At 40.9% G+C, this 72,089-nt stretch overlaps 1 protein-coding gene across 1 annotated transcript; it reads left to right on the forward strand.

The window, feature by feature from the left end:
- The first annotated feature begins 2,697 nt into the window (after positions 1-2,697).
- On the forward strand, positions 2,698-36,671 carry pde11al (phosphodiesterase 11a, like). Its single transcript, XM_062063011.1, is given in 21 exon segments — positions 2,698-3,648; positions 12,249-12,407; positions 15,076-15,165; positions 15,281-15,421; positions 15,508-15,572; positions 15,719-15,839; positions 15,938-16,013; positions 16,514-16,581; positions 17,173-17,265; positions 18,037-18,087; positions 18,203-18,349; positions 19,650-19,757; positions 20,095-20,204; positions 20,275-20,365; positions 22,905-23,005; positions 23,163-23,240; positions 23,312-23,375; positions 28,279-28,353; positions 34,967-35,050; positions 35,125-35,241; positions 35,243-36,671. Coding segments are annotated over 21 exon segments (2,736 nt in total). The 5' UTR covers positions 2,698-2,868; the 3' UTR covers positions 35,360-36,671.
- Positions 36,672-72,089: the final 35,418 nt, after the last annotated feature.

A 72,089-nucleotide genomic window follows, 5' to 3' on the forward strand; every position in this document is an offset into this window, starting at 1 on the left:
TATTTAAACTAGCAGAGTTGGGGCTTTTCAAAACACTTAAGAATGTGTGTTTAAGAATTATAAAAAATATCACAATAATACTCAAATGGGAAATAATAAACGTTAAAAGTATATAAAACAAACCTTTATCGAAGGGATCACTGCCAACTCATGCATTGTTCGACTGTGCTCCCTTGGACTGGAGTGTGTGAGCTGCATGCCTTTCTCGTCTTTGTATGTAAAATCTTGCACTCTTCTGCCCTTCTTGATTACCTTTCAAAGACTTTGAAGAAATGTTTATCCTTTTCGCAATTTAAACAGTTTGTACAGTCGAAAACAACGCAAGTGTGTCATACTTGATCATTTCGCGATATTGCCATATTTTTGCTGAAAGGATTTAGTAGAGAACAACGACGATAAAGTTCGCAACTTTTGGTCGCTGATAAAAAAAAGCCTTGCCTATACCGGAAGTAGCGTGACGTCACAGGAGGAAGGGCTGCTCACATTTTCCCATTGTTTACAATGCAGCGAGAGAGATTCGGACCGAGAAAGCGACGATTACCCCATTAATTTGAGCGAGGATGAATGATTCGTGGATGAGGAACGTGAGAGTGAAGGACTAGAGTGCAGTGCAGGACGTATCTTTTTTCGCTCTGACAGTAACTTAGGTACAAGGGCTCATTGGATTCCACACTTTCTCCTTTTTCTATTGTGGATCACGGATTTGTATTTTAAACCACCTTGGATACTATATCCTCTTGAAAATGAGAGTCGAGAACGCGAAATGGACATTCACAGTGACTTTTATTCCCACGACAATACATCAGCGAAACACTTTAGCTACGGAGCTAACGTGATAGCATCGGGCTCAAATGCAGATAGAAACAAAATAAATAAACCCCTGACTGGAAGGATAGACAGAAGATCAACAATACTATTAAACCATGGACTTGTAAATACACGGTTAATGCTCTCCAGCCTGTCGAAGCTTAACAATGCTGTTACTAACGACGCCATTGAAGCTAACTTAGCAATGGGACCTCACAGAGCTATGCTAAAAACATTAGCTCTCCACCTACGCCAGCCAGCCCTCATCTGCTCATCAACACCCGTGCTCACCTGCGTTCCAGCGATCGACAGAGCGACAAAGGACTTCACCCGATCACCGATGCGGTCGGCGGCCCGTAGACGGAGGAAGTCAAGGTGAGGTCGGCGGCTAGCGCGTCTGCTATCCATCTCAAAGTCCTCCTGCTTGTGTTGCTGTAGTCCGCCGCTAATACACCGATCACACCTACAGCTTTCTTCTTTGCAGTCTCCATTGTGCATTAAACAAATTGCAAAAGATTCACCAACACAGATGTCCAGAATACTGTGGAATTTTGGGATGAAAACAGAGCTGTTTTGTATTGGATCCAATGGGGTCCGAATACTTCCGTTCTCTACGTGACGTCACGCGCATACCTCATCATATCTAGACGTTTTCAACCGGAAGTTTAGCGGGAAATTTAAAATTGCACTTTACAAGTTAACCCGGCCGTATTGGCATGTGTTGCAATGTTAAGATTTCATCATTGATATATAAACTATCAGACTGCGTGGTCGGTAGTAGTGGGTTTCAGTAGGCCTTTAAATAGGTCAATAATAAATTATTATTTGTTGAGCATTGACAGTTTAAAAAAAGCCCCACTAAAATTCTCAGGGATCCAAAAGGACCCCAATCATAAAAGTGTTACAATATATATATATATATATATATATATATATATATATATATATATATATATATATATATATATATATATATATATATATATATATATATATATATATATATTAGGGGTGTAGGAAAAAATCGATTCGAATTCGAATCGCGATTCTCACGTTGTGCGATTCAGAATCGATTCTCATTTTAAAAAAATAGTGTCACAGTGGCTTACCCTTTCATCGCATCTCATAAGCTTGACAACACACTGTGTCCAATATTTTCACAAAGATAAAATAAGTCATATTTTTGGTTCATTTAATAGTTAAAACAAATTCACATTATTGCAATCAGTTGATAAAACATTGTCCTTTACAATTATAAAAGCTTTTTACAAAAATCTACTACTCTGCTTGCATGTCAGCAGACTGGTATTATTATTATTATTTTGTCATAAAAAAATACAATCATGTGTGCTTACGGACTGTATCCCTGCAGACTGTATTGATCTATATTGATATATAATGTAGGAACCAGAAATATTAATAACAGAAAGAAACAACCCTTTTGTGTGAATGAGTGTAAATGAGGGATGGGGGAGGGAGGTTTTTTGGGTTGGTGCACTAATTGTAAGTGTATCTTGTGTTTTATATGTTGATTTATTTTAAAAAAACTTAAAAAAAACTCAATTTTTTAAATTTTATTTCTTGTGCGGCCCGGTACCAATCGATCCACGGACCGGTACCGGGCCGCGGCCCGGTGGTTGGGGACCCCTGCTGTAAATGGCGGTAATGTACATTTCAAAGTAATTGGCTGCTGCCAATTAACTGAAGAAAACAAAACTATTTCCCCATTTCCGGGTTCCTCACCTCCGATTTGATAATTTATTTAAGTCATATCGTTGACCAAATTGAATTCATTAAGCCGTTTTTTACGACATTAATCACAAATACAAATGCAGAAAAAACGTATATCCACCTTGTGAAGCTGTTGAACTTATTTTCTCGAGTGAACGTAGCGCGCTGCTATATTGTTGTAATAATGGCGTCTCCGCCCCCTCGTGTTGTGTGGAAGATTGCGTTCACCTGAGTCATGAATGTCTTCACGTTAGAAGGTCAGCCTCTCAGCTACTGCGTTCATGCTCCAGCATCCGAGCGCGTCGTTTGCTCCTCACAGCATCTCCCACCATGACGGCGTCTGACTTCTCTGACATAGAGGCGTTTTTGGACGGACACCCGGACCTCTTTGAGGAGTATTTGGTCCGAAAAGCCAAGTGTGAGCACATTAGCAAGTGGATGAGGGAGCACCAGCTCGCCCCTAAAGTCAAAGTGTCAACCCCCGAGGAGAGACGCGTCCAATTAGCCAGGGACCCCGCTCTCAACCCGGACGCTCTCCGGCGCAGGTCGTCTCACTTGGAGCTTCGGCGCAACTTCGCCCGGTCCAAAGCCACCACGGCGCACCGAACCTGTGACGAGCACGCCAGCTTCGGCCAGCAGGACCCGCAGTCCAGCATGAGGCGACGCGCGCTCCTGCGTAAAGCCAGCTCTCTGCCTCCAACCACGGCGCACATTCTCAGCGCCCTGCTGGAGTCCAGAGTCAGCGTACCACAGTATGCATCCGCTGCCACCGACCACAAGTGTCGGCTCAGGGAGACCAACGAGAGGGAGTTCTTCCTGGAGCTGGTGAAGGACATCTCGAATGATCTGGACCTGACCAACCTGAGCTATAAGATCCTGATCAACGTGTGCATCCTGGTGGACGCGGACAGGTGCTCCCTCTTCCTGGTGGAGGGCCCAGCGCACAAGAGGACGCTGGTGTCCAAGTTGTTTGACGTGCACTTGGGAACCACGGTCAGACCTTCCTCCAGCACCCTCAACTCCAACGAGGTGCAGGTACCTTGGGGAAAGGGCATCATTGGGTATGTGGCAGAGCACGGAGAGACTGTCAACATTTCCAATGCATATCAGGTAAAAATCATATTATTTTTTTTGCTAAAGGGCCCAATATTTCATATCTACACCAACCTGCCACAACATTAAAACAATGAGATCCAATGCAAGCGCTTCAAGATGATAACACTCAAGATATTTATTATGAGGGACTGCAGTTTCTTATATTTTTCTTTATTTAGCTATTAATCGGTCAAAATATTAGAAACTGCTCCCAGCTGATGCAGTGCATACACCAGTGGTTCTCAACCTTTTTTCAGTGATGTACCCCCTGTGACATTTTTTTAATTCAAGTACCCCCTAATCAGAGCAAAGCATTTTTGGTTGAAAAAAAGAGATAAAGAAGTAAAATACAGCACTATGTCATCAGTTTCTGATTTATTAAATTGTATAACAGTGCAAAATATTGCTCATTTGTAGTGGTCTTTCTTGAACTATTTGGAAAAAAAGATATAAAAATAACTAAAAACTTGTTGAAAAATAAACAAGTGATTCAATTATAAATAAAGATTTCTACACATAGAAGTAATCATCAACTTAAAGTGCATTCTTTGGGGATTGTAATAGAGATCCATCTGGATTCATGAACTTAATTCTAAACATTTCTTCACAAAAAAATAAATCTTAACATCAATATTTATGGAACATGTCCACAAAAAAATCTAGCTGTCAACACTAAATATTGCATTGTTGCATTGTAATGAATGGAATAGCCTACTTGATTTGATGTTCAGTTTATGAACTTACATTCATATTTTGTTGAAGTATTATTCAATAAATATATTTATAAAGGATTTTTGAATTGTTGCTATTTTTAGAATATTTTAAAAAAATCTCACGTACCCCTTGGCATACCTTCAAGTACCCCCAGGGGTACGCGTACCCCCATTTGAGAACCACTGGCATACACCATGCAAACTACAACCACAATAAGAAACATGACACTAAATGTGCATTGTTATCTCTGTCAAAACATAATTTACATAGTATAGCATTGTTTAAATTTCAATGTTTTACAGTTAAAGGGCACTGTTAGTTTATTTTAAAGGGTCATATTATGATTGTTTTCCCCCTACATTTAAAACACTTTGTTGTGGTCTACATCAAATGTAATGGTGGTTCTTTGGTCAACATTTTGCAAAGATGATGTTTTACAGACCATCTCTTCAGAATGCGCCGTTTTGTGGGCGGTCTTATTTACATGCCTCCACTTCGACAGCGTCTTTCCCCCGCCAGCCATGTTGTAGTTTTTAGTGCTTCCATATGGAGTCGACTGTAATACCATAAGTTAGAACTATACGCTACTATGTATGACAAATGGCAACCGAGGAGGATGCATGTGCATGTACGAGCCAGTCTGCCCCAGAACAAGAGGATAGAGAAAAAGAGGGAGCTTACAGACTACAGCATCGGACTACAATGACGCAAAGATTTTGGGGTAAATCTCCAGGAGCTATCCGCTGATGTCACACTTGGGAAAATCGTCACAAATTGGCCAAATGCCAAACAGCTTGTTTGAAGGGAGCATAAAGGAAGGCAAGATTGTTTTATAAATGTCTCCGCAATGCCTCTATTTTCAGGGCTTGTACATATCCCAAATACACAAAAACAGGTACCAATAGGTAAGAAACAATAACATAAAAGAGACACTAAAGCCAAACTGCGCCCCGTTGCTCATTTTGTATTGACCCGCGACACAATCTATAGACAAAATGGATATACCACTGAATAGAAAAAAGGGTTGGAAAAGGCCCAAATCCCCCCCTACCGTTCCTAAAATGGGCCCTAAAAACAAAAATGGCCGACGACCTGTGCAGCTTACTTAGGGATGCACAACATGTTTCACAATCAATACATGGGCTGTCAAAGATAACACGTTACTATTTAATGGCAATCATTTTGTTAACGCACGATTAACGTTTTTGACCCTCGGCATGTTGCATAGTTTGGAAAAATGTGTAATGGCGTTCAGTTACTGTTGGGCGACAGGCTCAAAAATAGCTAACAGTACTGCACAAAGAAAGGGTTACCTTATGGAAATTTCAGATCCAAAGCCATGGCAAGTAGTTCTCCGGACAAGACAAGGAGATTGTTGCATTCAATCGCCGTGAGACAACATCATTGGAGCAAACGCTGAGCGTGCATTTGCTGCTTGGAGTGAGGAGAAGCTTCGAGTCCGTGTTTAGATTACAGTTAAAGGCCTACTGAAATTACATTTTTTTTATTTAAACGGGGATAGCAGATCCATTCTATGTGTCATACTTGATCATTTCGCGATATTGCCATATTTTTGCTGAAAGGATTTAGTAGAGAACAACGACGATAAAGATCGCAACTTTTGGTATCTGACAAAAAAAAGCCTCGCCCCTACCGGAAGTAGCGTGACGTAGTCAGTTGAAAGGCTCCTCACATTTTCCTATTGTTTTCAATGCAGCTAGAGCGATTCGGACCGAGAAACCGACGATTACCCCATTAATTTGAGCGAGGATGAAAGATTTGTGGATGAGGAACGTTAGAGTGAAGGACTAGAATGCAGTGCAAGACGTATCTTTTTTCACTCTGACCGTAACTTAGGTACAAGCTGGCTCATTGGATTCCACACTCTGTCCTTTTTCTATTGTGGATCACAGATTTGTATTTTAAACCACCTCGGATACTATATCCTCTTGAAAATGAGAGTCGAGAACGCGAAATGGACATTCACAGTGACTTTTATCTCCACGACAATACATCGACGAAACACTTTAGCTATGGACCTACCGTGATAGCATCATGCTTAACTGCATATAGAAACAAAATAAATAAATCCCTGACTGGAAGGATAGACAGAACATCAACGATACTATTAAACCATGGACATGTAAATACACGGTTAATGCTTTCCAGCCTGGCGAAGGTTAACAATGCTGTTGCTAACGACGCCATCGTAGCTAACTTAGCAACCGGACCTCACAGAGCTATGCTAAAAACATTAGCTATCCACCTACGCCAGCCAGCCCTCATCTGCTCATCAACACCCGTGCTCACCTGCGTTCCAGCGATCGACGGTGCGACGAAGGACTTCACCCGATCACAGATGCGGTCGGCGAGACGGAGGAAGTTAAGGTGAGTTCGGCGGCTAGCGCGTCTGCTAACCATCTCTGTCCTCCTGGCTGTGTTGCTGTAGTCCGCCGCTAATACACCGATCTCACCTACAACTTTCTTCTTTGCAGTCTCCATTGTTCATTAAACAAATTGCAAAAGATTCACCAACACAGATGTCCAGAATACTGTGGAATTTTGAAATGAAAACAGAGCTTTTTTGTATTGTATTCAATGGGGTACCAACCGTATCAACCGTTTACGTCACGCGCATACGTCATCATATCTAGACGTTTTCAACCGGAAGTGTGGCGGGAAATTTAAAATTGCACTTTATAAGTTAACCCGGCCGTATTGGCATGTGTTGCAATGTTAAGATTTCATCATTGATATATAAACTATCAGACTGCGTGGTCGGTAGTAGTGGGTTTCAGTAGGCCTTTAAGTGCATTGAAAACATAAAATGTAGATTGTTACTTGAACTGCTTTAGTTAGATGGAATTCAAGCTCAGCAGAAACAAAGACAGTAGAGAGAAAGTCCAAAGTCACTTTTATCGGAGATTTTCGTCAAAACATGTGTAACCCATATGGAAATATAGTGTCACTAATATATTCTCCTATTATTCATTTCTAATCTATGGTGTGCCAAAGTCACTTTGGTCACTTAAAAAATGTTAAACTTGATGTGTCAAAGTCATGTGGTCACTACAGGGTTAAATTAATGATACATGCACGCAGCACGTTATTCACATGTTGGCCAGTAGAGGTCGCATGCACCTTTCTCATTCCAGACATTCCTTCACTGAACGTCAAAGAGTGAAGGCACGAGTCATATCGTTGTGTTACAAAGACAAGGTTTATGAGTTAAAATACTTGTCACTCCTCAAACCAAGTGTTGGAAAAGCAGCATAAGATAGCCTGGTTCCAGTGGGAGCTGGATTGCTGTGTTTTGTGCTGCTGAGAACTTCAGTAAGTGTTACTTTGTGAGTGAGGCCTACTAGCAAGCCTGTTAGCCTAGCCATCCTGTTAGCGCTAAAGAGAGGAGTTTGATAACAAGACACAGAGTTAAAATGTACAAAACCAATTGGAGTAATATGATGTCTTGAGAGAATGCCCTGTGACATGTTAGCATGTTGCAGTTGGATAACTTTATTGTATTTTCGTTTTGTGTAAAAGAGAGGTTTATTTAATGTTACTGTGTTCAGCCTTAGCAGTGAGCAGAGGAGCTGCATTCATTTCAATGCTGCTAAAAGCACCCTCGTCATTCTGCTTAAAGGGGAACTGTTGATACATTTCATTTATTAAATTGATACAGTTAAAATGATAACCATTATAATACATGATGACCAAAATGTGATTTCAGTTAAATAATCATTTATTTTATTTTGTGATGGTTTAAAAAGTGATAATTCACAGTTCATAATTTAAAGATAAAAGGGTAAAAATCCTTAAATGGATGTAACTCATTTCATTCATTGAAGTCATAAGTAAGAGGTGAAGCTACTATAGTTTTCATGATTTGATGCTGCTGTTAAAGTCTTACAGACTTATATGGAGTACAGTGTGAACCGACCAGTATTCATATATCCATAACTAAATGGTTAAAATGAGTAACTGTGTTTATTGATTTAAAATTGAAGTTAACATGGTACCATATGGAAGAGAACTAAGAGTAAAAAGAGTATTCTAACTGATTACATTCTGTACTGCTATGTGCAGATTGGTTTTTGTATGATCCTGAAGTCTGGTTCCAAACTGGACTTGAGTTATGATGGCGAGCCAGTCCCAGTGAGTGAGAGTCTGCGGAGAGGGAGCGTTTGGATGTGGTGTGGCCAGCTGCATCGGTCTCCACACTCTGCAGCGACCTATAACTGAACTGATCCACCATCAGAGTCGCAAGTATCGAACCGAATCAGTATGGAATAACGGATTACAATAGAACTAAGGATTCCCAACCAAGGAATATAGACAGTGTTCAATTCATTACTACCCGGGTAGAATTTACTTTTTCAAAGGACAATTTAAAAAGGACATTTCTTCTATTTTGCTACTTTTGAATTTTTGCAACAGAGCTCTATTTTTATTTATTTTTGGGGGGTATTTACAATTTAAAAAGCACACTGTTCATGTGTTATTGTTTATTATTGTGCAATAAATTTGCCAGCAGTTGTTCTGTGGTCCACTAAGTACGTAACGTCTCATTGCGAGTCTCTCAATTATACAGCCAAGAACCTAGTAATCTTAATTGTTGTACTAACCTGCTATCCTATAGTAGGGGTGCTACACATGTGAAGTCTTTTCTCATACCAATCACACGCATCCGGCTGGCGGCTTCACAATAATACCGTCGCTATGGTATATTCTTTTATAACATGTTCTGATTGATAGTCCGCAATTGCAGAATGTTTAACAGGCTGAATCCATCCATCCATCCATTTTCTACCGCGTGTCCCTTTTGGGGTCGCGGGGGGGTGCTAGCGCGTATCTCAGCTGCATTCGGGCGGAAGGCGGGGTACACCCTGGACAAGTCGCCACCTCATCGCAGTAACTGGCTGAATATTACATTTTATTAATAAGTAGTAGAGAAGGTTAAAACATTGTCATGCAGAGATATGAATGCCATTAACTTGCATTACTGTGCAGAAGTTTAGGGCAATCACTATATCCACTCATCACCCTGCAGAAGAAACCAAGTAAGTGTCATTCATAAGGCAGGATATAGGGATCACACAAATACATTTTTCTTTAAAGATCTTGTGGAACTACAAACAGTAGAAATTACATACTGTATGTCGCAAAAAACCATTCACTCCCTGGACATATGCAAAAGTTTTTCACTGAAAGGGAAGGGGGTTATAATTTAAGGGGTAAGGGTAAGAATGTATGCACAACACAAAGAAGCTTTTGTTTTCAATAAGTGGGGTTAAACTATGGAACAGTTTGAATGCGGAATTAAAAGAATGTCCAACCTTAATTTTGTTTAAAAAAAAAAACCCCGATGCAAAGACATGATTTTCAATATGTACAAGAATGAGGGTTTTTAACAATCCCAAAGTGTTTACATTATTATTATTATTCAAATTATTTGGGTAGTTATTTACTTATTACTGGTTGGTGTATCAATTAGTACTTGTATTCATGTGACTATATACAGTATGTGTATATTGTACGTATGTACGGTATTTTTGTGCCAAAGAAAAGTGAGTCAAATAATATTTGATAATATATTGTAATAAGACCGGTAAATTTATCATTGCATATAATAATAATGATGATAGGAAAGCTAGTTATTTGATTTATAAAATAAGGGTTGGGAGTAAATAAGTTTCAAAACCCCAACCATTATGTATTGTTTTCATTTTTTTCATGTTTTCTTTGTGAAATATTTGTTTCTATTTCTGTACCTTGCTGTAATGTTATCAAAATGATTTCCTTTTTCAATTATGTTTTCTTTTGCTTTGTTTTTAACATGGCCAAAAACACTTAAAAGTGATCTGTCTAGGATACACTTATTAATGACAAAAAATTATATCTTTGTGCGATTAATCACAATTAATTTTGAGTTAACTATAAACAAAGGCAATTATCGCGATTACATATTTTAATTGTTTGACATATATACACTATATTGCCAAAAGTATTTGGCCACCTGCCTTGACTCACATATGAACTTGAAGTGCCATCCCATTCCTAAACCATAGGGTTCAGTATGATGTCGATCCACCTTTTGCAGCTATTACAGCTTCAACTCTTCTGGGAAGGCTGTCCACAAGGTTGCGGAGTGTGTTTATATGAATTTTCCACCATTCTTCCAAAAGCGCATTGGTGAGATCACTCACTGATGTTGGTCGAGAAGGACTGGCTCTCAGTCTCCGTTCTAATTCATCCCAAAGTCATTCTATAGGGTTCAGGTCAGAACTCTGTGCAGGCCAGTCAAGTTCAGCCACACCAGACTCTGTCATCCATGTCTTTATGGACCTAGCTTTGTGCACTGGTGCACAGTCATCTTGGAAGAGGAAGGGGCCCGCTCCAAACTGTTCCCACAAGGTTGGGAGCATGGAATTGTCCAAAATGTTTTGGTATCCTGGAGCATTCAAGGTTCCTTTCACTGGAATTAACTCCTGAAAAACAACCCCACACCATAATTCCTCCTCCACCAAATGTCACACTCGGCACAATGCAGTCCGAAATGTACCGTTCTCCAGGCAACCTCCAAACCCAGACTCGACTGTCAGATTGCCAGATGGAAAAGTGTGATTCATCAATCTAGAGAAGACGTCTCCACTGCTAATTGGAAGGTCACATGAAGTTTGGAGCTCTGTAGCAACTGACTGTGCACAAAATCTTTGCACAATGCGCTTCAGAATCCGCTGACCACTCTCTGTCAGTTTTCATGGCCTACCACTTGGTGGCTGAGTTGCTGTTGTTTCCAAACTCTTCCATTTACTTATAATAAAGCAGACAGTTGACTTTGGAATATTTAGGAGCGAGGAATTTTCACAACTGGATTTGTGGTGGCATCCTATGACAGTTCCACGCTGGAACTCCTTAGAGCGGCCCATTCTTTCACAAATGTTTGTAGAAACAGTCTCTATGCCTAAGTGCTTGATTTTATACACCTGTCGCCGGGCCAAGTGATTAGGACACCTGATTCTCATCATTTGGATGGGTGGCCAAATACTTTTGGCAATATAGTGTAGATATATATTTATTTATTTAAAAAACATTTTTTTTAATAGATATACTTTTTTAAATTAAGTTTTTGGGCCATCTCCATGCAACAAGAGGGAACTTTTCTAACCTTGAACCCGTATTGAAAAAGTTTCATTATAACTATTATACAAAATAATACGCTGCGAGAGTCGGTTTGAATTGAGAATCGGAATCAGACTGAATCATTAGGTGCCCTTAGTCTTACTGTGTATATTCTCTGTTAATTTCCATGCGCCCTGTCATGAAAAGGTTTTAGATGGCATAATAATATTATTGGTAATGAATAACAATAAGAAATTAAATACCTCCAGGGTGTTAGATTAGATATTACACTGATTTGTTTGATCTATAACACAAAACTAAACTGTGTTGGGTTTTTTTTGTTCAGACTGTGGAAAATGTCAGTCCTTTGTATATGCAAAAGTATATATGTATGTTATGTATCGCCAATTATGTATAGCCTATTTAGTTAAGCATATTATGTATCTAGTATCATAGATGATATTGTATTATATGACAATTATTATGTTCTAACAATCATGTTGCTGTGCAATGCTTTTACTTACTGGTGAGCTGCGTAGATTTTTTTCAATGCTTGTTTTTACAGTCCTAGAGGTAGAATGTCTTTATTTTTGACATAACTGAAGTAATTACCCACATTTATGTCATGCTCAGTAGTGGTGCTCATTGTGGTGTGTAATGTCAGTGTGCCTGCACTGCACAATCGTAAAGGGTCATAAAGGCTCTCAGTCCTCCACATATGGGTTAAAGATTATGTTCCGATCGGTTCATCATGATATGTACCTGTGTGCCCTTCCTCCCAGGACCACCGCTTCAGTGACGAGATCGACAAGTTAACAGGCTACAAGACTCAGTCCATTCTCTGTATGGCCATCTGTAACAGTGATGGAGAGGTCATTGGTGTTGTACAAGCAATCAACAAAAATCCCACCGGAACGCCTTTCACTGAGGATGACGAGAAGGTGGGCTCTAACTCACTGCAGGCTCACTCTCTTGTACATCCGGTGCCTGTGGGCCATTCAGATAATGACATATGGAACATTAAACATGCCTAGCAGGGCATCACCTCGGTTCCACTAGACACAAATGAATGCTCCTAATACCGTAGATATACAGTGCATATATACATTATACTGTCCCTACAATATACCATACCATACCATACCATACCAACTTTATTTATAATCACTATTGTTGATGACAACCTGACAGATCCCTATTGAATATAGATAGATCAATACCCAAATTTGTACTATCGCCCAAAATGGCTGAAAATATTTGTCCGAGCGCGGGCGCAGTTGGCAGAGGCACGCAGAAGCTGTGAGAGAGAGAGGGAACCACATAGAGCTGGGAGGAGCTGAACAGCACCAAACAACAGCTGTTCAAAACTTATGACAGGATCAAAGGGGAGGAGATGTTGAATAAGGTGAAGAGGGTGGAGGCAGAACATGGCGAACAGAAATACAAGGAGTCATAGAAGATCATAAACAAGATGAGTGGGCGCAAGAGGGCGAGAGAGGGACAGCTGGCAGGCTGCAGCCCAGAAGAGAGAGTGACCTCCTGGTTCACCCACTTCCGGGATCTCCTAGGCACCCACCCAACAGTGGACAATGCTGAGGAAGAGATACCTGCAGTCCTCACAAATCTTGGAATTGACGATGGCTCCTTTACAGCTACAGAGTTTGCCACAGTGAAATCCACCCTCAAGCAAGGAAAAAGTCCTTGACCGCATGGTATCCCACAAGAAATCCCTAAAAACTGCGATCTTGACAACATCATACTGGTGACCTGCAACCAGACTCTGATAGATAACATCAAGCCCGACATATGGTCCCTCTCTAACATCATCCCGGTTCCCAAATCTGGAGATCTGTCTAAGCCAGACAACTATTGTGGCATTAGCCTGACCTGTGTCATAGCGAAGATGTACAACCGCATGATACTAAATCGGATTAGGGACACCATTGACCCACACCTGAGGGACAACCAAAATGGCTTCAGAAAGGGAAGGACCACCGTAGGCCAGATCCTGGCCTTGAGGAGAATCATTGAGGAGGTGAAGAAGAACAACTTGACAGCAGTGCTGTGTTTCATTGACCTCAGAAAGGCATTTGATTCAATAGACAGAGGCATAATGCTGAAAATCCTTAATTAAGGTTTACGGTGTCCCCCCGAATCTACTCCAGGCCATAGAGGCCATATACCAGGGCACAAGAGCCAAGGTGGTAACTCCAGATGGCATCAGCGAGGAGTTCAAAATCCTAGCAGAGTTGCAGCAGGGAGACAATCTTGCCCCCTTCCTCTTTATCATAGCACTGGACTACGCACTCAGGAAAGCCATGAACGGGTGGGAGCAAGAGCTTTGCTTCACAATTACACCAAGGAAGTCTAGAAGAAACCCTGATGTAGCCCTGGCAGACCTAGATTACATCTGCCTGATGTCTGACCGCGTGGAGAAAGCACAGGAACTCCTGAACAGAGTGGAGGTGGAATGTGCTAAGGTTGGCCTCAGACGAATGCAAAGAAGACTGAGGTAATCACCTATAACTTACACATAAACCACCCACCAATGACTTCCAATACTTGGGTTCCTGGATGAACTCCACAATACAGGACCTTAAGGTCAGGAAGGCGCTAGCATGGAGGGCACTGTATGTCAAGAGTGTGGTGCTCGAATCTCCCTGGACACATAAAGCTGAGCCTATTCCATGCCACTGTGTAGTCTGTCCTTCTGTATGGCCGCGAAAGCTGGACCCTGACACACACCCTGCAGAAGTCCCTAGATGGGTGCTACACCAGAATGTTACAAGCTGTTATGAATGTGGACGAGAGCATCCACATCACTAACGAGGACCTATCAGGCAAATGCCGAGGCTCAGCAAGAAGGTAGCAGCTTGGAGGATGAGGCTGGCCGGCCACTGCCACAGACATCTGGATCTCCCAGCCAGCAGGCTGGTTCTATGGGAACCAACGCACAGGCATCGATCGCGAGGACGTCCTGCGCTAACGGACGTGGACATCCTGAAGAAAGATGTTGGAGCTGAAAGCTCTTCGGAGCTAGCCGGGTGTATGGAGAACCGGAAGGATTGGAGACTCCAATGGAAGCTCGTCTGAGGACGATAGAGAGAACAAGTAGATTAATTAGAGTTTTGAGAAAATAATACAACTGGAAATGACGCAATATGTTACTGCATATGTCAGTAGTCTAATTAGGAACTTTTGTAACCTGTATCGAAACTATTCTATGATCATTTACATACAAAATAATATATTGTGATATATATCATTATGTATATCGAGATATAGATTTTAGTCCATATTGCCCATGCATAGTAGATGCATTTGTGGAAGAAGTGTACACTTCATTGTCATGTACATGTGAAATGTTCTGAGGTGTAGCCTTGATAATAAATCTAGTAATTATTATTGAATTGTTACTGTCCAATGAAAAGCATGCATCTCCAAATTGTATATTATTGTACCTCGAAAAAATACTTTACTAGAGAATCTGTTTGACATTAAGTAGTTTAATCTGTTTAGCTGTTCCACACTCATTAACAACAACAAAAAAATATTATTATTTTTAAATATTTGATCATAATACATGGAATTTTCTTTATTTACAATCAGGTGCTCCAAATGTATCTACCCTTCTGTGGAATATCCATATCCAACGCCAAGTTGTTTTCTGAGTCTCGCAAGGAGTATGAAAGAAGTAGGGTGAGCGAATATTTCAAACATATTTGCATAAAGTCAAAAATATTTATCTGAACACATGTACGTTTTTTACTAGAGTGAATGTGACATAAGTTCCAGATTTCCACTGCTTCCTCAGGCTTTACTGGAGGTGGTCAACGATCTGTTTGAGGAGCAGACCGACTTGGAGAAGATTGTGCGGAAGATTATGCAGCGAGCGCTCACCCTCTTGCAATGCGAGCGCTGCTCCGTGCTTCTCCTCGAGGATATCCACTCACCAGTAAGGCCTTGAGCATCAAATAAACACACTTAAAAAAACTAACCTCAGTCTGCTTACCATGACGACGTCTGTGTCTCTCTGTTGAGGTTGTGAAGTTCTCCAAGACGTTTGAACTTATGTCCCCCTTGAGCAACATGTCCCGTGACATAAGGTGACATACAAAATGGAAAAAAAAGTTTAAAAAACAGTCATTAAGGATCAATAGTTAATTATTCCTGAGATTACATGAAGTGACTATGGCACCGCCAATAATTGTTTGGATTTTTTTTTTTTTGTCTCACTGTGTCCTTATATTAGCCTGGAGAAGTTGTCATGCTCTGATTGGCTGATTAATAACAGCATCGCCGAGTTGGTGGCCTCCACAGGACTCCCAGTTAACATCAGTGACGTGTGCCAGGACCCACGCTTTGATGCAGAGGTTTGTCAAACTTTGCTAAAATGGTATAGTTGTACTGTTATTGTGATTTTATTTGTTCAACTGTAGGTTATCATTATGATAGTTTATTCTGCTTCTAGGCAGATCAAGCTTCCGGATTTCATATTAGATCAGTGTTGTGTGTGCCTATCTGGAATAGAACTCACCAGATAATAGGTAAGTTTGATCATAATTGATTTTTAAGGTCTGTACCCCCACTTTAGACAAAAGATTGTGCAATTTTTAATTTTTTATGATGTGAATTATATGTGTTATGAACTAATGGGTCTTACCTGGCTAAGCTGGTTGTAATTCATTATTTAGCCAGCAAAATAGTTGAGACCGAACCAACAGCGTTCTTTGCTGATTGCTGCCAAGTACAGCTGAATTCACAACATGACTAGAACGAAAAAATTCACCACAATTAACACATTTAAAAAAAAAAAAACTATTGCTGGAGTTTTTTTTTAGCTATCAACAATCTTTATTACTGTAGACTGTTATTGTAGCAATGTATATATTTGTTCCCTGATTGTATGTCCTTTTTTCAATGGTGGCATTTATTATTGAGGCCAATAAACTGCCCAGCAACAGGAAAAAACATACAATAAATGTTCTGATCCAAAGTATCTTGTTGTATTTAAAAATAGAATAACAATATATATTTTCCTCTGCAGGGGTTGCACAAATTTTGAATCGCCTCGACAGGAACACCTTCAACGATGCAGATCAGAGACTGTTTGAGGTTTAAAAAACAAACAAACATTAATACAAAAACATGGAGTGCACACTACATTGTTGTCAGTGATGTGCGGTGGTTTTCATGGTGGGTGAGGCACTGAATCAGATCTAAAAGTACACCCCTTTAATTGTCTGCTTCACATTATTACTTCTCTCTGCAATTTATCATCAGATTAGCAAGAATAATGACGTCACACACTTATATTAAAGAGATTACAAAGTCATGGTGTATTATAAATGTTTCTTGCAAACACTATATTCGCGACATGCTGGGAATCAGACGTGCACTGGGCATCGCAAACCAGTTTCTAAGGGTTGCACATTCAGAGATAAGGGTTTCTGTCTTGTAGTTGATCTGAAAAAATTTGCAAATTCAGCACAAGTTTTTGCTTAAATGTTAAAAATGGAATCATTTAGAGAATATATTTATCCATAAATATATTTATAACACAGGTCAGTAAAGAAATATTCACAATGCTTTGCCTCACCTGCATCCTTTGGCCGCACATCACTGATAGTTTTGGATAGACTGAACACATACAAAATGTGAAACCTATCATATCTTTGTGTTTTTTGTCATTTTGTTTGGTTGAAGGCATTTGTGATTTTCTGTGGACTGGGCATCAACAACACTATGATGTACAATCAAGTGAAGAAGACGTGGGCCAAGCAGTCTGTAGCACTGGATGTGAGCACAGCTAACACAATGTTCATCATAAAGTGCATACTCTTCATCCATGTTCATGTTTCTTGACCTAAAATATGTTTCTATGCTCCCAACCCTCCCCTCTTTTGCAATTTTTCCTTTCTTTTTTTGTCTCGCACCACTGCAGAAATATAGCCACTATAGTACAGTAAATCAATCACAATAATACGTTGTTATGGCCACCCTGTAGTGCTGAATAAATCACAATAATCTCCAGTTTATGACCAAGAGTATGACAGCAGAATAATGTGAAAGTAAACTATAGAGGGAAAAAAAGTCTCATACTGGTCACAAACATAAATATTTCAATACCAGTGATGAAAAAAAAAGATTTAGTCCACATTCTTCAAGTGTGTCTTTTTTTATATTACCTTTAGTTCTATTAAATGCTTAAATAAAACTTAGAAACTAGCTTGACTATAATAATTGCAAATTGGTTACATAATTGCCCTACAGTAGCATTAGAGTTTATTGGAAACATGATTATATTTGAAATGTTGTATTTATCTTCAGCTAAAACATGAACCTGCTTCTCTCCTGTCTAAATATATCAGCTATTTTGTCAGTAATTCATAATAAATACATGTGCTGGTGTCTTCACCTCACATTAAACTTACTGTCACATCATTCTTTGTGTTGGTTGAGGACATAATGGAAAAAGTAGCAAAAGTCACATATTTAATCCTGTTTGAAGCTGAAATTAAATATTTAATACATCTATTGTGCATTCATTTAGATTATGTGTTTTTCCAGATGTTATCCTACCACGCTACATGTTCCAAGGTAGAGGTTGACAGACTGAAGGTAATCCCAATTGACACACAACATGCCTGTTTGCATATTATTATATGTTTTTATGTAAATGCAAGTTCTTGGCTGGTACCTTGTGACTGACAGCTGTCTTTCCCCTGTTTTTAAGGCAGCCAAAATCCCCCTGAGCAGCGAGTTGGGAATTGACGAGTTTCATTTTAACGACTTCTCTCTCGACAACGATGCTATGATCACAGCCTCGCTTAGGATGTTCCTGGAACTTGGGGTGGTCCAAACATTCAAAATAGACTATGAGGTGAGGGAATGTTTATTTACAAGAAAATAATACAGGTATTATACAGGTACTGTAATTGTTTCTTTTTGTTTTGTTAATCTTTCTTTGCTCCTCGACTCCCCATAGAGTTCGGAACTTTTATCGTTTTAGGCCTGATTGTGTAAGATCCAAGTGCAACGCACTAAACTGCATGTGCAAACTGTACTATTTATGGGCGTGTTGCGGGTGATCTACTAAGACTGCGTGTGCAATTGATAAAAAGTGCAGAAGTGGTGCAGATGAAAATATGCTCCAATGGTCCAACCTATGATGTTTTGTTATGTTGTGGAGTATGCAGCTCACAAATATATACAGTAAGTAACCAGATTTAGGGCAATTTACTGTTGATGTGAGATCTAGACAAAAAAAACTATTTTTAGCATGCCAAAGGTGCGCTCTGGTTTAGCACCGGTGTTGTGATAGTGCGTCTGGAATGATCCAGAAATGCATGAAAATGCATGTTGCAAGAAAAAAATAACGCCAGGAGACACCAGAACAAATCAATTGAATTTCTTTGAATCATCCTGTTGAGTCATCCAGCAGATATGTCTAATATTTTTTTAATTCTGTTAGTCCAAACATGTCAACACACTCACGCAGGACAGAGAATTATTTGTCCACATCTGTCTTGGCAGCACAATTGCCTCCTTTCTCTGAGCCGTTTGTGCATAACGGTGCCAGTTTGCACACACATTTTACACGTGTTAAATATAGATGCAAAACAGCGGCCAAAGAACAGTTTTAGGTTTGATAAATCACATTGAGAGTGTGGAATGATTATATTTGCATCTCCTCCTAATATTGTAGGTGGTCTGATAATCAGCATATGTTCTGCATATACATAAAGACAGATCGCTGACTGGATTGTGCTCGCTATTTTGATAATTAGAGACGCAAACCTCTGCGCACAAACTTAGTAGATATGATTTGCACATGTTTAGTACATGCAAACCTTTAGTAGATCAGGTCCTTAGTGTAGTTTTCGCTCAAGCTAAAGTTAATGCAGGATGTCCATTAAGTTGCTTTGCGATTTAAAAAAATAAAAAAGCACATGTAGCAACAAATCTGTGGAAAGAAGATAGTGAAGTTTTTATGCATCATTTATTGGACGCTTTACATGGGCACCATTAGTTACATGAAGCACATCAAGACTGTACTCTGGCCACACTGTCCAAATCAATCATCACATATTTCTGCTGTGAAAGTATAATTTACTCTGATAAATGGGTTCAATAACTGTTGCATGAACAACTTATAGTGAACCTGACTTGTTTTTTCTCAGGTGTTGTGCCGCTGGCTTCTCACTGTGAGGAAGAACTACAGAACTGTGGCCTATCATAACTGGAGGCACGCCTTCAACGTGTCCCAGTGCATGTTTGCTATGATCACAGTAAGTTCAATGCAACTTGGCTTTAAATCTTCTCAGGTTTATTAAATTGTACTTATCAATCAGCATGTGAAGCCATGTGCCTTATTCACTGGTGAGTCATAAATGCACTCAAGCCAAACTGCTATATTTTAAGATTCAGTGCAACCTTCCAGCGTCAAGCTTACCCTAAGCTGACCCATGAGATGTTTGCCCTTGTGCCCCCATCTAGTTTTTTATTGCTTCCAGCCTCTCCTCATGCCCTATTGCTCTTCTTCCCACAAGTCATATGTCACATTAAATAATAAAATATGTGGAAATATTAAACAATAATGGATCTACTAATTGTATTTGTTCATAGTCAGCCAGCTTCCAGGACGTTTTATCGGAAGCAGAGATTCTGGCTCTAATGGTTGGCTGTCTGTGCCATGATTTGGACCATCGTGGCACCAATAATGCATTTCAAGCCAAGTAAGACTATGACTATGACCATGTTTGTTTTTCTTAAATATCAATTTTGATGACTCAACTGTTTTGTCAGGACGGGTTCTGCTTTGGCGTTGCTCTACGGCACGTCAGCGACCCTGGAACACCATCACTTCAATCATGCAGTTATGATCCTCCAAAGTGAGGTGAGGCCAACCTCTTTATTTGTGAAATGATAATCAATAATAAAGAAGGGCAAAGGGAGACGTTTTCTGTATGAGCTGTATATATAAGATGCGCTTTGCTTGAAATCTTGAAATGCAAATAATTTACTAGTAGGATATACAGTAGTACCTCAATTTATAAGCTTAACTGGTTCTGTGATGGCGCTCTTAACTCAAAACACTTGTATCTTAAATCAATCCATTGAAATTAATTAATTGGTGCTTGTCCCCCCAAAACAGCACAATTTTGCCTTTTTAAAAATAAAAACTAACTTTTAGATAAAAAATGTTGTATAATAATAATATAATAGAATGTACTGTTAACAAATACAGACATTTTTTTAAGTAATGTAATAATAATGTACAACATTGACCTTGGACAGTGGACTTCTCCGGGATCTCTTTCCAGCTGCTCCTCTGTCAAACACCATCAGCAGCTTCTCCATATTTTCATGGATAAATGTCTGCCATTTTTGGCTGGCGTTATCAACTCATTCTGCTTCAGTATGGCAGTGATACGCTCAAATTGCTTCGCCAGTTTGTTGAGACACTCAGTCGTGTTTTTTCATACATTTCTTTTTTTAATTCAATGAATATCATCTTCTTTTTCTTCTCACGTTCTTCCTTCCAATACCTGGAAAAACAAAGGTATGTCCATTTCTAGCTGTAAGCCATACTTGCCAACCCTCCCGTTTTTAGCGGGAGAATCCCGATATTCAGCGCCTCTCCTGACAACCTCCCGACAGAGATTTTCTCCCGACAAACTCCCGGTATTCAGCCGGAGCTGGAGGCCACGCCCCCCCAAAAAAAGTGTAAGCTAATGCTAGCGAGTAAGACCAGATGTTTTGGGCGGATCTTAAGGGTTTTACTGTAACATTTGCTACGCCAAGTAATGCTTACAGTAAAGTGTCTTTGAAATTTTACAAAAGTTAAGTTAAAGTTAAAGTACCAATGACTGTCACGCACACACTAGGTGTGGTGAAATTTGTCCTCTGCATTTGACCCATCCCCTTGTTCACCCCCTGGGAGGTGAGGGGAGCATTGAGCAGCAGCGGTGACCGCGCCTGTGATTTAACCCCCAATTCCAACCCTTGATGCAGGGAGGTAATGGGTCCCATTTTTATAGTCTTTGGTATGACTCGGCCGGGGTTTGAACTCACGACCTACCAATCTCAGGGCGGACACTCTAACCACTAGGCCACTGAGTAGAAGAAGAGTAAAAGCCCTTCTAAATAAAATAAATAAATAAAATGTATCGTTAATATGTAGAATGTTGTAACAAAAAAATGTTTGAGGCTTAAAGTATAACAGTTAGCTAAGTGACTGCTTTTATCTCAAAACACTCTTAAATTGTGGCACTCTTAATTTGATGTAACACTGTACAAAAAACATTTGTCAAGCTGTTGAAAACGCTCAAGGATTAATTGCCCTAAAATATAACACAGCATCACAATTGTGGGTAAAATATAGCATTTTCTCTCTCTTAAGAATAATAATACCAATAATTATAATATTGCACTTTACATTGGAACAACACATCTCATAGTGCTAATCTCTCTTGTTATCTGGATTGTGCCAACACATCACCAGTTTTTAATGAAGGATGACATATGTGCTGAAAAGTGGCCAATTTATTTTGGTGCTAATCTAGATAAAAATACAAAAGATGCATTCCTATGTACAGACCTGATTTGCAACTTTTCAAAATGATGTACTGTTTATGTTGAAAATGTTGATTTGTTTTTTGTACATGATGTGTAAGTGCCCTATCATGCGACCGGTGTGTTTTTAAAGCATCCCTGTTTTAATTGTTATGTCACTCCTGAATCTCTCATCACTCTAAATGTGCAAGCAATGGCTAGTTCCTGTTTCCATTTTGGTTATGTCGACAACTGCTTATGTTGACAGCAGTTAACCAGTCATAGAGGGGCATCGACAGCAATTAGAGTAAATGTTATTCTTCTCTTTTACATGATATCTATCTAGTGATGAATCAGACACAAGCTGGTAACAGACTTTCAGATGTACGATGGTTTGTCTCTAAGGGTGTTTACCTTGACCGTTGCATTGTAGGACCATATCTGTACCTGGCTGGCCCTGCAAAAGGTACAGCTAATATCATTGGAGTCCATTAATTGTTGTTATGGGGTACATTAGTGTAGATTGAACCCTAAGCAGCACAAAGTGAGTCCTAATGTACTCTTATTATGGACAATCATTGGTTCAGTAAGACTAAATTGGAGGTTGAGGTGCATTTGAATCTAATGTCGCTGTGACCACCAATGCTGCTGTATGTCCAGGTCACGTCTGATTATCAAGAGCAGTGTCCTCTATGGGTTTATTTGACCATACCACAGAAACGATCTGTCTATGTTGCAAATTAACATTACAAAGCACAACTTGATTAGGCAGCGAGCGACAACTTTGCTGATACCTTGGCTTTAAGCGGACATTTTAGCTGCTGTTACTAATCTTTGCCTGCAATAGGATTTAATATTTATTTCCATTATTTATGTTTCAGGGTCACAATATCTTTGCAAACCTCTGCTCTAAAGAATACAGCAACCTGATGCAACTGTTAAAGCAAGCCATTCTCTCCACAGACCTCACTTTGCACTTTGAGTAAGTAGTCTATTCAATGAATTCACTGCAGAGGCAGGAAAGCTTGAGTTATCTATTCAATTCTTTTGTTCCACGTGTCTTGCTGTGTAGAAAATGTTTTTTATTCCCTACACACACACACAAACACACACATCCTTGACTGTCTTTGCTTTGAAAGGCGCAGGAGCAAGTTCTTTGAATGTGTTCTTGCTGGAAGATTCAGCTGGACGGACGAAAAACACAGAGAGGTCCTCAGGTATTTTGCACCAAATAAAATTGTGCAGTGCAGAAATAAATAGCTTTAATGAGAGTTGATGCCGTTGACAGATCCATGCTGATGACAGCCTGTGATTTGGGTGCTGTCACTCGGCCTTGGGAGATATCCAAACAGGTTGGCAACTCAATCATGTTTGCTAATTTACACTTTGTTACTTTGCATGTTTTAATTGCCATGCTATGCCTTTTCTGCACAATAATAGTTTTACATCATTACAATGGATCTGAAAAGAAAACAAGATGGCATTGAAGTGGAAATTTTCAGCACTTACTATTTAGGAATGTTATGCAACATATTTACATGTTCAGGGGCTCAAAACTACAGTAGTTGGACTACATGGAATACAGCCATACATGTCATGGTCTGTTCATGCTAGGTCCTGTTTTGTTTTCGGTTGGTTGTTCTCCTTGGTTTTGTGTTTAGCTATGTTATCGCGATCCTTGCCATCCTTTGTTTACGTTGCTGTTGCTAGGAGTGTTGGAACTCACATTTTGTATGGCATTGTATGAAAGAGTTGTTTTGACTTTTGTCGATATTCACCACCATAATGGATTTGGAATAGAACAATCGAGGTGTGATTGAGGTGTACACTTTTGGCTTTCATCTTATATTTCACAATACTGTAATGTGACATTTACCATTTAGGAATTAAAGCCATTGTTTTATCCCCATCTCAGGGCTCAAAACGTACACTAGTAACACTACCATTTTATGGTATAAGTTTATTTCGAACATGTATACAGTTACAATATGATACATCACATATTTCCAGTTTAAAACATGTCTTAAAAGGAGTAGGAAAAGGCAACGCTTATTTAATCATACCCCTTTTCTATTTCATAGCAACTACTAAGACATTTGTTTACTTCCTGTTCTCAAAACCAGTGACTCAACAATGTTGCATGTTGCACGAAGGACTTTTGCATAGTCAAAACTGATTCGTTAGATTTTGTCCATAATCGACGATTAGTTTTATTTTTTAAAGAGCACAGCTAATGGGGTAGCCCAAAATAAAAATAAATAAAAACCCTGCGACCCCAAAAGGGACAAGGGGTAGAAAATGGATGGATGGAGGGTTACATATTTGGATATGTAACACTGTACACCAGAGGTGTGGACTCGAGTCACATGACTTGGACTCGAGTCATGAATTTGATGACTTTAGACTCGACTTGACAAAATGGAAAGAGACTTGCAACTCGACTTAGACTTTAACATAAATGAATTGTGACTTCACTTGGACTTGAGCCTTTTGACTAGACAAGACTTGCTACTTTCCCCAAAACCCAAAGATTAAAAAGTTATTCAGGAGCGCTCCGTATCTTTCATTGTGTACGTGTGTGTCTGTCAGCGTGTGTGCTGCCTGTCAGTACAACATCCAATCAAATTAGATCCACGTTGTTTTCATCTGACAGCATTCATCCAATCAAATTGCTGGACAACCAACAAAGAAAAGCTGTCAAACAACACGCCATTGAGAAAAAATTATGCCAAATATAGTTTCGTTCGGGTATAAAAACTACGAGTTGGTCAACAAAAAACGAATTGCAGTATGCAAAACATGTGGTTCGAAGATTACAGATGGAGACGCAACAACTTCCAACTTCGTTCGACATTTGAAGATGCACAAAGAACGGTAAGTTTTGAATGTAAGATAACGTTTATTGGCTAAGTAATGTGACTTTTATTTGCTGTGTAGTTAAATCAGCGAGGCTGCAAACTCACTGCTAACGTTATAACCATAGACATCTTATAAGTAGACGCGGCATCGAGCGCTACTGCCTACTGGCATTGACGAGACGCGGGGCCGCCATCCTTAGGGATGATGTTTGATAAGAAATTATCGAGTTCGAGCCTATTATCGAATCCTCTTATCGAACCGATTCCTTATCGATTCTCTTATCGAGTCCAGATAGGTTGTTGTATATGGAAAAAAACACAATATTTGGTTTAACAAATCACTTCTCTACTGCTCACTACTATAGTATTACCATATCTGAGTTATTGTGCAGAAATGTGGGGAAATAACTACAAATGTGCACTACATTTGTTAACCGTGTTACAAAAAAAATGTAATTAGATTGATACATAATGTTGGATATAGAGAACATACAGACACTTTTTTTATTGAGTCAAAAATATTAAAGTTCGATGATTTGGTAAAATTGCAAACAGCTAAAATTATGTGGAATTAAATGATGGAATGGATTAAGTAAAGAAGTTAAACATTGTATTGATATGATCCACTTTAAGAGGTTGTTCAAATGAATAGTGCTTACAAAGTACAAAGAAGAAGAATGATCGAAAATAAGATATTATTCATCTCAGTATATTAATAATGACTGAATTAATTAACTACATATTACAAAACTGTTGTATATACTAATTCACAGATATTTTATTATAAAAAGGTCAGTAAATGATGTATATATTTGTATGAGGTGGGAAAGGGGAAGGATTAAATAAGCTTTACTTCTTCCTACTCCTGTAAAGTGAAATGATATGAAACTGTGATGTATTATGATGTGGTCAGATCATATTTTGTTTAGTTATGTTCTGTTTATTTTGGACTTCCTTAGTTGTTTTGTGCACTTCGGGGGTTTGTTTTAGTCACCATGGTTATTTATGATTTTCACCTGCCTTGTACGCGCACCTGTTGCTCATCAGAGACTCTATTTAAGCCTGCCTTTTCCGGTCACTCGTCGTGGCTTCATTGTTTGCATTTGCAACAGTTACGTTGGCATTCTGGTTTTCGAGCTCATAATTCCTGTGCTATAGTTACCTTAGCTTCTAGTATTCCTGTGCTAAGTAAGTTTTTGCTTTAGCTTCTCGTGCGAACGGCACACTTTCCTTTTGTTTCGTTCCTGTCTGTTGTAATGTGTATGATTTATGAGAAATAAATCATCTCCTACCTGCACGCTTCCGTCCGGAGCCGTCAGTTTTGCGTCCCGGGAACGAACCGCAGCATTCTGCATCCCACCGTGACAAATGACTGAACTACGTGACGTCACTTCTTGTGATGTCACACGGGGCATTTCTTGTCGGGACGGGATTCGTTCCAAGTGATTCGAATAAAGAACCAACTCTTTTTCTTTACTATAGCGGTCTCGATAACGGGTACCGGTTCTCAAAAAGGGATTCGAGTCCGAGGACTCGGTTCTTTTCTTATCGAACAACCGGGAAAACCGGTTTCGAGTATCATCCCTAGCCATCCTGGAGTGGTGATCCGCTCCACTCAGTGCAATTAATTTGGCAGGAGCAATGAACTGTCAGCGCATTTAATTCATCTTACCTCACTGAATACCACTGATTTTCACACGTTTTTTTTGTCATACTGTAGCTATGATAAAGGACAGATGTTTTGGCGTGTTTTATTATTCATAGTTTGCTTAACAGTAATAGAATATTCTTATATGCTATAAGTGACCAGACGTCCAAGATCAAAACTGGGAATATAATCCCAGAGAAGGGGGAAAAAAATGGTCAGCTATTTTTAAGTTCAAGAAACAATATGATTAGGTTATATACCATATACATGCGTATATCCTACATAAACAATGTATGAATACATTAGATATCTATATATCTTAGGGACCTGTAGACTGCATCTCTGTTGCTGCAGCAGCAGAAAGTTTATTCTGTCTTGACACTTTGTATTGATATTACTAAAATAGCAAACAGCATCAAGAAATGATCTTACATTGCGCTAGAAACATGACGTTACTACCAAGAATGTATCGGAGTAGATGCAGGTCCGAAGCAAAGAAAGACCGGCGGGAGAGAGTCTTCTCGAAGGAATTTACGGACGGAGAATCATGAAAACAAAACTCTCAAATGTCTCAAAATGTATTCATTAGGCTCTGTGGATTGATAGAAGGTTTTTTAAATTTGAACAAAAAGACCGTTTGTGCCCTGGCTGATACTGTTCCAGATGAAGATTGCGATTGTTCTGGACTATATTGGCAGCAGAATACAGTTATTGTAAATCAGTTTGGAGTGCACAAATGCAGCGTGAAGAGGTGTGTTTACGCTTTATTATTCTCCTTTAATATGCATGCTTCATTCTCTATCATCTCATTCCTATTTCGTTTGGGAGTCTGAAATAAGACAGTATTCTACATTTAGGCAAGGCAAGGCAAAGCAACTTTATTTGTATAGCACTTTTCATACACAAGGCAGACTCAAAGTGCTTCACAGACAACAAAGTGAAATGAAAGAAAATAAAAGCAAAATTAAAATGCAGACAATAAAAATAAAAACAGTGCGGACGTTAAAAGTTAAAAGATTTAGCTGAAAGCTAAGGTGAACATAAACGTTTTCAGTCTAGTTTTAAAAGTAGTCAGCGTTGGGGAAAGTCTGACATCTTCAGGAAGTTTATTCCAGCTATTTGTTGCATAGTGACTGAATGATGCGCTCCCTTGATTTGAGTTTACTCTGGGAACCGCTAACAGATTGGTCTCAGAAGATCTTAGTGATCTAGAGGGCTTATATAGTGGGAGCATATCAGTGATATACTTCGGCCCTAGACCATGTAGTGATTTATATGTGAGCAGGAGGATTTTGAAATCAATTCTCTGATGTACAGGGAGCCAATGTAAGGATTTAAGAATTGGTGTAATGTGCTCACATTTAGGTAGCTTCTCAAATAAATCTTTCTTATTTTTCTCCCATCAAAGCACTTCAAAATTGTATGTTCTTTTAATTTATAAAGCAAATAACAAGTCTCCTCTACATTGCAATTGTTGCTTATGTTTTGCTTAAAGGGGATATGTTCCCGGGTTATATCCTGCGCGTGTAGACTGCTGCTGAGATTTGGTTTTCAATTGCATAATCCAGGTGTGTTCAAAAACCGAACACGATCCAATTAAGATGTTTCCATGGGTTGTAGGATGCTTATACTATATAGAGCCGAACTATTTGAGAAATCAGACTAATTTAGTGCATGTACACGTCGTGACTGGTACAGTATTTGAGCCAACAGTATATTTCATTGTGTTTATGTAATGTGTCCATTCAGGTTGCCGAGCTGGTGACAAGTGAATTTTTTGAACAAGGTGACAGGGAGAGGTCAGAGCTAAAGTTGACGCCAGCGGTAAGAACACCCACACTTCTTACAAATGTGTTGGTACTTTTTATGAGCAAATAAATACAAATGAGCCATGATATGGGTTTGCCAATATGTTTTAAATACAATGGCACCCCAACTTACAAGTACCTTGACTTAAGAGTAATTTCAGATACAAGCTGTCTCTTGGCTTTTTGTTATGCTTTAAATTGCAAGTTTATTGAGTATTTCTGCTCTCGGATGAAGTAATATTTATAACAGGCCATTGCCATTTTAGCAATAAAGAGTTAAAGGCCTACTGAAATTATTTTTTTTTATTTAAACAGGGATAGCAGATCCATTCTATGTGTCATACTTGATCATTTTGCGATATTGCCATATTTTTGCTGAAAGGATTTAGTAGAGAACAACGACGATAAATATTGCAACTTTTGGTATCTGATAAAAAAAAGCCTTGCCCCTACCGGAAGTAGTGTGACGTAGTCAGTTGATAGCCTCCTCATATTTTCCTACTGTTTTCAATGCAGCTAGAGCGATTCGGACCGAGAAAGCGACGATTACCCCATTAATTTGAGCGAGGATGAAAGATTCGTGGATGAGGTACGTTAGAGTGATAAGGACTAGAATGCAGTGCAAGACATATCTTTTTTCGCTCTGACCGTAACTTAGGTACAAGCTGGCTCATTGGATTCCACACTCTCTCCTTTTTCTATTGTGGACCACAGATTTGTATTTTAAACCACCTCGGATACTATATCCTCTTGAAAATGAGAGTCGAGAACGCGAAATGGACATTCACAGTGACTTTCATCTCCACGACAATACATCGACGAAACACTTTAGCTACGGAGCTAACGTGATAGCATCGTGCTTAACTGCATATAGAAACAAAATAAATAAATCCCTGACTGGAAGGATAGACAGAAGATCAACAATACTATTAAACCATGGACATGTAAATACACGGTTAAGGCTTTCCAGCTTGGCGAAGCTTAAAAATGCTGTTGCTAACTACGGCATTGAAGCTAACTTAGTATAACGGGACCTCACAGAGCTATGATAAAAACATTAGCGCTCCACCTACGCCAGCCAGCCCTCATCTGCTCATCAACACCCGTGCTCACCTGCGTTCCAGCGATCGACGGAAGGACGAAGGACTTCATCACGATCATCCGTGCGGTCGGTGGCTAGCGTCGACTAGCGCGTCTGCTATCCGAGTCAAAGTCTTCCTGGTTGTGTTGCTGTAGTCCGCCGCTAATACACCGATCCCACCTACAACTTTCTTCTTTGCAGTCTCCATTGTTCATTAAACAAATTGCAAAAGATTCACCAACACAGATATCCAGAATACTGTGGAATTATGAGATGAAAACAGAGCTATTTTGTATTGTATTCAATGGGGTACCGATACTTCTGTTTCACTGGTTACGTCACGCGCATACGTCATCATCCAAAGACGTTTTCAACCGGAAGTTTAGCGGGAAATTTAAAATTGCACTTTATAAGTTAACCCGGCCGTATTGGCGTGTGTTGCAATGTTAAGATTTCATCATTGATGTATAAACTATCAGACTGCGTGGTCGGTAGTAGTGGGTTTCAGTAGGCCTTTAATATTAGGTGTATAAGGATTGATCGATACATCGATATATCAATTTATATTCTTAAATTTCAGGTATACAGAGCTGTGCTTGGCAAGTTTGCCTTCCCAGAGATAGGTATCAATCTAAGATAATTTTAAAAGGGAATCAATCGGTGTTATCGATACTAGTAAGAGGAAAACATTTGATTTAATAACGGCAGACTTTATATGAAGTTTATCACATAGAATGTTCGCATTAAATCTGTGACATATGTGTTTGTGTGCCTTTAAGAGATAATGCTGTTGTGTGTGCAAGTGCAGCAGACTAGTGAATGTAGTCCCGCGAGTTAGGGTGTCTGTGTGTTCAGCGTTTAAACGTGAGTTGTGGCGATCAGCAGCTCTCGTATATACAGTAAGTGTGTTTTGACTCCCTGTTTTGTTACCGCGTGTTAAGAAAACGTCTTAGAGTGTATCTCCGACTGTCTCTTCTTCTTCATTGCCGGGAATTTCAATATTATAATACAAACGACACAACACAATGATAAAACCGCAACACAACTTTAAACCACAGAAAACGCGGCCGACACATGGAAGTGACAGTGGTGCAAGTTACCACGACGCACCGACTCCCGGAACACAAGGAGAAGTCATTTGAAATAGAAGAGATGGCTCAAGGAGGGGCCAACACCATCAACAGGAGTGAGGGAGACATACACGCTTCCGCACACCTGGGACACTGTCCGTCATCGGTGACACAAGGGTGGAAAACAGATACTGTATGGCCGGGTGGGGAACTTTATTTATCCGGTAAATCTACTGTTAAAATGTTGGTTACTGTACTTTTTTTTTTTAATTGCTTGAATGTTTAATATGTGAGCAGAAAATGTTCCCTCCTGTTAATTCAACCTAAAGTGTTGGTTGCACTTTATTCAAATAAGATGTGAATACATTGGCCATTATTTTTGTTTACTTGCTTGTTTGTATCCCTAATTCATTTATACATAATTCCCTTACAAAAAATAAGAGGAAAATAGGAAACTTCACCTGTAGTGTCCAGTATCCAGTACTTATTTCACAGTCACACTGCTTGATTATTTTTGCTTAAATGTAACTAAATCAATTTAAAGTCACTATATCATTTCGTATTGTATTGTTCTATAAAAGTAATATTGTCGTATTGGCAACCACAAATATCCAATTGAATTGTTAAAACGAATTGTTACACTCCTAGTTAATACATATTTACACGTTCTTGTTCCTGCCTAATTCACACACAAAAACAAAAATCTTTAAGCAATAACGAGTTAATATATTGTTACACGTTGTGTCTGCCTAATTTAGACAAGAAAAAAAAAACCTGTTTTGATTAGTCCGTTGATGTACACGTTTGAGCGACAAGTGTCAAAGAACGACATCCTGCCCTCGAACCACCATAACTAAGGAAGTTAGTGTAAAAGAGGAGAAGCAGATGACCAAATCAGACAAACTACCCTATTTTCCGGAATATAGAGCGCACCTGCAAATAAGCCACACCATCCATCCATCCATCCATTTTCTACCGCTTATTCCCTTCGGGGTCGCGGGGGGTGCTGGAGCCTATCTCAGCTACAATCGGGCGGAAGGCGGGGTACACCCTGGACAAGTCGCCACCTCATCGCAGGGCCAACACAGATAGACAGACAACATTCACACACTAGGGCCAATTTAGTGTTGCCAATCAACCTATCCCCAGGTGCATGTCTTTGGAGGTGGGAGGAAGCCGGAGTACCCGGAGGGAACCCACGCAGTCACGGGGAGAACATGCAAACTCCACACAGAAAGATCCAGAGGCCGGGATTGAACTCACGACTACTCAGGACCTTCGTATTGTGAGGCAGACGCACTAACCCCTCTGCCACCGTGCTGCCCACACTCACTAAATAAAAATATTTAAAAAAAGTTTTTCCATATTTTAACCGCACTGGACTATAAGCCGCAGATATATATGTTGCGAACTGAGTTATTTACACAAAATTATTCTGTAAATGTTTTTTTACGTTGCCTGTAACACGGCAGTAAAACGGCTGACCAAACAAAATCGAAGTCATCGTCATGGACTCACTGGCTTAAGAAGCTTGCTCTCCAATCAGCTAAGCGGACTCAATAACTCCACGGTGACATCTTGGTGAATTTACGAAACTGAAACAATACATAAAATATGCTGTTGTAAGTTAATACTAACACAGACACTCGCAAACATGTTAGCATATTGGCTAATGCTATCGACGCTTGCTTGATTACATTACGATAGCATGTACAAATATGCATGAAAACACTCCTACAGATATCACACATGGGACGGATTAGTAAGTATAAACTGTTTTTGTTATATTGTAACAATACGAAGGTCCTGAGTAGTCCCAGGTTCAATCCCAGGCTCGTGATCTTTCTGTGTGGAGTTTGCATGTTCTCCCCTTGACTGCGTGGGTTCCCTCCGGGTACTCCGGCTTCCTTCCACTTCCTAAAACATGCACCTGGGGATAGGTTGATTGACAACACTAAATTGGCCCTAGTGTGTGAATGTGAGTGTGAATGTTGTCTGTCTATCTGTGTTGGCCCTGTGATGAGGGGGCGACTTGTCCAGGGTGTACCCCGACTTCCGCCCGATTGTAGCTGAGATAGGCTCCAGCACCCCCCGCGACCCCAAAAGGGACAAGCGGTAGAAAATGGATGGATGGATGTAACACTTAGAATAATTGTTTTGAGTGATGAATGAAGAATCCATACGAGTATTATTAAATTGGTCACAATATAGGTTACTTCTACACAATCTGCATAGATAAAATTTAGAAATGGGTACTGAATTCGGTAATTCTATTTCTATAGGTAACGGTCAAATTTCGACTGTACTACAGTATATCGATTCATGTAAAATCAAACAGTATATTATGTCCATACCTTTGTTGTAATTGATGTCACGTCCGGTTGCGGACTTCCTGATAAAAAGTGCTGTAAAGTTCCACTTTCAAAACTTGCTATCGCGATGCTAATGGATATGTCTTATACGTGCTACTGATTATTAGCTTTGGCGATTTTACATGGCAATTTCGACACCTATAAATTTGGTCATCAAAACTACAACTAAGATGCACGTTACAATCAAACACCTGGGGCCTCATGTGACTAGAGTTACACGGCATTCCTACTAAAAATAGACCTACGTTCAAATTCAAAAAAGGGCATACGCAAGTAAAAATTCAGATGTATTAAAGTGTGCGCATGCACAAAGCCAAGCACATTTCTTTTTTACATCGCAATAATTGGACATTAGTCCCAGATGTCGGCGTGCCAAGCCCAGACCACGCCTGCTTATAAGTACGCCGATCATGTTGAAAGTAGCCATGTGCTTGAGGCACGTCCTACTATCTGACCGATAGTAGGAGGTGCTTTTTTCTCGTGTTTCAAGTGAACTCAGAGCGATTGTCAGTTTAGGGCTAGGCCGATAATACGATATCAATATATATCGCGGTAGACACATAATCGATATCAATATAAAATGCATTCAATCAAATATTCAATATATATTTATATTTTTTGGTTGGAAGAAACCAGAAATTATGAAGCAAGATTTTTTGGGGGGAACTCAGAAAACAGTAAACCGGAAGTGTCACTGAGCAATGGGAGGGGAAACGCTAACAACCAATCAGTAAACAGTATTTACTGAGCAATGGGAGGGACACGCAAACAGCCAATCACGTAACAGTATAAACTACACCTTTCCTGTTGTTCGGCTCTGTCCCAGTCCCAGACCGTAGTCAAGGACCGCAGAGGAGACTTTCCTTCCAGGGCCGATATTTTCGTCTGGGGTAACACCCTTCACTTTACCCGACAATCGGTCTGCTAAGCTCCGCATTCGAGTCGATTTGTAACAAGTTGGTCTCTCTATTCTTATTTCTGCAAGACACAACCAGACACATTAGCCAGTCGCCACTATTGCTGCATGCCACCGCTCGCTCTCCTAACTCTTCCACTCACTTCACTTACTCAACACACTGCCATTCTTAAAGGAGTACACACACATACGCTACTCTCTTAACAATAGTTTGGTTGCCTGCGAGAAGAGAAACTGTCATATCTTAATATATCAACTCAATAACAGAAACTTGTCTTTAGTTTTGTTGGTTTTAATGCAGACACTGTGGCAACATCCTGACACTTCTAATGTGTCGGTTTAATTAGTTGCTTTCCAAACTACTGAGTAGTGTTCAATATCTTATACAGTGTCATAAATCTGCTTTAATTATTTTACTACCTCAGCTGCGTTCATTCTACCTGGCTGCCGGACACTCTCCCCACTGGTAAATAGCACCCTTGGTAAATTGGAAATTGTTTTACTGTATATATTGGCAAGCTTACATAAGTCATAAAAAGTATCAATGATTATCGACATTGATCAATATAAAAAATGTATATTGTGATATAGTTTTCGGCCATATTGCCCAGCCCCAGTCAGCATGTCATTGCTGTGTCTCCGAGAACTGAACACAGACTGAAATAGAAAAAAAAATAGTTGTGTCAGGAAGAAAATTTTGAAAAAGATAATGTCCGTGGCAGAAACTGACTCAGGGAAATTAGTGCTGCACCCAGTTTAAAAAGATTGCATGTATGTAAAACTTTAGAAGAGTCAGGTGATTCTACTAGACCCAATACAAATATAATTTGTGTAATTTACAACAAAATGTGTTCACACAGTAGCCTGCTCACATGAGCCAGATTAAAGTTTAAAGTTTCCAGCCCCCCCCTCTCCCGCAATTCCGAGAGTGACAATTGTGGTAGAAGATGAATACATGGATTTATTTGAAATCTTTTACATTTAAACATGCCATCATATCCCAAAGGATACAAAAGACTTTGACTCTTGTTTGATTAGTCAATTTAATAATATAACACAGTAGCGCTCCTTGCGGTAGTTGGTTATAAGGGGAAAGTGAGCGCAAAACCTATGCAACATAAACTGATGTACCAATGACTGTATATTTTCAGTGTACAAACCCTACCACTGCTTTTATTATGCGTTTGTAGGCCATATTTGACCGCAATCGCAAAGATGAGTTACCTGCCTTACAGCTAGAGTGGATTGATGGCATCTGTAAACCACTTTATCAGGTATTGGACATGTAAAACTAATGCATCTCATTCATTGTGTAATAGCAAAGAAGTAATTTATTTTTCCCCTTCAGTCACTGCTGAAGCTCAACAAGAAATTGCAGCCAATGATGGAAGGGATAGACACCAACCGAACGAAGTGGCAGGAACTGTGCCCGTCTAACGAGCACACAGGCGACGACGCCTCGGTGAACAATCAGAGCGCTGAAGCCAGCCAGCCAGAACCCTGAGGCTGTGGAAGCCAGCAAAGACTCCTTTGTCAAACCAGCGGAAAACACCAAGATGGGATCAAAGGGTCATCAGGTGTGAAATTTGAACCATACACAACAGATGGACCAAAGGAAAGTGAGGTTCTGCCTCCAATTACGACTGACTGGAATACTTTACCCTGTGATTGTAAAACACCCGCCCTGGTATTACTACAATGTCTTAGAAAAACTGGGATTACCGAATTTTCCTCAAATAGAGGCAGAAGGGGTTTATTAACTCAACAGCACAGCGTATCAAGGAAGTGGAATGTGTTTGTGTTTCCTTTGCATAGAATTCAGAGGTGCTACATGTTGTCGATGGATCAGGATGTACTTGTCTGATCAACATTATAGTGCTCAGGTGACATCATGATCGTAAGACGAGACAAAGCTCTCCAAAGCAGTTAGAAACCAAGGATTGCGTAATATGGGATCTTAGCCACGCCCACTTTAGGGCCATGTAAGCGCCCTTAAATTAATCCACCTGTGGTGATCTTTTTTACATGGAGTACTCATTCATATTGCATGTTAATGAGACCCTCATCAACAAGCAACCAATTACACTTAAAAAAGTATGTAAACGTACCTGCCAAGAGAGGACCGAACCTACATTTGCCACTTTTCAGATGTATGTATACGTTTAAAATGCAGAGCTTTTGTTCTACATGATGTGGAAATTCCATATGGTCTTGTGAATCTTGTGAACGGTCAGATACTAGAACTTGACGAGATCTTTTGATTTTGGGAAGTCCATGCATGGCAATTTGCTAGCGACCGCTAGCAAGGTGACCACTACACCGGATTCTCCAATATTCCTCCAATTAATCCAGTATTCTTCTTTACTGTTAGCTGATAACTTTTGTTAGCACAAAACTGCTTGAGGGGGTGTGTCTCTACGCATGTAAGAGGACCCTCGACCAATCGTAACGGAGTAGACGTGATGGGGAAGGAGGCTGCAGAATGTCAGCCAAGAGGAGGGGAATGCAGATTTACCGTACATACCAGTCAACATTTCTGATTTAAAGAAACTTACTATAGTGCCCCAATGAGATCCAATATCATTTTAAAAGCCTCTAAAATGAGCAGGATAGTACCTGTTTCAGGGTTTAAAGCAACATGCCATAGAAAAACAAGCCTGATGGAGTTGTCTTCTTTAAAAAAAAAAAAAAGTAAGTCCCCATCAGACGTTACCATGACCTATCGAAGCATGATCACTTTCTTGCCTTGTGTACAAAACCCACAACGTCTTAAACGTGATTACTTGTATCAGGGGTGTCCAAACTTTTTCCGACAAAGACTACAGTCAGAAAAATTAAAGAATGCGAGGGCTTACTTTACTACACAAGCTATGCGCAATCCATTGTAGGTTATTACATGCTAGGCTAACTCCATCATTCACATCTTAGCTCTGTACTAATGGTTACAAAGCTAATTAGTCTGATATCAAGTTTTTTTTTCATCAGAGAATGGAATGCACAATTTTTTCCCCGATACAGATAACTTCCTGCTTCACAAGACCAATAATAATAACCGAAAATATTAAAAGCTATTATTTTTTGTAATATATATTTAAAGGCCTACTGAAACCCACTACTACCGACCACGCAGTCTGATAGTTTATATATCAATGATGAAATCTTAACATTGCAACACATGCCAATACGGCCGGGTTAACTTATAAAGTGCAATTTTAAATTTTCCGCTAAACTTTCGGTTGAAAATTCCTTTGGAGGATGACATATGCGTGTGACGTAGCCAGTGAAACAGAGGTATGGCTTCCCCATTGAAGCCAATACGAAATAGCTCTGTTTTCATCTCATTATTCCACAGTATTCTGGACTTCTGTGTTGGTGAATCTGTTGCAATTTGTTCATTGCATTATGGAGAAAGAAGCTGAGCAAGCAAAGAAGAAAGTTGTCGGTGCGAAGGGGAGTATTTTGCGAGGGAAGTCAGCAACAAAACACAGTCGGTGTTTCATTGTTTACATTCCCGAAAGATGCAGTCAAGATCGAAGAACTCGGACAACAGAGACTCTTACCAGGAGAACTTTGATTTGGATACACAGACGCAGACGCGATACCGTGAGTATGCAGCTGCGCTTCCAAACATTTGATCGCTTGCCCGTACGTGCGTGTCACGTACGTAACTTTGGTTAAATATATAAGCTTTATGAACCTTGGGTTAGGTGAACAGTCCTTTGGGCTGAGGGAGTGTGTGTGTTGTGCAGGTGTTTGAATTGTATTGGCGGGTTATATGGACGGGGTTCCGTCCATATAACCCACTCGAGCTATAACTAGCTCGAGCTAGTAGCTAGGAGCTAGCATAACAAACACCTAGGTGTTTTTATGCGGGATTAATTTGTGGCATATTAAATATAAGCCTGGTTGTGTTGTGGCTAATAGAGTATTGTAATAGAGTGATCTATGTTTGTCTGTTGCCATCTCCTGGTGAATATTGGCTATAGCGTACTGGGGTTACTTTTTAGTTGGCCAACGATTTACGTGGTGTTGCGCACCTGACGTCACATGTGTTGAGTCTGTTCTGGAAGTCTACAGTAAAGAGACGTACTTCATCACCTCGCCTGTTTATTGCCTCCAACCCAATATATTACAAATGGCGACGAGGATTTAAAAGAAGCCCACTGCGTGAGGGGACTTTATTGGAGGTCCGTGCACTGGTCGTAGGTAAGGCTGACGAGTAGCCTACTTTGTGGAGGAACCGGGCACGTGTCGGAGTAGCAGTAGCACCGCATGCTAACATGGCTCAGACAGTGGGTCGCATCGATGAATACAATGATTCAAAGGAGGATTTTGATTGATATCTGGAGCGTTTGGAGCAGTGGATGCTGGCTAATGAGATTGGAAATGACAAGAAGGTGTGTGTTTTCCTTTCTGTTATTGGAGCAGACACTTATAAGCTGCTGAAAAACCTTACGTCTCCGGCATTGCCAAGTGCTTTAGGATATGATGTACTGACGAGGGCGCTATGTGGACATTATAAGCCCGCACCTGTTGTGATAGCAGAGCGTTTTCGCTTTCAGAAACGTAATCAGAAAGAAGGAGAAGCTGTTTCTGACTACATTGTGAAGTTGAGACAGTTGTCAGCTACCTGCAATTTTGGACAATATTTGGACGATGCCATGAGAGATCGTTTTGTGAGTGGATTACGTTCTGATGCAGTGCAACGCAGGCTGTTGTCTTAAAGGGACCTGACTTTTCCCCGTGCCTGTGAAATTGCAGTCTCAATGGAACTTGCTGCCAAAAATACAATGGAGTTCTCTGGACACAGCGGACCTCACGAGGTAAATGCCCTGTCAAGTGTTAATAATTTTTCTGAAAAGGGGAGGAAAGGACAGTTCAGATGGAACAATAATAACAAAGCAAAGGAACAGAAAGGAGGCAAAAGAGACACATGGGGGCAGCAAACATGTTACAGATGTGGTGGAAAGCACTCAGCACATGACTGCAGATTTAAAAATGAAAAATGTCATGCTTGCTCCAAAATTGGACACATTGCCCGTGCATGCAGGAAGACTAAAAGGCAATCTTCAACTCAGTATGTTGAAACTGAAGGGAGTGCATCCAAAAGTGGTGATGAGGCAGAACTTTTTGGATTGTATGCAGTTGACTCTACCTCAAACTGGGAAAAAGGTTACATAGTGGATCTTGGACTGGGAAACAAGAGCACCAAAATGTTACTGGACACGGGTTCAGCAGTGTCAGTGGTTTCTGACAGCTTTTACCAGGAAAACCTTACTCAATTTCCCTTGAAACCAGTTTGCAAGTTAAAGTTGAAATCATACTCAGGCCAAAGCATTGCTGTTCGAGGGTACATCATGTTGCCAGTACAGTACGAGGACCAGCAAGTGACACTTCCACTGGTCATTGTACAGGGAAGCAGACCTGCCTTGATTGGCCGCAACTGGCTAAAAAAGTTACGGCTGAACTGGAAACAGATTTTCACAGTACACAAGGTGCAGACAAAGACGCATGGTAACACAGGAGTACAGGAGGTGATAGAGAGACATAAGGAAATGTTCTCAGAGGGCCAAGGCTGTATCACAGGGTTTTAAGCTAAAATCCGCACCAAGCCGGATACCACACCAATTTTCTGCAAGGCTCGCCCAGTTCCTTATGCACTAAAGGAAGCTGTAGAGAGAGAGCTGGAGAGGTTGGAGAGTGAGAAGGTGATTTCAAAGATTGACAAAAGTGAGTGGGCAGCTCCAATAGTCACTGTACCCAAGGTCGACAAAACTATCAGGATTTGTGGTGACTACAAGGTCAGTGTTAATCAGTGCATTGAAGAGCAGACATATCCACTACCGAATACTGAAGATCTGTTCGCTACATTAGCAGGAGGAACATCTTTCAGTAAACTGGATCTTTCGCACGCCTACCAACAACTACAGTTGGATGAAGAATCAGAAAAATATCTGACCATAAACACACACAAGGGCCTGTACAAGTATCATCGCCTCAGTTATGGAGTTTCGAGTGCTCCTGCGATATTTCAGTCTGTTATGGACCAGATTCTGCAAGGGATGGACCATGTGACATGTTTTTTGGACGACATTCTCATCACTGCTTCCTCGGAGGAGGAGCATTTGACAAGACTGGATAATGTTCTCACACGTTTGGAGAAACATGGCATCAGGGTGAAGCTATCAAAATGTCAGTTTTTCCAGAGCAGTGTTGTATATCTGGGACATCGCATTGATAAGACTGGGTTACATCCTACAGAAGAAAAGGTGACTGCCATAACAAATGCACCTGAGCCCACAAATGTAACAGAACTGAAGTCTTTCTTGGGCCTTCTGAACTATTACAGCAGATTCCTGCAAAACCCCTCTACTGTGCTCCAGCCGCTGCACAGCCTACTTAAAAAGGACTCAAAGTGGGTTTGGACTGTTGAATGTGCAAAAGCATTTGAAGATGCAAAGCAACTTCTGCTGCAGAACAAAGTGTTGGTACACTACAACACCCGCCTGCCACTGCGAATAGCATGTGATGCTTCGCCTTATGGAGTTGGGGCTGTAATTTCACATGTAACAGAAAATGGAGAAGAACGACCTGTTGCTTTTGCCTCAAGGACACTCACTGAACCAGAAAGGAAGTATGCCCAAATTGAAAAGGAGGCACTTGCTTTCATTTTTGGAGTAAAGAAATTTCACAAATATCTTTATGGAAGGAAATTCACACTTAACACTGATCATAAGCCACTGTTGGCCATCCTGGGGCCAAAATCAGCAATTCCAAAGTTGGCAGCATTAAGAATGCAACGCTGGGCACTTATTCTCATGGCGTACAATTATGAGATTGAGTATAAGAAGTCAGCTGATCATGCTAATGCGGATGCTTTGTCACGCCTACCCCGAGTAGGGATGAACAACACAGCAGAAGAGGGAAGTATCTTCTACTTTTCACACTTGGAGGAACTCCCTGTGTGTGCAAAAGACATTGAGAGTGCTACTTTTAAAGATCCTGTACTCGGTAAGGTGTGGAACTACACATTAAATGGCTGGCCGAGTTATGTGCAAGATGTAGCATTGAGGCCTTACTTTGTATGCAGACAGGAGTTATCGGCAGATCAAGGCTGCATTCTCTGGGGACAGCGAGTCATCATACCCCCAGGTTATCGACAAAGATTACTGGAGGATCTTCATCATGAACATCCTGGTATCTGCCGTATGAAGGCTCTTGCCCGCAGTTACCTTTGGTGGCCAGGCTGTGATGGTGAAATTCAAGAACTGGTGAACAAGTGCTCAGTCTGCCAAGCAGTACAGAAAATGCCAGCTGTGGCACCATTACATCCTTGGCGGTGGCCAGAAAGAGTGTGGCAAAGAATTCACATCGATTTTGCAGAAAAAGATAAACAGTATTTTTTGGTTGTCATAGATAGCCATTCAAAGTGGTTAGAGGTTTTTCCAATGTCCTCCACCACTTCTCACAACACCATTAAAGTGCTGCGCGGTCTGTTTGCATCGTATGGACTGCCAGAAGAGCTAGTTTCAGACAATGGCCCACAACTGGTGGCAAAAGAGTTTACTCAGTTCCTGGAGAGTAATGGAGTAAAACACACTGCTGTACCGGCTTACCACCCAGCATCAAATGGAGCAGCAGAGAGATCAGTACAAATCCTGAAACGGGCTCTGAGGAAGAATGTGCTGGAAGCAGACAGCAAGTCTTCCTTTAATCACAGACTTGCAAATTTCCTTCTCATGTACCGCAGCACACCCCACACAGTGACGGGACGTACTCCAGCTGAGTTATTCCTGAAACGCCAGTTGAGAACTCTGTTCAGTTTGCTCAAGCCGGAGCTTGCCAGACAGATAGAAGGAAAACAAGCAGCGCAGAAGCATCATCATGACAAAAGGGCTCCCCCTGTTCGCTTTTTTCTGGAGGGAGAGGTGGTTCGCATCAGAAATTTCAGGGGCGGAGTGGAAAAATGGATTCAGGCAAAAATACTGAAAAGACTGGGAACTGTCACTTACCTGATCCAAGAGGGACACAGACAGCGCACAGTGCATGTGGATCACATGTTACCATGGCGAGAGAACATGGAGAGACTGCCAGTTATTTTGTCTCCACCAGTTGCAGAAAATGTACCATCAGTACAACTGGACAGTGCTGTTTCAGTTCCATCACCAGGACCATCAGTGAGTCAGACACAAACTAGTCTCATCACTGAACCAGATTCAAGGGCTGCTGAGTTGCCATCATCAGAACCCAGATCACCCACAACGAAAACCCCACCAGTGATCCGCAGGTACCCAGAAAGGTTTCGAGTACCACCAAAAAAACTGAATCTCTGAAGACAGTATAAAAATATGTGTTAAAGGTGTACAAATACTGTTTTGTATAATACGTATGTTATTGTTGTCAAATGAGGGTTAAGAGTTCAGGACTAAAAAAAAAAAGAATGTGGTTTCAGTACATTTTTTTTAAATTGAACTGCTGCATTTTTTTGGTTGGGTTGTGTATTTCTTTTGAGTAATTTCTACATTTCTAAAAGGGGAGGAATGTAATAGAGTGATCTATGTTTGTCTGTTGCCATCTCCTGGTGAATATTGGCTATAGCGTACTGGGGTTACTTTTTAGTTGGCCAACGATTTATGTGGTGTTGCGCACCTGACGTCACGTGTGTTGAGTCTGTTCTGGAAGTCTACAGTAAAGAGACGTACTTCATCACCTCGCCTGTTTATTGCCTCCAACCCAATATATTACAAGTATATGTATGTCTTGTGTTTATTTACTGTTGTAGTCATTCCCAGCTGAATATCAGGTCACCCCCGGCTCTCACAGCATCTTCCCTATCTGAATCGCTTCCACTCCCCACTAGTCCTTCACTTGCACTTTCCTCATCCACAAATCTTTCATCCTTGCTCAAATTAATGGGGAAATCGTCGCTTTCCCGGTCCGAATCTCTCTCACTTCTGGCGGCCATCATTGTAAACAATAGGGAACTTTGCGGATATGTTCACCCGACTACGTCACGCTACTTCCGGTAGGGGCAAGCCTTTTTTTATCAGATACCAAAAGTTGCGATCTTTATCGTCGTTGTTCTATACTAAATCCTTTTAGCAAAAATATGGCAATATCGCGAAATGATCAAGTATGACACATAGAATAGATCTGCTATCCCCGTTTAAATAAAAAAAAATTCATTTCAGTAGGCCTTTAACTGTAGTTTGTGCACACCTGTCTTTGTGGCTTCCTTTGGGGCAGCTACCGTAAATTCCGGACTATAAGCTTAAGCTTTGAACCCTGCGGCTTTTCAAACGGTGCGGCCAAGTTATGGATTATTTTTCGCCGAGGGCCATAATGCAATTTTTTTTTTTTATAAAAAGGCAAGCAAAGACACAAAAAAGGTGTGCTATTGTTTGTGCTATTTCACCATTTTTGGTCGAGTTCTCTCACTGCAGGTGCTGCTGTGCTGCATTGCCCTGCTATTTTGACCGAGTTTTCAACCGGAAGTACAATTGCCATTCAGTTTTCTTGCCTTCCATAGCGTTCTTACTCGTATGGATTCTTCATTCATCACTCCAAGCAACATTTGTAGGTTTTACAATCCAACTAAAACAATTCTTACTTACTAAATCATCCCAAGTCTGTAGGAGTGTTTTCATGCATATTTGTACATTCTATCATAATGTAATAAAGCTAGCGTCGTTAGTATTAGCTAATATGTTAACACACTTACAAGTGTCTTTGTTACTACTGTTAACTTACAATGGCATTTTTGTTGTTGTTTTAGTTTCGTAAATTCATCAAGACGTCGCCGTGGTGTTATTGAGTCTGTTAAGCTGACTAGAGCTTTGGCTTCCAAATCTAGTGGGTCCACGACAATGACTTAGGTTTTGTTTGATCAGCCGTTTTACTGCCATGTGATAGGCAAAGTTTGGAAACAATTAAGGTATGTAAATAAATATTTAAATATCTAATTTCACAACATACTGTATATATCTGTGGCTTGTAGGCCGGTTAATATATGGAAAATAATTTTTTTCTTCTAAAATGTTGTAGGTGCTGGTTATATACCGTGCGCTCTATAGTCAGAAAATACGGTCCTTTATCAACGCAAGCGTCTTCCTCTGCTTTCAAAAAAACATTTGGCATTTCAGGTTTAGGTTTGATGTGTTTAAGCCTGATGGTTTTTTATACCACCTCCTTGCGGAATGTTTTCAAAACATTTGGTGCACATAGCCAGCAAAATGTCTTCGTCTGAAATTGAAGAAGGCCCACACGATCTGCGTCATGCTTGTTTACAGCGAGCTCAGGGGAAGTTGATGACATCCTAATAGTTAGGAGAAAGGAAGCGCTTTATTTGCTCACCCTCACCCACTACAGCACAGCACAGTACAAGTCATCTCACCTTTTTTTTATCAGCTATTTTTTCATGGTATTGGATATTGCATATGTCTTCATATCGGTCAGATAATTATCTGTTCAATCCGTCTAAGTTTCGGAGTATTTTGAGGGTGAATAAAAAACATGCTGCCCTTGAACTTCACTCTGGACACCGCTGGTCTAAAGAATAAAACCCTCTATTTAAACCGATACCTCTGAATGTGTGCTTTGAAGGAAATTGAAGCAAAACAAAACGTTAGTTAACGTGGGGGAGTTCTGTCAGATTTTTGTTAAAACCATTTATTTTATCAAGGGTCATGTGACTCAAGAAAAAGTCCATTTGAAAGTTTTCATCACAAACTGACTTTATATCAAAGTAAAGCTTTGTATTGGATGCTGCCTGGTTGCTATACAGAGAATTTTTTTGTGTGGAGTTTTTAACCTTCCTGAATGTAAAGATCTTATTCCTGAATGTCATGAATTTGCTGCCTTGTTTTCTTACCCTCATTCCTGCTGCATGGCCTTGTTGGAGATACTTGCAGATGAACTGTTCATTGTTTGGAAAGCATGTTTTTTTTTATCAGCACTGCAACTATAAGAAACTAGAGTGCATAGTAAATGAAGACAATGCACCATATAATGTCTTTTTCTTACGTGGATCTCAAGGTTATAATTAATTTTCTCAACCATTGCTGAAATGTCTTGTAAATGTGAAATATGACTATTTTAATAATGCTGCCTCTTCATAGTGCATGTCCGGTTGTCCCACTCTGGTTAGGTAGGGTCAATCCTTGTCTGCACCATTATTTTACAGTTTCCATTTTAAATCCTGTGTAAGTGCATCGCATGCTGCCACTTGTTTGATACTGGACTTCATGCCTTCAACTGCCTGATGAGATTGGCTTTGCGTGACATTGCTCTCGAGGATAAAAATATATATTTTACGCTATAACTATTGGATTTTACTACACTGGATGCACTATTTTTCTGATCGTTTGTGGTAGTATTAAAATGTTTTGTGGATAAAGAAGTGAAGTGATATTTGACTCATTTTCAAATAATTTTGGATGATCAAATTTAAACTGTTTGCAAGCTAATAACTATATGTTAATCTAAGCCATAGCTTCTCAAATAGGGGGGCGGGCTCCCCTTAGGGGGGCACGATGAGGTGTCAGGGAGGGCCCGAGAGTCAAGGGACTTTCAGCATTAGCATCATTTTTCATTCTTGAACAATACACAAGCCTCCAACTTGTGGCAGCAATGCTCGAATGAAACAAGGTTCAACCAGAAAATATGACCAAGTATAGAGCCCTTTGTTTTTCAATTGTGGTTGTTTTACAGGGCTTTATAAATAGATAAATCAATTTTATAGATAAATTCCAGTTTTTTGTTGCAGACGATTTAAAAAATAAAAATATTGTGTTTTTCTGCTCTTGCTCCAGCATATGTTTTGACCCCAGAAGCTGACCCCTGTCATCCCCTTTATTTCCTTAGCGGAGATTCACACACGTAGAAAAACATGATTAATGCTAACGTTAACCAGAGCGAGACGTTTGTTCCAAAGAAAAGTGTTGTCAGTGGTTTGGATATGCGGCAAAAGGCGTGGAACAAACGCAAGTTTGTCTAAAGAAGGCAGCAGCACAACAAACTTATTCCAGCATCTGAAACCGAAGCATTGAGCCAAGTGCGGGAAATGTAGGCTGACCATACGTCCTCTTTTCCCCGGACATGTCCTCTTTTGCGGGGATGTCCGGGGTGTCCGGGCGGGGTTTTTTAAATGCCTCAAATGTCCGGCATTTTGAGTTAGGGTTGCGTGTACCGGGTATTTTCAATGTACGTCCAGAGTTAAGAAGGGGTTAAACAAAACAAAGTGTGGAGGCGTGCGTGTAACACGGGTGGGAAATAAGACATACTGTATTTCCTCTCATGGCATCCCCTCATATTACCTGCGGCGTTTCCACGTTTAATCTCACGAGTTTAACACACGCGCTCACGTGACCCGCTGCAGCCTATCGCGTGACCCGCTGCAGCCTATCGCGCTCTATATGATCCACCGTCCCAAGATGGCTGCCAGGTGCGGTGGCCAAGCCTGGGCACATCTGAAGCCGGTATGTTTTAAAGTTGTCGTTTGCCTGCATATCGTAAAAACAACCATCCAACATTTTACAACTAATTGTAAACTTATAGGTGCCGACCATCAGGGCCGAGTTGCGACGAGAGAGTGTTATTAAGCCGAGTTGGTAAGTGAATCTGTTTGCTAATAGTAGCTGCTAGCCGTACCCATGTACTGTCTATGGGCGGTTAGCATCGGCTTTTAATCCCGTTTCCTCCAATGTTTCTGATCCCATTGAATTTATATTTATTTTGAGTCTTTATTTTGGCGTTTTAAGGCCATGTGCACTTTTTATGCTACGGTAAAGACAATGAATGAACACTGTTACACCCGTCATAGTGACGTCACTGTTATTGTTAATGTTACACCCGTCATAGTGACGTCACTGTTATTTTCTATTGTTTAATATTGTTAATGTTACACCCGTCATAGTGACGTCACTGTTATTTTCTATTGTTTAATATTGTTCATGTTGCACCCGTCATAGTGACAACACTGTGTACTGTCGTGTTTGTTATGTTGTACATACATGGGATGGTTTAATATTGTTAATGTTAGCAGTATTATTGCTAATAATGATAATAATAAGTGTAACTTATTTATTGAAGGTTGAACAATAGATTACTTAATGTTGATGTTTATGTGCGCACATTGATTGAACTCCGGGTCCTGTGTTTACGTAGGCCAGGTCCCTAAGTCTTGGATGGCGAGCTGTAGATAGGCCTTGAGCCTGAGCCCAAGGATCTCCACCTCTCAACCCCTAAACTCCACCTGCTCTGGTCGGGCCGGTAGGCGGCTTATAGCCGAACCCCTTGCCTCGCATCTCATTACTCTGCAGCCCTTTGCACTACCTCATAAACACCCTGCCCATAAACTGAACTGTCACTACAAACTGCCATATCCACAATCCCAACCCTGGGACCCCATTTTGAAAATTCCTAGCGCCAACACTGCTGTCAACAGAGGAGAAAAATGCTTTATTTAAATAAATATATTATTTATAAAGCAAGTTCGAGTATCATTGGCAAATTTTCACCTAGTCCCCGCCTTGGCACGCATATATGTCCTCTTTTTGGGATTTCAGAATATGGTCAGCCTAGGGAAATGCAACTCTTCACGAGGCAAATAAGACCGCAACAACCCCTAAAAAGCAATGGTGTGTAGTGGAATTATTTCACGCATCGCTAAAGATGTGGTGCCCGTAAGCCTGCGTTTATCCTCTTACTATCATATAGACGTCTCAATGCTACATTTTTATTTACCCAAGTATTTTATTCAAGACAAAAAATATAAGTTTGTACTTTATCAATCTCCAATGTTGGAGTTTATTTATGTGCATGCAATGATGTACTACTTTTTTTTCTTTTTTTTTACAAAAGTATTTTATTCAAGACAGAAATATAACTTTCCATAAGAAGCTTATATTAAAAAAAAATTTGATTAGGACAATGCATCATAGTAAATGTGCCAGAAGCTCAATTTAATCTGTTTCATCGGTTTAGTTTTTGGAAAATTATTCTTTACACAGTCCAATTTGTATCTGGTCTAAAAAGAACCAACTTTATAACGGTTATAATTTTGCAAAGAGTAAGATGCAGTGTGAGCAGTGTCATTTCAAACTACTATGTTGATCAAATGAAAGCAAAACTTGTTTTAAATTATGTTTGTCATTTGTATTCATTGGTTTCCTTAAAACCTCTCTTTGGACTTTCTCTTTTAAAACTCTGATTTTTTTGTACCTGTGGTGTTATTGTTTGTCTATTGTGTCCATGTCTCTGTCTGACTGTGTGGTTGTGTTTTTGTTACCTGTCTTTGGACAATGGTTGCAATGTTGCTATTGTGCTAATTCCAGCATATGTATGTTGAAGCTATTGTTGCTGGACTGTCCTAATTCCAATAAATAAATACATTAAAAAAAAAAATACTCTAAAAGTTGAGAGACATATTGGGAAAAATCGTACATCTAATTTTTTGTGAAAACAATCGGAGAGTTTATTTTTAGGCCATTTCGCCTATATGTCTCCCCATACACAGTGTGGAGACTAGGGCTGCAACAACTAATCGATTAAAATCGATTATAAAAATAGTTGCTGATTAATTTAGTCATCGATTCGTTGGATCTATGCTATGCGCATAATTTTTCAATTTTTTTTTATAAACCTTTATTTATAAACTGCAACATTTACAAACAGCTGAGAAACAATAATCAAAATAAGTATGGTGCCAGTATGCTGTTTTTTTCCAATAAAATACGGAAAGGATGGAAATGTAGTTTGTCTCTTTTTCCCGATTATTAATCGATTAATCGAAGTAATAATCGAGAGATTAATCGAATATCAAATTAATCGTTAGTAGCAGCCCTAATGGAGACGCTCTCCTAAGTTATTAATAATCACCTTCATTAAGGCAAATAAACTGTATTTCTTAGTGTATTAAGTATTATTTTCAATAACTATTATCACCGGAGGACAAACATGTTACACACCAAGAGCAAGCCAAGAGCTGTCATGCTAATAGCTAAACTAGCTGCTGAGCTAGCTTGAAACAACACCAAGAAAAAAGTGAGTAAAGTTTAAGAAGTGAAGATGGAAGCACGTTACAGCAGAAAGTAAACAGTTATTAACAGGAAATTAATGAGTAGATTAGAGAGAGGATAATATAACAACAACTGTCAGTACACGACACATAAGAGGAAGGCAGATTGATCCATATATACATTACATTGTGTCAGTACCAAGGGTAGTATCAGTATATGATAGATATTTCCATTTTCTCAAAATAATTTTTTGTTGTTTTTGTTGATGTTTACAAATTGAGGGAATCATTTCCTAGACACAGGAGGACTTTGAGGGCAAAAACCAAAGCATTTCAAGGAGTAATAAACACCGTATTTTTCTGACTATAAGGCGCAATTAAAATCCTTTCATTTTCTCAAAACTCGACAGTGCGCCTTATAACCTAATGTACGGAATAATTTTGGTTGTGTTTACCGACCTCAAAGCTATTTAATTTGGTACATGGTGAAATGATGAGTGTGACCAGTAGATGGCAGTCATAAATAAGAGATATGTGTAGACTGCAGTATGACTTAAGTAAACAACACCAACATTTTATATGTTCCATTGAAAATATAGAACATTACACACGGCGCTCTACAATCCATCAAAATGTTTTAGTACGATTTTGGTAATTTAAAGGCCTACTGAAACCCACTACTACCGACCACGCAGTCTGATAGTTTATATATCAATGATGAAATCTTAACATTGAAACACATGCCAATACGGCCGGGTTAACTTATAAAGTGCAATTTTAAAATTCCCGCCACACTTCCGGTTGAAAAACTCCTTTGGATATGATTTATGCGCGTGACGTCACAAAATCCACGGAAGTGGTTGGACCCCATCGACCCATACAAAAACCTCTTGTTTTTCTTCGACAAAATTCCACAGTATTCTGGACATCTGTGTTGGTGAATCTTTTGCAATTTGTTTAATGAACAATGGAGGCTGCAAAGAAGAACGTTGTAGGTGGGATCGATCGGTGTATTAGCGGCTAAGTACAATACTTACAGCAACACAACAAGGACTACTTACTACGCCTAGCCGATGCTTGCCGCCAAACCCACGGATGAAGTCCTTCGTCGCGCCGTCGATTGCTGGAACGCAGGTGAGCACGGCTGTTGATGGGAAGATGAGGGCTGGCTGGCGTAGGTGGAGCGCTAATGTTTTTATCATAGTTCTGTGAGGTCCGGTTGCTAAGTTGCTAAATTAGCCTTAGCGTCGTTAGCAACAGCATTGTTAAGCCTTACCAGGCTGATAATTTTTAACCGTGTAGTTACATGTACATGGTTTAATAGTATTGTTGATCTTCTGTCTATCCTTCCAGTCAGGGGTTTATTTCTTTTGTTTCTATCTTCATTTGAGAACGATGCTATCACGTTAGCTCAGTAGCTAGGTGTGTCACCGATGTATTGTCGTGGAGATAAAAGTCACTTTAAATGTCCATTTCGCGTGCTCGACTCTCATTTTCAAGAGGATATAGTATCCGAGGTGGTTTAAAATACAAATCCGTGATCCACAATAGAAAAAGGAGAGAGTGTGGAATCCAATGAGCCAGCTTGTACCTAAGTTACGGTCAGAGCGAAAAAAGATACGTCCATCACTGCCTCTCTAGTCATTCACTGTAACGTTCCTCATCTACGAATCTTTCATCCTCGCTCAAATTAATGGGGTAATCGTCGCTTTGTCGCTCCGAATCTCTCGCTTCATTGTAAACAACGGGGAATTGTGAGGAATACTAGCTCCTGTGACGTCACGCTACTTCCGGTACAGGCAAGGCTTTTTTTTATCAGCGAGCAAAAGTTGCGAACTTTATCGTCGATTTTCTTTACTAAATCCTTTCAGCAAAAATATGGCAATATCGCGAAATGATCAAGTATGACACATAGAATGGATCTGCTATTCCCGTTTAAATTTTAAAAATTCATTTCAGTAGGCCTTTAAGAAGCCGCACCGCTTGATGGATTGTACTGTGCTTCAACATATGAGTATTATTATGATGCGTGTATAAGGTAAGACATTATATCTGTCGTTTTATTTCGCAATATTATGCAAAAGCAATGTTTCTTACCTTCTGGTACCTATTGATCTGTATTTGGGATCTCCATAAGTCCTGAAAATTACCGCGCATCCGCCTTTGTAGTCGATAAGCTTCTTCTTTTTTTCTACCTTCTTGTTATAGGAAATTCATTCTCCGTTGTTGTAATTTCTAATATAAAGTAGTGTAAGGTTATTACTTACATCTGTCAGTAAACCCACCATGAAAACGCTAAATAATACCGGTGTAGTGAGTTTACATTATTCACCCAAGGAACTTTCGTTATTAGAGAGTTCCGGTCGGACGTTTTTTCACGGGACACAATTCCGGCGTTGTTGCACTAGTGAGCCACGGATGAGGAGATACTGCTCCGTTATTGATTGAAGTAAAGTCTGAATGTCATTAAATCAGTTAGGTCCATCTTTTGACACTTCTTCCACTCCCGTCCTTGCACGCTACACCGCTACAACAAAGATGACGAAGAAAAGATGCTGCCAAAGGTGAGCCACGTAAATAAGACCGCCCACAAAACGGCGCATCCTGGAGCGATGTGTCAGAAAGTGACTTGAAGATGATCTGTAAAACATAATCTATGCAACATTTTGACCAAAGAACCACCATTACATGTTATGTAGACCACAAGGAAGTGTTTTCTATTTAGAAAAAATAATGATAATATGACCCCTTTAATGCGCCCTTTAATTCGGTGCGCCTTTTGTATGAAAATAGACCTGACTAGACCCGCTCATCGGCAGTGCGCCTTATAATCTGGTGCGCCCTATGGTCCGAAATATACGGTAGAGGTTTTCTATTTTGTTTAGGTATTGAGTACTATTGACTTTGTTTTTATCAAAAATTGTATGTCATAAAAGACAATAATGAACTAGTTTAAATATTGTGTTCGATTGTTAAACTTCCAATGACACTCATCATAAATACATTGAAAATCGTCAGCATAAAACCCTGATCAGAACATCTCTACTTTTGAGGCTGCACTAACTGAACAAATGGACGAGGAGAGCGCATAATGTCAAAGGTTAACTCCACAAGAAAACAGGCGTTCAGAGAGCATATTACAGTGAGACGCTTCCCCTCATCATGGAGTCTCTTTTATATAGCCTGCTCTTCATGTGTGAGCGCTGTTTGATGTTGATGTTAATAAGGCATGGCGGGGAGGCTACACTGAACAAGGCCCAGCCAGTCAGAGCTGAGCCTTAATCTATAATTTAACACGGATTGAGTGGATTCTACACATGGTCCACCATCGACAGAGAGACTTCCAACTTCATGGACCAACGTCTCTTCTGTGCTGCATATTTCCCATTTCTATTGGCTTACTCAGTACAGTAGTTATATATCCGTATGAGCATAACGTTGCATCACATGATAGTGTAAGCATCCCAAGGAGAGATGCTTCAATGTTAAATAACCTCTGATGTTTTTAGCCCCCAAGCCATAATGAAGTCATCCTTTACTGCCTGTTAGGGACAACTGTCCTATTTATCTAATACTAAACAACCAGACCATACAAATGTGATTGTGAGCATGCATTAAATATTCATACATACTCTCAACAGTTACTGTAATGGGTCTGCTGGACTCATTATTACCATTGTGTATTCATCTAACGATTTGTTAATTGTGCATCACATAGAACTGCATAAGATGACCAACAGCATGCAGCACAGAGCCAACGAGCTGTATCATTGCCATATTGATAATAATCAATAAGTGTTCATCAGTACGCCCACAATATGCAGACAAGTCAACTAAAATATACAGAAAAAATAATACTAGTATAAAAAGCCCATAGATTGGCAATAGCTCTCGTACTGGAAAAATATGAAATAATATTAGCTATGTTTGTGTTTTAATACAGCACTTATATAGCACACTTTATAATAGGAAATGCACATTAACTTTGTCTAGGAGAATCTAAATCAATTGATAGCAATATAATTTCAAACAAACTGCTGGCCTTCATTTACAAATATAAACATCAACAACACTCTTAATTCCCTTACATCAAGATGGAGAGAAAGAGCGGGCATGCCCTACTTACTGTATATAGCTTGTATGAAATTAAAAGTGTATTTTACATTAGACTGGTCCTAAAAGCACCTTGTTATTGTGCAATACTAATGACTTTCAAATAATAACAGCATTTTGCTGCTAACTCGTTATGTCAATCAAGTACACTACCGTTCAAAAGTTTGGGGTCACATTGAAATGTCCTTATTTTTGAAGGAAAAGCACTGTACTTTTCAATGAAAATAACTTTAAAGAAATACACTCTATACATTGCTAATGTGGTAAATGACTATTCTAGCTGCAAATATCTGGTTTTTGGTGCAATATCTACATAGGTATATAGAGGCCCATTTCCAGCAACTATCACTCCAGTGTTCTAGAGGTACAATGTGTTTGCTCATTGGCTCAGAAGGCTAATTGATGATTAGAAAACCCTTGTGCAATCATGTTCACACATCTGAAAACAGTTTAGCTCGTTACAGAAGCTACAAAACGGACCTTCCTTTGAGCAGATTGAGTTTCTGGAGCATCACATTTGTGGGGTCAATTAAACGCTCAAAATAGCCAGAAAAAGAGAACTTTCATCTGAAACTCGACAGTCTATTCTTGTTCTTAGAAATGAAGGCTATTCCACAAAATTGTTTGGGTGACCCCAAACTTTTGAACGGTAGTGTACATTACTTAACGATGCACAAAAAAGTCCAACTTTGTCTTTCACCGATTAATGCTTAATTTGTGGACCCCTTCTGATGTAAATACATGTGCCTCCAATCTTTAATTCTTTCAATTCTTGTTAGTGTCAAAGGAAGTAAGGTCGAGGCGAGCAGTGAAGTCTTGGTGATGATGAATGGTTTAAATCAGGGGTTTCAAACTCAATTTACCTGAGGCCCGCCGCAGGCAGAGTCTGGGTGGTATTCAGGCATTCCACAAGTTGTTTAAAAAATTCCAATCTTCTCAAATGTCTTTATATTTATTTTGTAACACAAAAAACAAGTAAAATAAATGGGCAATTTAAGAATGAATAAGAAAATAAGTAAATACATGTTTGAGGATAATGCCACTTGGTATCACTGTCGTGTTTAGCCAACACATGGAGAACGTCTCGATGAACGTAATTTCCGCTTATCCCTGTTCAGCAGCACGGCGGTGGATAGTAGCCCGGCAGCCGTCTTGTTTTTACGCTCGATGATCATGTCTTTCATGATGACATGAACACCATGACATTTGGAGATGGTACAAAGTACCAGGATAGCGAGTGCAAAAAGGTGATTGCCGTGCTGTTACTCGAAAAAGAAGTGAAAATGACACCATGCTGTTGTTGTAAACGCAGTAAAAGACAGATGAAATCAAATAAAAATATATGTAGTGTTCATCGTGTGAGGCAACACAAATACAATGCAAATAGCGCGATGCAAGTACAAAATAATCACACACAAATAACGGTGTGCCCCTATAATTGGTCTGTGTTATCAGGGACTGTTATTGCCAACATACACTATGAGCCTTCCTGCACGACCCTGCAGCCCGCCTGTTTGCCAGCTCTTCGTCTTTTGTGATTTTGTACCTGAGCCTTTTTGTTCTATTGGCACTGTAGTTTTTGTTTTTGGAGTCATTGTGGACAACAAAGGACTTGTAGCAATCACCACAGTAAGCCACGACTGTACGTATAATGTCCCGCTGGGTAGCAACTTTAAAAACTTTTTTTGGAAGTGTTGTGAACGCAGCACGCTTGGACCAAGGTCCGTGTGTGCCCAATAGAAATGAGGCAGCCATCCAGGCACATACGAAAACTCTCCATGGCAACGCTGCTGTCACTTTCAGTCATTAAGAACTGTTTCCATTGCATCAAGCCCGGTCGATGTCCGGCCCCCGAGAGCCATATACCCCACCGTGAATGGTAGGTTTGTTGAGCTCCACACACAACACTGTAAAGTGCCATTCCTATAAAACTTGCAGGCCACACCAACATAAAGCAACACAAAGCAAAATATCGTTTAAGAGGCTGCAATTGGTCCAGAGTTTCAGACTATTGAAGTAGAATTGTCTCACATAAACTTATATATATCAATATGATATTAATACATATGCATACATTAATAAATATACAAATGTGATGTACAAATAAATAAATCATTTGTATAAATAAACGCACATTTGTAAATATATTTTTGAGATTTGAAAATATATACAGATAAAATGTATAAATATAAAAATGTGCCATACAAATAAATCAAGAATTTGTATAAATAAACGTGTATTTGTAAATAAATTTTTGAGATTTGAATATAAATATGCTTGATGTTGTATTTGTATTAAATTTGCATATGTGGATCGCTTTTTTGCCTTTGTGTCGATGAAACATTCCTACCACAAACCAGATGCACAAACAAATGTGACTGAGGAGGGGGGCGTGGTCGGCGCCCCTGCTACAGCAATGGTGTGTGTTAGGACCGGCTTCGAAGCACAGCAAGCAGGTGATTGGATTACCCAGTTTGGGCTGATCATCTAATCACCTGCCATGCTTATCAGTAGCAGCCGGGGCCAAGACACACGGAGGGAGTTGGAGTTGGAGCGACAGACACGCCGAGAAAAAGACTGGAAAGAAAGACTGAAAAGTCGCAGAACAGTGTGCTGTCGTGGCGCGTGTGCGCAAATAAAACTATTGTCAAACCTGACTACCGGGCTTTCGAGAGGATCTGTCGTGATCAGGGGAACCCACGGGAGGGCAACTTCCACAGTGATCTACACACTCCCCTGAAGAACCAGCAGAGGGCACTGCAGCCAGAGCGGTCTGGGTCACAAAGCATTATATGCATTAAATGCAAAATGCCCGGAGTTCTCTGCACAAAAACAATCCACATCTTTACAGAGAGAATGCACAACGGGCCTGAGCTAGCTAACGTTAGCGTTGTATTAGCTAATGCTAATTGATCCAGTTAATCTGAAAGACCATGCTAGCTGCTTATTTTATTGTATCAATGCCGTTTAATGACCTTGTCCCGATGTAGATACTGATCTCTTATAAGGCTGCAGTGCCCTCTGCTGGTTGTTCAGGGGAGTGTGTAAGTCACATTTATTTGTGCATCTGGTTTGTGGGAGGAATGTCTCATCGACACAAAAGCAAAAAAAGCGATCCACATATGCAAATTCAATACAAATACAAATACAACATCAAGCATATTTATATTCAAATCTCAAAAATATATTTACAAATACACATTTATTTATACAAATTATTTCTTTGTATATCACATTTGTATTTGTATATTTATTAATATATGCATATGTATTAATATCATATTGATATATATATATTAGTTGATGTGAGACAATTTTACTTGTATATCAGACCCCTGGTTGAAATTTTTAGAAAATGTATTTTTCTTAAGAGGGTATAAATCCACTCTATCCAATTTTAAATATTTTTCATGATCACTTATATATTTGCCACTAAACCTTTCAAATTACACTCAAACCTGCACTGATGCAGGTAAGTGAACAGGAGCCTAATGGGATTTGGGGCCATCGCCCGAAACCCGGAAGTGCCTCTAGGTCACGTGACTACAACCCAGCGTTAGCATGACACAGTACAACAATTACTGAACTTACCGGAGGATGCAGTGTACTATAACACAATCCTTTGCGAACTCCAAGCAACTCAGATTGGGTTAACTTTGTTTAAAGCACCTTTTTCAAACTTTCTACTGTCTTTTAACTTCAAGCTACACCTGCTTCTCCAGGTGAAGCTTGCTAGCTTATCTCTGCTCTCATCGATTTCGTTGTCTGACGTCACTTCCTCTTCTTCCTCTCTCTAACTGAGAGACACAAATGTAGTTGCTGCTCTCTGCTGGACAAAAAGAGCTACAACAGGCAATACAATATGTACAGTACACAAACTGTGTCAAATTCCACTTTACCAAATAAATGTATCCATACTTTTCAGTGTAAAGATGTAAATAATACTGTACATGGATTAATTCTACTAAAATATCCAGGCAACATATTTAGTGTACACCAAGTCTGACGATCTTTTTTTATCTTTTTTTGAGCAACCTATAATTCAACTTATCTTGTTCCTCCCACACACACGTCTATCCTCTTCCTCATTTCCGCAACAACAACCTTCCTCCTTCTTTGCCAATCATCTTACAGGCGTGCTACGTTCACAACAATGGGAATTCTAAATCTCACTCACTCAAGAACACAACATCAACTTCAGCAGGTCGTTACACTATCTCCCCCTTTCAAAGTCCCTCGTCCCCGAGGGGGACAACAAAATCTCTCAAGTGGGCTGGTCGCCGCCTCAGCCTCCGGGGTTTTGTCGGAGTAGCAGTGTTCCCCCTTCGTGGGGAGGAAGTCACAGGAAGTGTTACATCTTGTGAAGGCCAGGACGAGGTCCCCGGAACGGAAGAACAAGACTCTCCAGCCCCTGGGCTAAGGCCCATTCTCCCCGGTAACTCCACTCCTAGTCCTGCAGGAGTGCCCGTGCCCTGGTACGGTGCTAGCCGGTCACGGTACAGGACAACTTTTCTGCCACGGGGCGGGAGTTGGACCCGGTACACAACTTCCCCGAGTCTTTCCAACACTCTACAAGGCCCCATCCAGTCGCTGTCCAGCTTCGGGCATCTTCCCTTTTTCCGTTGGGGGTTGTACACCCACACCAACTCATCAGCGGCAAAATGTCGCCCTTTTTCGTGCACGTCGTAATTCCTCTTTTGTCTACGGCCAGCATTACGCAGCTGGTTCCTGGCAAACTCATGAGCTGAATCCAGCCGGTCTTGTAGTCTCTTAGCGTACTCCACTCCTGGTGTACCAACCGGCGCATCCGGAGGTCTACCCGTCATCATTTCGGGAGGCGTGCGGATCTCTCGGCCCAGCATTAAAAGGGCCGGGGAGCAAGAAGTGGAGTCTTGAACTACTGACCTGTATGCCATTAACACAAGGGGAACATGGCAATCCCAGTCCCGCTGATGTTTAGCCGTGACAATTGCCAACTGTTGTCCCAAGGTGCGGTCAAACCTCTCCACAAGCCCGTCACTCTGTGGGTGCAGGGGTGAGGTCCGGGTCTTCCGAGAGCCAAGTTTCTCGCACAACGTTGCAAAAAGCCTTGACTCAAAATTTCTGCCTTGATCGGTGTGGTTGATCTCTGGAGCACCGAACCTGCTGAACATCCCCTCCAACAGCGCGTCTGCAATAGTTTCAGCTTCTTGGTCGGGCAGGCTGTATGCTTCAGGCCACTTTGTAAAGTAGTCCATTACTGTGAGGATGTAGCGGTTTCCTCTTTCTGTGCGAGGGAAGGGCCCGAGGACATCTAGCCCCACCCTCTCCATAGGACAGCCCGCAGGGAATTGCTGTAGCTGTGCATGTGATCTACCAGCAGGGCCCTTCTTTGCCACACAGCTGTCACAATGCTCGCAATAGTCAACCACATCTCTTCTGTGTTGACCTCAATAAAAGGCTTGGCGGAGGCGGCTTAAGGTCTTGGAGATACCAAAGTGCCCAGATCCCGGGGCCCCGTGCACCGCTTGTAGGACCGACTCTCTCAAAGTTTTTGGCACCACCACTTGCCAGCGGGTCTCCCCTGTGGCTGGTTCTCTCCAGCCTCTTTGTAGCACACCATCTGACAGACGCAAGGTGTCAAACATTGACCAGAGGCCTTTTGTAGCGCGTGAGAGCATGGCAATCTCCTCCCACTGTGGTCGCCGCTCACTAGCCACCCATGCGCGAAGGGGCCTAATGTCACTGTCCTCCTCTTGTCCAAGTTCCCACTCCACTGCCGTGATGGGTGGCTGCAGCTGTCCACCAGTTGGCCCCCTTGCATCCACCACCGCACACAACACATTTGGATGGAGCCCCTCCAGTGTGTCCTTTTTCTCACAATATTGGCAGTTAGTTACGTAGCAGGGCCGGCGAGAGAGTGCATCAGCATTGCCATGTTGTGCTCCTGGCCTATGGGCCACGGTGAAGTCGTATGCCTGTAGCTCTTCAATCCAGCGCGCCAGCTGGCCTTCAAGCTCTTTGAAGGACATAAGCCACTGTATAGCAGCGTGGTCAGTTCTGACTGTAAAATTAAGTCCGCCCAGGTAGTATTTGAAGTGGTGGACAGCAGTGACTACCGCAAGTAGCTCCCGCCGGGTCACACAATAGCATCGTTCGGCCTTGTTAAATGTCCTGCTATGGTAGGCAATCACCTTCTCGCCTTCAGGTGTCACCTGTGACAGCACCGCTCCGGAGCCAACATTGCTGGCATCAGTGTCCAATACAAAGGGGAGACCGGAGTTAGGTGGGGAGAGGATGGGAGCCTCCACAAGAGCTCGCTGCAGTGAGCTGAATGCTGTCTGACACTCTTCAGTCCAGGTAAACGATTCGCCCTTTTGTAGCAACCGGAACAGGCTAGCAGCGATGCAGGAGAACCCTTTCACAAACCGCCTGTAATATGACGCCAAGCCCAGGAAACCCTTCAGCTCATGCACCGACCTCGGAGTGGGCCACTCCTCCACAGCGCGCACCTTCTCAGGTACGGTGCCCACCCCGCCTCCTCCAACTCTGTGTCCCAGGAACGTGACCTCCCGTCTCAAAAAGCAGCACTTCTGGGGGTGTAGTTTTAAGCCTGCTGCCTTCATCCGCTCCAGCACACGCTTGAGACCTGCCATGGCTGCTTTAAAGGACCCACCATGAACCAAGATGTCATCAAGGTACACAACACACTCTTGGCGGGAAATGCCAGCGAGTACCTTGTCCATAAGTCTCTCGAACGTGGCAGGTGCGTTTCAAAGACCAAACGGAAGCACCCTAAACTGCCACAGGCCCGTCGTGGTAATGAAAGCTGTCTTGGGTCTGGCGTCGAGGGTAAGGGGGACTTGCCAATAGCCACTGCGCAGGTCAAGGGATGAAAACCAGGAGGACTCGGCCACCACATCCAAGGCCTCGTCGATACGAGGAAGGGGGTAGGAGTCTTTTTTCATCACCTTGTTCAAGGGTCTGAAGTCGACACAGAAGCGCCACTCATTCACCCCCTTCTTTGGGACCATTAAAACCGGCGATGCCCAGGGACTCGTAGAGGGCTCAATAAGTCCAGCACGTTGCATCTCTTGTAGGACCTTATCAGCTGCGGCCTGACGGGCCAGTGGAAGCCGTCTAGGTCTCATCCTGGTTGGGTGGGCGTCCCCTGTGTCGATATTGTGATGGATGAGGTCTGTCTGGCCGACATCATCTTCAGAGAGCGAAAAACAGTGCTTGTAATCTAGCAAGAGTTGCCACAGCTGTTGTTGTTCACTCGGAGTCAATCCATCACAGTTTTTCCTCCAGACCTCTCTCACAACCGCAATTCTTTCCCCATTGTCGGGTGGTACAGCTTCCATAACGGGGGTCTGCAGCATAGCCATCTGTGGAAAAGTAGCAGGATCGACAACCGGGTTAACTGTCTTTTTGGCCGCTAATGTGACGCTGTGGCTAACAGAACAGCTTCAATGAGGGGGCTGTCTGCACATCTGGATAACATGACCATCTGGGAAGGTGAGGGTACCCCTCTTGGCGTCGATGACACAGTCCAGTGCTCCAAGCAGATCCACCCCAAGAATGCAGTCTTCTAGATTAGCAACCCACACCGGGTGCTGAACAGATGTGTTCCCCACCCCCAGAGTCACCGCAACTTCCCCGACCATTGGAGTCTTCTCTCCGGTGACTGTCTGAAGCTTTACTAAGGTGGGCAAAATGGCAACCCTTCTTGGCACCACCCCTGGCTTTATTATTGTTGCCGAGGACCCTGTGTCCACTAATGCCGTGCAACGTATCCCCCCCACAGTCATAGGAGCGTACCAACAGTTCCCTACCCAGGTTTGTCCAATTACCACGAGGTGTTCTGGCTGGCGATCTTTTCCGCCCACTGCCTGTACCCCCCTCTCCTGAACAACCTGTACTGTGTCCTCCTTGGGGTGACGTTGGGACATATTCTTAGGGGCCAGTATTGTCCCATCTATATGGCCCCTTCCCCGTTTCCCTTATTGACTGGGGTATGTGGGCAATCACGGACAAAGTGTCCAGCCTCCCCACAGCTCCAACATGTCTTAAAACGCTGTCTTGAGCGTCGGTCGTCACGTAGGGTGGCTGCCCGAACCAACTGGGTCAGCGACTCCATCCACGCTGGATCCCCCGGCACCAGGTCTGGTCCCTTTTGTTCTTTCACCCGAGGTGTATCACCAAGCACAACCCTTTGAGCACTGGTGCACAGCATCTCTGTCTCTGTAGCCAGCTCAAGGGCTGCCTGGAGGGAAGTGGGGTGGGCCAGGAGTGTCTGAACACGCAAGTCAGCTGGTAGAAGGGCCTGGAGGAAGTGATCACAGGCTAGCTCCCCCTGGATGGCTGCAGGCATGTGAGCATAGGTGCGGTGGACCAGTCCCTCGATGTCGTTAGCCAGGTCCCTTAGTGACTTTCCTGGCCGCCGCTGACGACTGCAGAGCTCTGAGCGTAATAGGCTATCTGCTGAGCACAGTCCAAATCTCCTCTTCAGGGCCCCAACAAGAGCTCCATAATCACTTCTCTCTGCTGGGCTCAGTAGCAGCAGGCTTGACAAGGCATCACCAGTGAGGCACATTGCAAGCTGGAGGGACATTTCTTCTGAAGACCATCTTCCAGCCTGTGCTAACAGTTCAAATTGGGCATTAAATGCCTCCCTCGCTCGCCTTGCCATCAAACCTGGGAGTCTTCATTGAGGGCGGAATTCCCCCATGCCAAGCAGTGTGCGCTGCACCTGCAGATGCTGCCGCTCTTATTCCCCCCTCTCTCTCTCTCTCTCTCTCTTTGTGGCAAGCTCCTCACGTCCGGGATTCACACATACATCTGCAGTAGCTGCCGGCACCTTAAGCCCCCACTCAATGTCCTTCCCCTCCCGTTCCATCTTGACAAAGTCGCCAGGAAACATCGTGGCACGTACCTCCCGATGACGTAGCAGGCTGAGCACACAAGCAGCTCAGTATGCGCAAAGTTTTACTTCTGACACCAATTGTAGCGTCCAGAAGAAGTGTACACCAAGTCTGACGCTCTTTTTTATCTTTTATTGAGCAACCTATAATTCAACTTATCTTGTTCCTCCCACACACACGTCTATCCTCTTCCTCATTTCCGCAACAACAACCTCCCTCCTTCTTCGCCAATCATCTTACAGGCGTGCTACGTTCACAACAATGGGAATTCTAGGTCTCACTCACTCAAGAACACAACATCAACTTCAGCAGGTCGTTACAATATTATAAAAACAATGAAAATTCGGACATTTTAATCACTTTGAAAAAAAAACATGAAGTGAAAACAGGTCATGTCCTGTGAAAGCAGAATGATTCAATTAACGAATCAATGAATTTATTTATTTATATAAGTTAGAACTTCACAAGCACACACTTTTGCTCAAGTGATCAACCCTCCAAAAGGAGTGAAAAGAAGCAGTGCTATATATATATAGACAGACAGACAGACAGACGTATATATATATATATATATATATATATATATATATATATATATATATATATATATATATATATATATATATATATATATATATATATATATATATATATATATATATATATATACACACACACTACCGTTCAAAAGTTTGGGGTCATCCTAACAGTTTTGTGGAATAGCCTTCATTTCTAAGAACAAGAATAGACTGTCGAGTTTCAGATGAAAGTTCTCTTTTTCTGGCCATTTTGAGCGTTTAATTGACCCCACAAATGTGATGCTCCAGAAACTCAATCTGCTCAAAGGAAGGTCAGTTTTGTAGCTTCTGTAACGAGCTAAACTGTTTTCAGATGTGTGAACATGATTGCACAAGGGTTTTCTAATCATCAATTAGCCTTCTGAGCCAATGAGCAAACACATTGTACCATTAGAACACTGGAGTGATAGTTAAAACCAGACATTTGCAGCTAGAATAGTCATTTACCACATTAGCAATGTATAGAGTGTATTTCTTTAAAGTTAAGACTAGTTTAAAGCTATCTTCATTGAAAAGTACAGTGCTTTTCCTTCAAAAATAAGGACATTTCAATGTGACCCCAAACTTTTGAACGGTAGTATGTATGTATGTATGTATATATATATATACATATATATATATATATATATATATATATATATATATATATATATATATATATATATACACATATATATATATACACACACACACATACATACATACCAGTGGCGTGCCGTCACTAGAGGCAGGGCCTCACCTGCCATCATGGAAAGAAAAAAAAAAGTAAAAAGAAAAATAATTAATTAAATTGTTATATGTATCCAGTGATTATACTAAAGTTATTTTCCATTTAACTTCACCAGTTTTAGATTATTTTTATTTTTATTTTCACATTTGCCGTTCAAATACTGAGAAGAGACGGTGCGGTGATCAGCAGCCAGTTGAGGCACGTCACTGCATTGTGCCTCAACATGGATTGTGCGCAATGACTCGGCTAACTCCTGAGCTGCTGTGCAGTGAGACCGTATTGCTATATGAATTATATTATACATTTCCATAGTTTAGTTAGCTGAGGTATATAATGTACAGTGTATTTTGTCAACAACTGTATGTGTGTAACATATTTCTTGTGCTGAGCGATCATAAAACTGGAGGCTCGTCTCATAACCCCGCCTCCTGGTGCCAAGTACCTCCGCCGCAGAATGCACCGCCCGACGGGAGCGCCACACCAACCAAAGCCCACACCCAAACCCTCCACGTGCAAGACCGAATCCACCCAAAAAACGTCACTTAACAAGAAGCCAAAAAGTGCAAAAACAACAATGCTCGCGCGGCGCCCCGGAGGAGCCGTGAACAGTGACACAACATTAGGTACACCTGCAGACGGCAGCGCGGATTTCATATTTCATTAATTCACAACTCTTCCAACACAAACACCACTGCTCCCGCACTTATAAGTAAAGGTAAGACCATAATAACCTTTTTTTTTTTATTAAATGTGCTTTTTTGTGTGCATGCTACAGTTGGTAAGTGTAAAGTTAAAGTACAGTACCAATGACTGTCACACACACGGTGTGGTGAAATGTGTCCTCTGCATTTGACCCATCCCCTTGTTCACCCCCTGGGAGGTGAGGGGAGCAGTGGGCAGCAGCGGCGCCGTGCCTGGGAATAATTTTTGGTGATTTAACTCCCAATTACAACCTTTGATGCTGAGTGCAAAGCAGGGAAGAATGCTGGTATGAGCTTTTAAACACAACCTGTTAACTGCTGCCAATCACATGGTGAATAAGATACTCTTTAGGGTTCATATGTTTTGTAAATCTGACTGTGATGAAGTCAGTGCCTCACCAGACATGAACCTCACCGCACGCCACTGATACATATATACATATATATGTATATTTATATATACTGCACATTTATATGTATATATACATGTATACATCACATATATATAGTATATATAGTTTGATGTAGCAAGTTACTTTTGCTACATTTTAGCTACATTTAATCGAGAGTAACTTGTAGCTTAGCTCACTACATTTTCAAAGTAGCTTACCCATCACTTTGGGTGGGTAACTAACTGTACTTGGAACGCCTCCTTTCCATCGCCAGACTCAATATGTCGCTCCCTCTTTGCATAATGTTATCTACAATACTGGAGCCTATTTAGTGCGGATAAAAGCATGTAAAACAATTATTTTCGTCACTTAATTGCATGTTTTTGTCGCTCTGGTCCATGATTACTTTGAAACTGCTATGGTTAACAACAAATAAAAGACTTCCCTGCTCTTTCATTTCCATATATACTATAGCCTGTTTTTCCTCATGCTCCTTCAACATTTCCTCAAGCATCTTCAGGAAAACATAAGTAGAAAAGGACGCAAATTAGAATAATAGCAGCTTACCTACTTTCTCTCTCGTTTTTTGAGCGTCGGGCCTGCACTTCTTTTTCTGTTTTGACTCAGTCTTTTTTGGGATCGCATTTGGCTTAAATCTTTTAAATATTTTCCATCCTAACTCTGACCAAAACCCTTCCTTTTAGAATTCAGGATCGCTGCAAATGACACAAGTCAGGATTGCTGCAAATGACCCTCCTATCGCTAGGTCCGTCCCATTTTGACTGGCGAGGTCCATACTTTGCTTATATTGCCATCATTTTGAAATGTATGCAGGCTGACTTCTTCTTTAGTTGTATTGCTCCAACCTCCAGCAATGCTTTTGGCAGACATATTTGTTAGTTAATTCAAGATTCTACCGAAATGTATTTAGTTAGCCCCCCTTATCATTGCAAATATTAAAATAACACTGCCTTTTCTTTGTGCTGTAAAAAAAATTGTTTGCGTCATGATAGTTTTTAAGTTATTCTAAAATGCACACACACACACCTTGTCAAAATCTCCCCAAACTTCTCCCTTCTCTCATTTTTGCTAAAATTGTGCTGGTTTGTTCTGCAAAATATTTTCGTCTATCTATTCTAGTTTTCAAGTTATTAACGTGTTATTATTCATAGCCGGCCCCACCTTGACAAAATGTCCCCTAACTTGTTCCAATTTTTTGAGTTACCTTTGTGCCGCAAACTTTTTTTGGTGTATTACCGTTTTGGTATTAACTACTATGGTTATGTTACTAACAACGTTATTATTCATAACCAGCCACCCACTCAGCATGTCAAAATATCCCCAAACTTGTTTCTTTTCTGCATCAAATTTTTTTTGTCAAACTATTATAGTTGTTATGTTATTAACGTGTTATTATTCATAACCACCTAAGTTTTTGCTAATATGTGTGCAGCAAATTTCTAAGGATTATAGTTTTTATGTTAACGTGTTACCTTTCAGTGGAATTGGGGGTTAAATCACCAAATTGATTCCCGGGCGCGGCACCGCTGCTGCCCACTGCTCCCCTCACCTCCCAGGGGGTGAACAAGGGGATGGGTCAAATGCAGAGGACAAATTTCACCACACCTAGTGTGTGTGTGACAATCATTGGTACTTTAACTTAACTTTAACTTCATAACTAGCGCCATAACATTAAAAACTATAATAGTTAGACAAAACATTTTTGTAGCACTGGTTATGAATACCAAAACGTTACTAATGTAAAAAAAAAAAATTACAAATTTGCAGCACAAACATTTTGGACAAGTTTGGCAATATTTTTGACAAGGTGTGGGGGGGACTGGATGACGTCACTAGCCAGAAAATGTATTTTAGAATAACTTATAAACCATAACGGCACAATCAAATGGCAGTGTTATTGTAATAGGTTGCAGTAATGAGGGGGGCCAATCTCACCCATGTGACCAAAATACATACTATGCAATATTCTCTCCAGTCTTCTGTAGATGATGTCAGCAGGCTAATTTAGGCACGCACACATTTTGTAGTTAAACATGGGCGTCCCGTTGGTAAAAAAAAAAAAAAACCAATCATATAAAACCTATGGTGTCTATTTTGGGGTAATTCTACCTGTAGACATCATTTTAAGGTCCAGAGCTATAAATCATGTGTCAATGTTGTCCTCTTTTAGGTGTAAAAATATGGTACTGTTTGATTACCGTATTTTCCGGACCATAGGGCGCACCGGATTATAAAGCGCACTGCCAATGAATGGTCTATTTTCGATCTTTTTTCAAATATAGGGCACACCGGATTATAGGCCGCATAAAGGAGTCATATTATTTTAAGTGTTTTTCTAAATGGAAAACACTTCCTTGTGGTCTACATAACATCTAATGGTGGTTCTTTGGTCAAAATGTTGCATAGATTATGTTTAACAGATCATCTTCAAGCCGCTTTTTGACAGTCGCTTCCGGATGCGCCGTTTTGTGGGCGGTCTTATTTACGTGGCTCACCTTCGGCAGCGTCTTCCCCCCGTCATCTTTGTTGTAATGGTGTAGCATGCAAGGACGGGAGTGGAAAAAGTGTCAAAAGATGGAGCTAACCGTTTTAATAACATTCAGGATATCAATCATTAACGGAGCAGCATCTCCTCATCCGGAAACAACAACAAGGCCGTGAAAAACCGTCCGACCAGAACACTCGCATAACTAAAGTTCCTTGGGTGAATAATGTAAACTCACTACACCAGTATGTTTTAGCGCTTTCATGGCGAGTTTACTGACAGATATAAGTAAGAACTTTACACTACTTTATATTAGAAATGGCAACAGCGGAGGATGAATGTCCCATAACAAGAAGATAGAGAAAAAGAAGAAGCTTATCGACTACAAACGCGGACACGCACAATTTTTCAGGATTTATGCAGATCCATAATACAGATCAGTGTTATGTTTGGGAGGGAGTAGACGGCACAGACCACAAGAGGGCGTAATATATATATATATATATATATATATATATATATATATATATATATATATATATATATATATATATATATATATATATATATATATATATATATATATATATAATTAATTAACAAAACAGTAATACTTGAACTAAGGAAATGGAGTGTGACAGAGCCAAAAGAGTGTATGTGTGTGAGACTGTAGAATTAGCTGCTGAGTGTTACCGGTAGTGTTGAGTGAGAGGCAAGTCCAAAAAGGGGCTGGGCAGGCTCGTATGTCCGTGAGGCAAGCAGGAAGTCGAGGGCTAAGCGGGGCGTAGCAGGTTTGTGTCCAGGCAAGAGGTCGAGATCCAAGGGGGCAGCCAGGGAACCAAAGAGGAACAAAGAATGATGACACGCACAGCTCGCCAAGCGGGAACGGGGATTTGCTGCAGGAACGACAGGACACAGGACAACGCAACAATGAAACACGGTGGGGAAAACACAGAGAGAGCAGAATTGCATCAAGCAAGAATACGGCTTACTGTACACCAAGAGAAGGTTGTGTTCTGGGGCCAGATAGCAGGTTGAGCAGGCTTTTGAAGGCAGGAGGGCTCATCAACGACAGGTGTGTAGATTGCTGATTGCTTGCAGCTGCTTGCCGCAGCCGGAGTGACGCGTGCAGGAGGTGAGCGGTCGTGGGCGTCTCCCGAGGTGCGCTCTTGGAGGTGCAACCAGCAGAGGGCACAGATGAGGGCGCATTGGAATACGCCCTGGCCGTGACAATCAGCAGGTACCAGAAGGTAAGAAAAGTTGCTTTTGCATAATATTGCAAAACAAAACGGCAGATAATATGTTTTACCTTATACACACACCATAATAATACTTGTATGTTTAATGCGCCGACAATCCATGAAGCAGTGCGGCTTCATAGCTTACCAAAGTCGTGCTAAAACATTTTGATAGATTTTTGAGCGCCGTGTGTAATGTTCTATATTTTCAATGGAACATATAAAATGTTGGTGGCTTACTTGAGTCATATTGCCATCATAGTGCAGTCTACACGTATCTCTTATGTTTGACTGCCATCTATTGGTCACACTTGGGGACGGCGTGGCAAAGTTGGAAGAGTGGCCGTGCCAGCAATCTGAGGGTTACTGGTTCAATCCCCACCTTCTACCATCCTAGTCACGTCCATTGTGTCCTTGAGCAAGACACTTCACCCTTGCTCCTGATGGGTCCTGGTTAGCGCCTTGCATGGCAGCTCCCGCCATCAGTGTGTGAATGGGTGAATGTGGAAATAATGTCAAAGCGCTTTGAGTTCCTTAAAAAAGGTAGAAAAGCGCTATACAAGTACAACCCATTTACCCATTTACACTTATCATTTCACCATATACCAAATAAAATTGCTTCGAGGTCGGTGAGCAAAACTAGAATTATTTCGTACATTAGGCGCAACGGGTTATAAGGCGCACTGTCGAGTTTTGAGGGAAAAAAAGGATTTTAAGAGCGCTTTATAGTTAGGAAAATACACTATACAAGTATTTTAAGAAATTTGGTGGGTACTTAAATAGTAAAAAAGTACCAGTTTAGGTACGCAGCCCTACACAGAATCAGTGGCAGATGTACCTTTTTGTTCAGGGGAACCTGCGGGACGACTGTCGTTACACCTTGAAGCATTATTCCAAATATTGCAACATTTTAAGTATATGATTCTGAATCTTATTTTTGCTTGTTTCTGTTCATTACTTGCCACATATGAATGAAGCCCTGGTTTTTATGTTAGTCCATTTTTGGGGGTTACATTGAAATGATTCATAAAGGAAAACAATGATCGTTTTAGGGTCAACTGCAACCACGCCAGACTTTTTCTGCAGCTTATTGACCTGCAGTGCATGCATGAATAAAATCTAAGGTTTATGTACATGAACGTTGTGGGGATGGCGTGTAGACTTTCCCCTCTGACCCCACCTGCAGTCAGCCTAGAAGCTGGCAATCATCGCTGAACTGGATCAATAATAAGAAACCATGACTTGAGTGTAGTTGCTGGACCTACTTTAAACTCTGCAGAGAATCACCTAAGGCTGTTTGGAAAGAAGCTTCATTGGCGGCGTGAAGACTCGAGACATGATTCGGTGAGGATGGCTGCATGTTTTTCTCTTCGTTGTTTACTGGGCTGGCCATGTCTGCACGTCCATCACAATCAAAGCCTCCTCAGCGTTGTGACACGGCGATGAATAATTCATTCATGCGCACTCAGTCAAGCAACCCGCGGCGTCGGAGAGTGACGGCATTGCACTGCAAGTATGACATCAGTGTTACAACATGTTAATGTTTGCACACACACTTACAATCACTACACTGTTTGTGCAAGCACAAAAAACACTAGGGAGAAAATAACACAAATCACAAATTTTAATACACAATTAGTACTGTTTACATTGAGGCTCTTTGATTACAGATTTGGTTTTCTCAACTTTTTCACTATTTTGATACACACGATCAGTACTTCTGTCATATTATAGAGGATCTCTGATTAGAGTTTTGCAGTATTGCAGACTGCTCCTCACACATAGAGGTACTTGAAAAAATTGCCAGTTTTACAGCAGGTTTGTAAAAACAGCTAAACATTTCTGTAGAACAGGGTTTTTTCAATGTTTCCCAGGCCAAGCACCCCAAATCTGAAGTAGAGTGGAGACCCCCTACTGATAATTCTTTGTGTCTTTTAAATTGAACTGCTGAATGAAATAATAACATATATAATACAAAACCCAAAACCAGTGAAGTTGGCACATTGTGTTAAATCATAAATAAAAACTGAATACAATTATTTGCAAATCCTTTTCAACTTATATTCAATTGAATACACTTCAAAGACAAGATATTTAATATTTGAACTGAGAAACTTAATTTTCTGTTGCAAATAATCATTCAATCAATCAATCAATCACAGTTGATTTATATAGCCCTAAATCACAAGTGTCTCAAAGGGCTGCACAAGCCACAACGACATCTTCGGCTCATCATAATAATCTTTAACTTTTAATTTAATGGCAGCAACACATTGCAAAAAAGTTGGCTCAGGGGCATTTTTACCACTGTGTTACATGGCCTTTCCTTTTAACAGAGCATGTCTCCGCTCGGGATGGTTCCTGCTGGCCCCACTATGGACTGGACTTTCGCTGATGTGTTGGACTTTCACAATATTATGTCAGACCCACTCGACATCCATTGCTTTCGGTCTCCCCTAGAGGGGGCGGGGGGTTACCCACATATGCGGTCCTCTCCAAGGTTTCTCATAGTCATTCACATTGACGTCCCACTGGGGTGAGTTTTCCTTGCCCGTATGTGGGCTCTGTACCGAGGATGTCGTTGTGGCTTGTACAGCCCTTTGAGACACTTGTGATTTAGGGCTATATAAATAAACATTGATTGATTGATTGAACAGCACTCAGTAAACGTTTGGGAACTGTGGAGACCAATTTTTTAAGGTGGAATTATTTCCCATTCTTGCTTGATGTACAGCTTAAGTTGTTCAACAATCCGGGGGTCTCCGTTGTGGTATTTTACACTTCATATTGCGCCACACATTTTCAATGGGAGACAGGTCTGGACTACGGGCAGGCCAGTCTAGTACCCGCACTCTTTTACTATGAAGCCACGTTGTTGTAACACGTGGCTTGGCATTGTCTTGCTGAAATAAGCAGGGGCGTCCATGAAAAAAAACGTTGCTTGGATGGCAACATATGTTGCTCCAAAACCTGTATGTACCTTTCAGCATTAAAAAGGCCTTAGTGGCCACATGCGTGGACAGCACCTTTTAGCTCGTATTTCCAAAATTGTGTACACTACTGAATTGGGGTCTTATGGCCCTTATGTGGACACTTATACTGCCATCTGGTGGTGTCAGAAGAGTATAACATACAATGGAATTTGGGAAAAAAAGTGTAAAAATAAGAATTAGCATGTCACTAAACATGAAGTACACGTTTGTTACTTATGGACTAAGTACATCATATCAAATGATGATTCTTAGTTTTTATTCTAATTAGGGTCCAATAAGCCCAAATAGCAAAGAGAAATAAAACAAGCATGTAAACAAACAGCTTGGGTCTTAAGAGGATGGTGCCTTCAGAGATGTCCACAGTTTCCAAAAACAATTTGAAATGTGGACTCGTCAGACCACAGAACACTTTTCCACTTTGCATCAGTCCATCTTAGATGAGCTCGGGCCCAGCAAAGCCGGCACCGTGTCTGGGTGTTGTTGATAAAAGTCTTTGGTACAGTTTTAACTTGCACTTACAGATGTAGCGACGAACTGTAGTTATTGACAGGGGTTTTCTGAAGTGTTCCTGAGCTCGTGTGTGATCTCCTTTACACACTGATGTCGCTTTTTGATGCAGTACTGCCTGCGGAATCAAAGGTCATGTGCATTGCCGCTTAAGTGCAGTGATTTCTCCAGATTCTTGGAACCCTTTGATGATGAAAATCGCTAAATTCCTTGCAATAGCTCGTTGAGAAATGTTGTTCTTAAACTATTGGACAATTTGCTCACGCATTTGTTCACAAAGTGGTGACCCTCGCCCCTTCCTTGTTTGTGAATGACTGAGCATTTCATGGAAGCTGCTTTTATACCCAATCATGGCACCCACCTGTTCCCAATTAGCCTGTTCACCTGTGGGATGTTCCAAATAAGTGTTTGATAAGCATTCCTCAACTTTCTCAGTCTTTTTGGCCACTTGTGCCAGCTTTTTTTTAAACATGTTGCAAGCATCAAATTCTGAATGAGCTAATATTTGCAAAAAATAACAAAGTTTACCTGTTCGAACGTTAAGTATCTTGTCTTTGCAGTCTATTCAATTGAATATTGGTTGAAAAGGATTTGCAAATCATTGTATTCTGTTTTTATTTATACGATTTACACAAC

The sequence above is a fragment of the Entelurus aequoreus genome, linkage group LG11 (genome assembly GCF_033978785.1).
Source record: "Entelurus aequoreus isolate RoL-2023_Sb linkage group LG11, RoL_Eaeq_v1.1, whole genome shotgun sequence".
Classification (NCBI taxonomy): domain Eukaryota; kingdom Metazoa; phylum Chordata; class Actinopteri; order Syngnathiformes; family Syngnathidae; genus Entelurus; species Entelurus aequoreus.